Raw genomic sequence first — 72,089 nt, 5'->3', positions numbered from 1 at the left:
TCTTTTCTAATCTTATGTACTCTGAATTTTAAAATTTTAAGATATTTTTTAATTTTTTTTCAATAATCATGAATGGTAGTTAGAATTCATGATTATTGGTAATTGTTAAACTTTTTGAATTATTAAGTAACCGCTAGATACTGCTTCTTAACATGAGATTTAATTATTCCTAATCCACACTATCAATCTAAGAGACTACTATGCTTGCAGAAAGAAAGTACATTAGCCACAGTCATAACGATTCGTATTAAGCTATACGCAACTACCTGTTGCTGAGAAATAAATTTTTTAGTAACTTTATGAACCTATAATTTAAAAAAATTAAGTAAATTTAATCGAATTGTATTATAAATTCATTTTTATTAGTAAATAATATAAGCTTATTTATTAAAATCAGCTATTTCATTTTAAAATTAGATAAAACTTTTATATTCCGACTTAATGATCGAAGTTACTTCTTTTAAGGGGCGTATACAGATATGATTGCTAGTATGTTAGCATATCCAATTAACTTGACAATCTGATCTTAATTTCATCTTAACCGTAGATAAGTAAACATTCATCTAATAGACCGATATTCATCTAATAGCCTGCGATATTCATCTTCTGCGAGATGTTTCTATTACACTCATCTGCATCATTCACAGTATCTTCGTAACTATTTTAGTAAAATGAGTAATTCGAAGTTAGCTATCGACGTCGAAAATTTTAATGCGAAGCATCAACGCTCCCAAAATTTAAATCCTAATTAATTTCCTGTTTTTTTCTTTGTTTTTTTTTAAATCTTAAATGAGGCGATTTTACTTTATTCTAGAATTTTCTCTCTTGATTCAAAAGTATTTAATAAATTTAAGAAATTGATGTCCATACAGCATTATACAGTTCTCACTGTGCAGGATGACTAAGTACATTTGCAACTACTGCTTTTTTTTTTTTTTTTTTTTTTTTTTGAGCGGAGCTAGATTTTAGCATATAAACTTTACACTTCTGCTAAAGTGCGAACACTCTTAATAATTTTACTTATATATTTTTTTTAATTGCAATATTATAATGTTTCTTTTAAAGTATCTTAATCTGATTTAATAAGGTAAAGAAAATAAAAAAAAATAAAAATTCTTGTTTTAACCCGCAATCTTTAACTCGAATAACCATTTACAATGCATACATTGGTTCAATTATTTAGGGTCAATCGAATTATGCTTAACCCTAAACTGATAGAAACTGAATACTTAAGAATTTTGCGATGGCGTGTTTCTTTCTTTTTTATGCTAAGAAAGGAGCAAACTAAAAGATTACCTAAGAAATGAAAGTGAAATCAATTTGTTCTTTTAGCAGTCCAAAACCGCACTTTTTAAAGATACATGATTAACTGGGATGCTCCATGAAATAAAACAGAAAGTGCATTAACACGGATATCCTATTTAATAACAATTGGGCATGTTCAAATAGAACTACTAAATGATTCCTTCCTTTCAAACTACTCTGATTTGAGACAATATAAGCTGAATTTTGTTTGTTTGGAGTCTATTTACACATTTTCAAAATTAATGAATAATCTTCACAAGGTCCCGTGGAATGTGCATTGCCATTCAAATGAATATATCTAAGTCAACTAAGAATAATTAGAGCTAACTGATTTTTATTGCATTATTCTAACGATAAAACAAAGTCTACTTAACAAAGGAGTAATGGTACATCACATGAAGGAATGTGCAGACTAAATTACAGATGCACGATACAGAAGAGATAGACAGATACATAATAGAGAATGTAAAATTCTCAATTGGAAATACATTTAAAATGAAATATTAGGTGAAAACGCTGTTATAGGAGATTTGGAAATTCCTGCTTAATTGCTGCTTTATTTTATGACACTAAAGTATTGTCATTTTAATTTTTGCAAAGTAATTTGATGAAAAGGTGGAAAGTTTTCTATAAAAGACAAAGAACGAGATTTGGTGCTTAATCTCTTTATGTATTTCCGCTTTTAGAAAATTTTGAATACGGTTCTTCCATTTTTTTTTTTTTTTTTTTTTTTTTGTTTCATTCTTTTGTACTTTTTGGCATGATAAACATGCAAAGAAAAGGTATTGTCACTTTTTAGAAATTAAACATCGAGATTTGGGCTAATTTAGTCATTTTGTACTTTACTTCGTCTGGTAAAAGGGTTTTTTTTAAAATTTAATTTAACTTTTTTTTTATTTATGTCAATTTATTTTTTAAAAAAACTCTTAAAAAATAAAGGCAAAAAAAAAAAAAAAAAAAAAAAAAAGGAAATGAGACAAAAGGAGACTCGGGTAGGTATCATGTTAAAACCCTCAGTAAGAAATTTGCATATTCATTCGTGTGTATATTTTTACAGTTATACAAATACATAAGTTATAAACCTAGAGTTATACACAGGTTTTTATCACCAGAATAGCAAATTCTGTATAAAATTATAGAAAAAAATCCGGCACATGTGTCTTTTTTTGTATGTATCAAACACGGAATAAGATAGAAATATAATATTTTGCACATTATCTTGATACCAAAATTAAATATCTATAGCAATTTTTAGATTCACACGGCCAAAGGAAAAAGATCCAAAATGCATATTTAAAACATGTTTTATTCTGTAAATTAACAACTCCGTCTTCCAAGGAGAAATCATTCACTTTCATTTAAGTTGTTTTATAAAGTTTGATAAGATATTAATATTTACAGGCTCTATTTTTTTAAAAATTTCGTTTCTTTTTTTATAAACATCGCCAAAAGAAAACAGATTATCATTTAAAATTTAGTCGCCATTAATGGATTCTTCATTCATCAGCAACAATTGCGGTTTCAAACTGTTCAGAAAATCGAATTTCTAATTTATTAAAAATAAAGTTATTGACCGTAAAATTCTCTCTCTAACTGTTGCGGATTTAGCCATTTTGCAACCCTAAGTATGGCACATTATAAAGATGCTCTTAATAAGATGGTTAATTTAATTTTAGATTTCAACACATTTTTAAATTAATCAGTTTATTAATGAATTAATTTAAATTAATTTTTTATTTTAATGACTTTGCGAAGATGAATAATTTTATTAACATATGTAATTTGATTCATAACTGCCGGAGATCTACATTTGAACGAAATTATATTTAAGCAAATGCATGTTATTTATAACTAAGAAATAGGTAGAAATCTGATCAATTATGCTAGACTAAATATTAATGTTATCATAATATTTAATAATTTATAAAATTTGTATGTTTTAAAAATTGATTTTGGTGATAACATTTCTTTAGTGGTTGGGGTGCCGCCTTAGTCTAGCCGGAAATCCACCATTGCTCCCTATAAGTTTTTACCTAAATTTTTTTTGTCGATAATAAAACTTTGTTGATCTGTAAATCGTTCATAATCCTAGATAAAGCTCATTTCTGTGATAGAATATCTTTTTCTGAAATCATACTTCATTCGATTAATAAAAAGAAAATGTATACTTCTCTTTTTTTTTACAAAAGAAATAATGCAAAAATTAATTGTAAGGAATTCGCCAAAGAAAGCCTAAATCGCCAAATGAGTTGGGGCGTATCTAAATTGAAACGTCATGTTGTTGGAAGGGAGGAGACTTGCCTATTCTTGGAAATAGCATCCATCCGTTGATCAAGCAATTGCTAGGAACGGACCACGGGATCTTAATCGCGGCAGGTAAAGCAAGCCTATTCTGCCTACGGGCCCATTGCGGCACGCGGCCTCAACCACTTGGGTGGCCAATGTCACGTGATGTTTCATTTCTATCTATCCCTCCCCCAGGGCAATTCAGCTCTTCCAAAACTCTATCTCCTTGTATGGTTCAATTGAAATGGACTCCTCTGTTTTGAATCGCTAGGGTCGGATGGGATTCATTCGTAGGATTTTAAAATCGAAAAATATTTTTATGAGGTATATTGGCTGTCAGTAGAGACAAATTACAAATTAAAAACATTAAAAAAGGACTGACAGTGCTGGGGATGGAAAAATAAGTAGTCAGACGGTATACATATTTAGATTTGTTATGTGATTGTGATGTCATTTAAACTGATTCCATTAAAAAAAAAAAAAGACCCGTAGAACAGAATTTATATGTAAAGAAAGCCTATTAGAACATTTTTATGTGTACAAGGATTTTTCCTTTTCGATTCATTTTAAAGCTAAAAAAATAAGTCATAGATTCACATACAAAGGGCAGTGTCCTCTGATGCAAATTCCAATGCTTTTTATCCAAAATGACACTTATTTTAATATTTTTCATGCATCATTTTCTATAATGAAATTTGTAATATGCAATATTATTTTTTAATTGGACATGAAAGAGAGAAAAAATAGCAATGAATCAGGACCAAATAAAAAAATATTTTTTCTGACTGTATTTATAATCCGACGTATCATGAACAATCTAACCGAATTACATTTTAAATTTGTACAGCTGAGGCTTGATTATAATGTGGCCATAGGAAAAATTTTTATTACTGTAAGCTGATTTATTTGAATCAAAGAAGAAAATTTCAGAATTACTCAAAGTATAAAAGGTTATAAAAAATAACATAACTACATTTGGTTCCAGATAAAGCCATTATAAAAGTTATAAAAAAGTGTTAAAATAGCATGCTTTGATGGAAGAAAAAGAATTTGCTTATTTGATAATAGCTACCGAATCAGCTATAGCTAACGAAAAATGGATACAAAAATATGAAAATAGATAGAAAAAAAGTATGCTTATATTCATGTGACCTCCCCGTTGATTTAATTTATGAATTTGCCGCTCATTCTGCAAGAAAAAAAAGCCCGGGATGTCCGATAAAAGCAAAAATAATTGATCAGTAAGATGACATGCGTTGTTATACTAGTCATAAGATTGTGACCTTACATAAATTGATTACATTTTCTGAAAAATCGCTGCACGTTGTCAATGTTCTTCATATTCTTTTTATGATTATTCCATCAATATCGATTCTATCAATGTGAAGCAAATCTTCTGCTGATTTATTTCACCTTTCTATCAAAGCTGCCAACCCAAATACTTAAGAACTTAGGAAAAAAAAGTGTTCCATTAATTATATGCACTTCTCTTAATTTAATCCGCGTTATATTTTTACTGAAATTAATGAAATGAATGAATGTCAAGCTTATTACATAACAATCATCATGGTTTGTAAACGGAGATACCATTAATTCGATTAATTTGTTTGACATCATTCAATAATAATTGGAAATTCAATAAATTGGAATATAATTAGTATTCATAATAGGAATTTAATTTACTTTTTCCGAAGTGTAGTTCTAGAATTTCAATAAAGACAAAAGTATTCAGTTCCTGACAGTTTTCAAAAAAGTCAGTTCCTGACAGTTTTACGAAAACCGATTAAAAGCTAGACTCATAGAAAGAAGTTATCATCAAACATGAAATTAAAAATTTCAGAGCAAATTAAAATAATTTAATACTGCTTAAAAATAAAGATTATTATAAGGTAACTTCCTAAAAATTATTTCGATATCTTTTCGGTTCTTTTTTTAATATAAGAACCGAATAGATATCGAAAACGACGAAATTCCCGGAAAATTCAGTCATTCGATTAAAATTACAATTTTCTAAACTTTGGAGTTTTGCTTTCCTTTGAGCTACTAGCGAATTTTGAAAATTTAATATCTGAAAGTTGAAACTATATTTACTTAAGACTTATCTGAAAGATAATGGAAAGCAAACAATGAAATTTTCGCAGACAGATTTTTTGTTAACCACTTGTAATTAACTCAAAAATTTATTGATGCATTTTTCTAAACGATTACCAACATTTCCTTGTTAAAATTTTGGTGATCTTATGCAATTTAGAATAACTAGTTTTTTTTTTTTTTTTTTTTTTTTTTTTTTGAAATCGCACATTAAAATCGTAGTTTGGCGTCAAAAATATGCTGTCGTTCTGAGGAATTTCAAATCGGCAGAGTTCAAAGAAATAACTCGAACTGTGCCAAACTGAGCTCAGAATTGTGTTGGAAATTGGTGATCTGGGCTGTTGAACTCTCGGATATCTTTCTCTAATCGTTGGAATATTCAGAAAACTATTCTCTTCATCTATCTGTTTTTTCTTCAAGTGTTTTTTTTTTTTTTTTCCTTCTTCTTCCTTTTGTCTGGTATATCAAAAAAACAAAGAAAAAGTGAAATAATCATCAAGAAATTCCTATTCGAAATTTTTAAAAGTCTCCGTGTTTCAGACCTCCGAGGAAAAAAAGGGGGAAATATTTTTCATATAATGTTTGGTTGCCTGTTTGCGAGCCTGAAAACGAAAGAGCTATGCCGATAATATTGTGAAGCAATTTGAAAACCGAAGTCTAAACGATTAAAATTTGGACGAAATGTGTCGCTGAGATATCAGTCTTTTTTTATCTGTTCGAATGCGAGTGAGAACACGATAACTGTTAGTATGCAAAGAAGTAAATAAATGATTTGTAACCTTTTTTTCAACATAATTGGAAATCTGTTTTATTTTTAGACCAAATTCTTCATATGTTTGAGTGTTTATCGGTCTATTTGATCGTACGTATCTGACGAAACACAACAAATAAATGAAATTCTGCAAGTTGACTTGATACTATAATTGATATTATATGTTACATTCAACAAGGTGATACCTAATTTAACTCAATTCTCTTCACTACAATGCGAAGTTGAAAACTAAACGTTCCGAAATGTATGCAAGAAAGTCGAAGGGGGGAACAATCTTATATGTTCTTGTTATAAATCCATTTTTTCATCTATAGTACGTTTTAGGAAGAAAATTTATTTTTTCCTGTACGTATTTAAATTAGTGCAATCATGTCAGACGGAGAAAGAACGGATAAAAATTTTCTCATTTAATGTTCTTAAAATGCAATATATATATATATATATTTCCAGATTTGAAAACGGATTTTTTAACGGATTATTAACAAGATTAACACTTATATTTTTATTAACATGATACAATTTTACCTGCTTTTTTTTCTTTTAATTATGTAATGTAAAATTAGTTTCCACAGAATGTAGTGGTTGATTCAATTCAGTCAAACGAATAAAGCCTCAAACATTAATTATCATGAGACGATGCTTCGGGTTAGAGATTCAAATTTTCTTTTATTCCCCCCCAATTAAAAATAAATTATTTAATTTTATATAATTTTTATTCATTACGAACTAGATTTAAATGTGAGATAATTGAGTTGCGAGATAGTCCGAAAATTGTATTGATAAATAAATATTAAAAAATAAAATGCAGTAAAAATGAAAAAGTAAAAAAAAAAAAAAAAAAAAAAAAACAGTGTGAGAGAGAAACTTAGTTTTTATTAATCTATTAAAATGCAAAATATATATTTTTTTTCCTTTAAAAATCTGGAGGTCGAAGTGAAATTCTTTAAGTATGAGGCAATACATTAAGAGAAGCAATCACTATGATTATCATAAAAAAAAGTAAATTCATAAACATTCATTACAAATAGTTTAAATATTATTTTTAAAATCCAATTTAAAGAGTATTGCAATCAGTGTTTCATGGTTTCATGATTTTTTCTTAAACTCCAGATTTTAATTGCTAACTGTACTTTTAAAGCGCTTTTTTATTCTCATGTTTCTTTTTTATACATGCTTAGTATTCTGATTTTCTGTAAAAAGAATTTCTAAATAAGACTTCACTTCTTAATTCAATACATTACAGCAAAAAAAAAAAAAAAAAAAAAAAAAAAAAAATCATTTTAAAATAAGATCAGTAAAAAGCAAAGGAAACTAGAAATTATTGACCAGATTTTTATTCTTTTTATAGGTCTGTTTTATATTTATATATTTATTACTGTTTTTTTACCATTGATGATATTGTTTATAGGCCAATTTATTATTACCAGGTTCAAGATTTTAAAAAAAACAATCCAAAGCCCTTAAATTAAATTAATTAAAAAAAGTAGACTTAATTTTACCAAATTTGGCATGCAATTAGTTTTAGGAAGGTAATTGCTCATTGTGAAAGAATTTTTCAAAATTTTATTTAATTAAGGCTGAAGTGATATTAAGTAACCGCTTAGATCAAGGCATTTTGGACGCATTATTTTCAAATACACACGCACAGATAGATATTTTTCTGAGATTAGATTTCCATTAAAACTTGATATATGTCCATACTTTTGGTTTTAATAACACTTACTAACCTTTACCCATCTAAACGGTGTCACTAACGAATTATGGTCAACACTCATGTATATCAATAATAATAAAATTGCCTTCTCTCTTGGAAAGGTCTAAAATAAGGAGATTTATCAAAATCTTAGGGGCGAATTGTTTAATGATTATAACATTTTCACTTTGCATATTTCACATATGAAAAAATAACTAAAAAAATAAAATTAAAATAATAAATAAAAATATTTTGATAAAGGAGGGGAAATATTCTTATAATCACTTAATATTCAATAGACAAAAAAAAATTAGATATTTACATATGTTGATAGTTCAGATGAATAAATTTTATTAAAAAAAATGACAAGTAAAAGATGCAAATTCGTGAATTACAGATATTTCTATCTTATAAGGTGTTCTATACTTGATTACAAGTTTTAATTTGTGAAAATAAATCACATTTAATTGTTCTATAGAACGATTAAAGTATAACATAAAATGCAGGAACATTGATTTTTGAGAATTAAGTTAAACCACTGTGCCTCTAAACGGGAATTTACAAAATGTGCAACTTAATAAAATGGTCTGATGGTTATTTAACCAACTATATAATTTAGTCATTAAAAAGTGGTTTTTATAAAGAATAAAAGAGAAAAATGTACGGATTGTCCATTCTAACCGAGATTTCTAAGCCGCTAGAGATAGATACAAAATTATATTTGGAAAAAAATGCTGTCAATGCCGTAAAAAATTATATTGTATGTTGTTTTAATCAACAAATGATTACAAAAAAATTATGAGTAAATTTTCGAACAGTCTCCATGTAATCAAATATATTTAGTGTTTTTTTCTTCTTCTACTCAAACATTTTTTTTAAAAATTCGAAATTCCGTTCTTTTAACTCAAGGCGCTTTTGAGTTATAATGCTAACAACCAGACAGACAGAATTTTTAAAAAAATGCGTTTTTCTGATTCAGGGAGCCTTGAAATGGAGAGATTCATCAAAATTTCGAGGCCGAATTTTTTAAAACTATCACTGAACTTTCTCTTTCTATACTTCGTATACATCAAAGTTAAAAAAATGAAATTTGATTTCAAATATTAAAATTATATTACTGAATGAAATTTAGAAAAATTTGCCAAAGAGAGGAGGTATTTTTTCAAAATGCATACGATTTTTTCCATTATGAATGAAAAAGAAACACTATTACTTTTATTGGCAAAAGGAAAGATGGATCCCTTTCCACCGAAATAAAATGCAGGCATTTATACTTAAATATAAGACATATCTGTAAAATGGAGTCTCTAATTCGTATCTCTTTGATTCCGAAACCGACGTTCCACTGAGAAGTCTTCGTACCTCTTAATCTATTTCTAAGACTATCGATTCTTAACTTCTAAAGGGTTGCAGAGATATAAAAACTCCCAGTAAAAAAGTTTTTCTTTATGGTCAGATAATTATTCGTTTACTTCAAAGATTTCTTCACCTTCTGTAATTAAGATATTACAATGAAATGAAACTTTCATTCTCCTACCGTTTTCTCCTCTTTTGAGTGGGAAGAACGTCTACGAACCCGTCCCATATTTTCACCTCTCCCTTAAACATATCCTTCGCCAATTGAAATCTCATCAAAATTACTCTATTTAATATGATAGGCAACATTGATTCCTGACAGGCAAAAAGCACTAATTTTCTTGTCTTTTTAATCGGCGGATTTTTTAAAAAGGAATCTGCGCAAAATGCCCTATAATAAGCGTAAGAGAAATTCGGGTTGGGAACATCTACAACTTTTTTCCAGTTTATCATATAGCAACCGACTTCCTTAGAACGGAGCTTGCTTTTAACTTTAGAATTTGGAGATTCCGTCATTGACCCAGTGTAAGTGCAAATCTCAATTGTCACCATATGTTTTTCGAAACGATGGAACAATTCACATAATTTTGAGCACGGTAATAAAGAAAAGGCAATGATTGAAAACCTTCTGAAACGAAAATGAAAATAGTGACAATTTATTATTTTTCGCCATAATTGCCATTCATTTTGAAGCATTGTCCCAGTGCTGGATCAATTTGAAAATCCCGGTCGGTACGAGTCGGTCCCTGTCGGCTACGAGTAAAGGCACTGTTGCACGATTTGCTTGATATCATCGTCAAACTTCTATTTAACGAGGAACTTCTTCATGGGTCCAAGCAGATGAAAATCCGATGGTTCTAAGTCGATGCTGTGTGGTGGATGCTACGAAACTTCTAAACCTTTTTTTGCAGTTTTCCTTTGATCGTGTAATCAAATTTTAGAACAAATTTGTCAACAACGGACAAACAAGACATTTTTTTCCCAAAGTTATACTCATGAATCCTCTCAAAACACAACGAACCTAAATAGAAGATTTAACTTATTTGTGACCATAATTTTAATTCATGGAATTACATGATCATTTAGAGTCTAAAGGAAAATATCAGATATATTTTCATTTTTTAATTTATTTGTATGCGCGTTACCACTTTCATTCATCAAAAAAAAAAAAAATACATGCAGTTTTTGAGTATATTACAATTAAATATGCTTATATGTATTTTGACTATGGCAACTTATCTTGACTGGAATAAAAATGAATTAAAAAAATATTGTAAATCGCAGAAAAATATTGCGTGGCGATTTCATTGACGTTCACTGTACGAAGAAGTTGAGGCAAATATATTTTCGATTCAAAAAAATTAACTCCATTATCGTATTAAAATATATTATAGTATAGTAATATCGTCTATTTGAATATTACTATACTACAGAATTTTGAATTTTTTTTTTTCAACTTTTGTGGATATTTTTACATTATCGTATACTAATATGTTGTTGCAATTGTCAAAAAATTCAACATGAAAGTGTTAATAAATGCTCACATTCTAGTTTTTTTAAAGGTGTTTAAAATAAACAGGAATTTTATCTGCGCTGAAATATGACAATTCAAAAACATGAGAAAGAAGAAATTATAAGAAGTCTATATGCATATAAATTGTTATTTTACTAAGAGAAAAAAAAATAAGATTACTCAAAAACATGATGAACTAGATAAATGAAATTTAGTCTATGGTTTATCAGTTCAACTGTGGAAGTTATTAAATTTCAGATTAAATCCTTTCTTTGGCTAATATTCTATAATCCTGTTTATGATGTTTATATGATTGCAGCCGGCGTCTTGGCATAGGGTTAGCGCGTCTTCCCCGTGATTTGGACGTCCTGGGTTCGAGTCCCGGTTTGGGCATGGTTGTTCTTCCGTTGTTTTATCTGTGAGATGTGTGAATGTGCCCTCCTGTAAAAAGGGGTTATGCAAGCGAATGAGTGATGCGTGAGTAGCAAAGTGGTACTCTTGGCCCTAGTTGGCGCTACTAAAAAATACAAGAGACGCTCCCCCACCGGCTTAAATCGCTGTCTTCGTAACAACGGGCTTGTCCAATAGGCAAGTGCCATAAGAAACAACAACATATGATTACAGGTTGATGAATCTTTGATGATTACGGATGACGAATGAATTTTAGTACTCAGTTAGAATACCACGACTGTAGATTTACATTTAATTTTTGATTAAAACCATCAGATATTTATTTCTCTGTTTGTTTCTGCATCTGAGCGCGACATCACAGTAAGCAAACTAAATGAACTTCAGTATGTAGCCTTAAAGCGAAAATTGTAGTAAAAAAAATCTTTCAAATTTTGGATCCAGTCTGTCAGTCAAAAGAAGTTCAAAACGGATATTCGCTTTTCAGCTCTCTACAATGAATTTAAATGCAAAACAAACCATATTTTTAAATATACAACGAACACATATGCGGGTATCTGGTACGTTCTTTCAAAACGTGATTTTTAACTCGTCCCTTGAACAACGCATTTTCGAACTGAGCGTGATGTTTACTTGTTTAGGCGATTACCGAAATAGCTCCTATAAATTCTTTACAGGAAGTTGCAGAAGGTATGTTCTTAGCTAATGAAACAGGTTTCATTATTTAATAGCCACGAGTCTTTAAGGCTAAGTGGCCTATTCTTACAAATGACCCCTATACATTACTGGAATGCGATGCCTTCCCCTTCCTTTTCTTTTTCTTTGGTTATTTTACCCTCTCAGCTGATGCTGGTCATTATGAGATGGAATAAGTCTTGTAAATCACTCAGATTCTTCTATGAATTATTTATGAAATTATTAAGCGTGAATCAGATTTGAGCACGGAGATCATATCAGATGGACGCATTTCGGAAACTTATCAAGACCTACGTTTTTAATTTCTTAAATATAGAAATATTTTGATTTTCAATTTGAAATTTTACATTTTAATGATATTTATTAAAATTTAAATCAGCATGAAATGAATTGATATATCTTGTATTCTAATTTTATAAAAACTTAAAAGGAGATCGAATCTTTTGTTGAAATCTCGTAGAATGACAGTGTTTGATCCGCTTCTTTGATATTATTTATAAAATTTACTCTAAGTTATACAGTGGTGATATCATGCACAAAAAAACTGTATTTAATTTTTCCAGTACACTATTCAGTGTCATTGGACATCACATTTTAGTCCAATGGCCAGTATTATTGGATATTAAATTTCTAATTTAGTTTCTCTAAAATTGATGTATTTTTTCATATATTCAAATTAACTAATTTCGTTCTATAAATTAACTTGTACATGGAAATTAACATTCTAATGAAATAAATGAACCACAATGGTTAATATTATCGCAATAAGAGCATAAATAATGAAACATATTAAAAGAATGAACAATTTTGCTGTAAAATATAATTAAAAATTGAAAGAAAATAATGCATGGGAATTCGATTCTAATTTCTTTTTAAATTTCTAAATGGAACTAAGAGAATTTCCCGCAATAATATGCTCCGAAGTTATTGAAGAAAAACGTTAACATTTTGTTTAATTTTTAATTTAAAGTATAATACAATTTTTTATAAATTCTTTCTTAGTACAAAAAAATTTTGGTACATTCTTTTAATAAGCAATATCGCAATATCTAACTATTTGCCGAATTTGATAGTTCCAAATCCATCGATTTAAGCGTTTATATGCTTTTTCCTTAATGTATAACGGAATTTAAAAATATACATAATAAAAAATATTCTGCAATTTATATTGTATAAACAGCCGACCCGAACATTTCTCGTTGACTCTCAGATACAGGCGTTATTCATATTTCCACACATTCAATTTTTAACCTTAGGTACAGCCATAAATATCCTGCATGGCGAACAATAACTAACGTGCTTCTAATATTTTTACTAAATATTGTTACGAAATTTCCGGGTTTGTTTGGATAGTGGGAGTTATATGGTGTGGAGAACGCTCAATCAGCAGGCGGCAGTATAAAATAAAACAACGACGTTTATTTACACGAAGACACACAAGACAGCATAAAGGCGACAACTATATACAGCACAACAGACGATTATCTTCAACCGAGACGTGCAGCATACAACAGCAACCAAAACAGCAGCATATAACAAGTCTCTACTGTAGACAGTAGCTCACAGCTTAGTTCAGCACTAGCTTCATTCCGTCGCTGCTCCGCTTATCTCTGGAAGGCCAGTTCTTTACCGTCGATCCCGACTACTACTCCTCAATTCACCACCGGTTCACGACGACGACTACTCTTCAGCTTCCGACTACTCTTCGACTCCACTGGTTCGCGATGCTTCCTTTTATAGGTCTCAGGTGGCGGGGCTAGAAGCCTCTCAACCAATCAGGAACGTTCGAGGCGTATCTCCATTCCTACTGGACGGATCGGGAAAATTCTCGATGTTTCGGGTACAATTTATTTTGGCGCCAAAGTCGCCAAATGGTCGCCTAGTTTGTCGCCAAGCTCTGGAACCTCCTATGGAGCCAACTATGCTGGGAAGCCGCATCACAGATTCGTAACAATATTGTGTACGATTGTTGGTGATTCATCGCTCGCATGGGGTCTATACACAAGTGCCCGAAAATCGATTATGCATTTGGATGCTTTTTTCAATCCAATTGAAATAAAAATTTCATATCTGAGTGCATGCGAAATTGTAACTATAATTATATTCATAAGCTCCTTATACTATATATCATATACTCAAGTCATTCCGTTTTTGAGTTATTGTGTCTGCATGCATGCAGAAATGCAGACAACCAATCCCTATAGATTTGATTAAAAATGTGATAAAAATTTACACTTTAGATGCTCAAACTGTCAACCAAATTTCATTTATTTATATCAAATTTTAGATGAAATTGATATTTGCTTATTTTTTTGGCCTCGGTGCCACGAAATAATTAAAGAGTTGACTGTCTGCCTTCATATCTGTTTTTGAGTGTATACATACTATTACACATTTTTTTTAAAAAACCCTAACGATTTAGATAAATTATATTTAGTATGTGATATTTATATCAAAGTTGTAGACTAGTATTCTATTCTCAACCCAAATGGTGAAAAGGAAAAGATGTCTTTCTCTTCGCTATATGATAAAGTTAAATAAAAAATGCTTTATATTGCAGAGCTATTCAAGAATCCGAAGGAATATCATTTAAACTGATAAATTATTTATTTATTTAATTATTTCTCACTTCACATCCGTATTTACTGAGCGCCTATCTCAAAAGGCGCGATGAAATAGAATCCACTTTTCATCTAACGGCAACGAAACTTCTTTTAAGGAATACCGTTCAAAAATTGAATGTTAGCTTTTCTACTTTAAATTAGAATTTGGTATAATCTTTAATTGATAATAAGTAGTGTGCCGAAAGGATGAAAAGTTCTTTGCCATTTTTTAATCATTGACCTCAGCTTTAAATTAAGGACGCACTGGATATGCACATAGGATATTCATTTTGAAAGAGAGTTGTACTACAACAGTTGTAAATTGTGAACGCATAAGATGCTGATTACTTTAAATATTCACGTTCATTCAGCACCACACCACGTAGCTCCCTTATTTAGCCCATTCATTATGGATCGGTCATTCTGGTGCCCTCTATAACAATCTAACATCTACCCCTTCAATAGCACATTGCAAATCCTCCATCTTATTCGCATCATAAGCTTCTCCCTCTACATCTATAGCTATTGAGCACTTATCTCAAAAGGCATGATGGAAATGGATTGTTGATAATTCGGCCAGAGAATATTTATCCTTTCCCTTCATATCATGTCATTCTTGGTAGGTTTTTAGAGTAACTATCGATTTCGGGGAGACATCACTCCAGTAGCGTGAAATGGTGTGATCGAAAATATCCAGTTTTAGGTATTTACAATATACAACCTCAGTGTACCTACTTTTTACCCATCTTCTTTCAGTATCCTAGTATGTATCCAACAAGCCAATATAGAAAATGCTTTTGAAATAAGAAACATAATAACTCACCACATGTATGCTAAAGAGGAGCATTTCACTTTATTGTAGACTCGATGATTTCAGGGCGAAGCAATGGAAACTAGAGGAAAAGGACTTAATATATCGAATTTATTTTCAGAACGAAGGTCTATAGAAAAGATAGAAAGAAGTGAAAAACTGTGACTTTCGCATAGATCTTACCACTGACGAAATTCTCTGTGTGCATTTTGCAAATTTTCTACCTGTAAAATCCAATAGAATAGCACACTGTTTTGTGCAGTTTTTATCAATGTCCTCTCTCTCTCTCTCTCCCAGGTTAACTAAACTTATTTTTTTTCAAGCTGGGTGGCTTTTCTTTAATCCCCCTCCTTGGAATTTTAATGAGTACCGAATATTTCAGTCATCCTATCTATTTTTAGATAACCATCTTCATTTAATTAACTGCTACGAATGATCCAAATGTCGAAAGAAACAAAATCAACCACTCAGGTCTTCAATGCTGATAACATACCTTTCGGGGTTGTTGTTTTTTAAACTTAAAACACGCAAGTGAAAACGCTGTTGTAATAATCTGTAATCTCAAAAAATCTGTTAGAAAATTTCAATAAAATATCTCTGTTGAATAACATTATTACTGCACTTCAGTTATGAACGAACGGTCATCGCTTGTTAGAGATAAAAAGCTAAATCGAGCGTTTTAAATTAAACTATTCATAATGAACGAGCAATGCCGTATATTTTTTTAAACTTCTTTTATTAAATTATAATATATTTTACATAATTGCCCATAACTATAATAATATATTTTATATATATTATATATATATACTTATATGTTTCATATGTAAGTATATAATAATATATTTTATATAATTGCCCATTCTACAATGGAAAGTTTTATAGTATCGAAATAGATGATAGTTCAGAAAATATTAAAGTCAGTAAGGTTTATTTAAGATATCATTTTGCTGCTCTTTAGCATTTCACTATAAATATTTCATGGAATCATTTTTCTGCAATATAAGAACCAAGTGATTTGCATAAAAGTTTTGCAAAAAAAATTAATTAAATCCTTGATTTATCTTTTATAACTTTATATAAAATCACTTATGTTTATATAATTTGAAAACAAAGTTATTTGCCTATTGTTTTTTTTAACTTTCTTAATTTAGAATAAAAAAATTTTCTCCTAAAACTACCCAAAATATTTAGGTATTTCTTTTTTTTACGGAAGTTTAATCGTTTCTTTACAGTATAGCGCAAGTTTATTAATTTAACATTCATTATATCTAAACATTTATTACCAATTGTTGTACAATTATAGTTGAGAATTAACCTTTAATACTCTAAATTATTTATCACGAATTGGTGGAGATAAAAGTGGTGTCAAAACGAGCCAAACAATTTTCAAAGTTCAAGTTATATAATAACAAGGTTTTATAATTTAGATGATACTTTTGAAAAAAATCAACACAATTCAAGTATTTTTCACTTGAATTTTAAAATATTTTTAAGTCTACATTCTATTTTTTTAAAAACATTTTTGAATGAGAGAGTTATGAAAAAATTTCGAAAACAAGGATTGGGTTTTTTTTATTGATTTAATTGAACAATTATTTCATTTCACTAAAAATGGCAAAGACTTAAAAAAAAAAAGAATTTAAACATAGAAGTTTTAGTTTAAATTTGCTGGAAATATAATAACTCAATAAATTCATTATTAGAATTATTTTTGTTTTTAAATTATTAAAAAAAATGTATTCTGATGATGATTAGGTGTGTGCCAAAAGTGGCGTTACACCCATAAAAGCTCATAAATAAAATTTTAAAAAACTAGAACTGTGTACTAGAAGCTAAAAACAGCCAAAGAGAGAAAAAAAAAAAAAAGAGTAGGCATAAAAAAGAAAAAGTGGAGAGGTCTAAATAGCCCAAGCAGAAGAGTCTACATAATATTCCAACAGTAAAAAAAATGTATAATTGTTTTGGAAATTTTTGCCTGTGTTCATTTGCAATACTATAAACGTTGTTCCAAATTGATTATAAGGGTCTTAAAAAATTATTTTATTACAGTCACTATAAGATAGAAAAAAAGGACTTATATGAATACAAAATAACTCAAAAATCAATATATTTCTTTACATTTTTTAAATTTAGGGATCGAATTTACCAAAACATAATCGAATTATAGACGTCTTCACTTCCTTTCTGAAATTTAAGAAACTAGTAAAAAAAAAAATTGAATTAGCCGCGAATTTTTGTTGAAAAGCTTTCGGATTATTCATGCTTCCATGCAGATAGAACCTTTTAAAAAAATTTCAGAAAATGAGAATTTCCAGGGGGATTTTTAAGAATATGATAAAGTAGCAACAATATAATTTTTTTTTGACATTAAAAAATAAATACATTTTTACCATCACGACACTATCATAAACTGGCGTTTAGAGTATAAATAACATTTTGAATTTTTTTCATTGCGTTAATGGTTGAAATATGCGCATAATGTAATTTTCTGTTATTTACAGGATAGACTTTTCAATGTGCCCATAACTATTATTATTTAACTAATAGTAATTTTATAACTAATAGTAATTGATAATTTTTCTCAATTTTCTTATTTTGGTGTATCAAGTTTAACATAAGAATTATTATAATCTGTAGAGAAAAAAAAAGCAACTTATTGATTGAAAATTATGTATGATAGGTTTAAAAAACTTCACTGTTGATTCTTTTAAATTGGCACATATTTTTACGAAAGATTATGAGTTTTAAAGAAAATGTTTTCAGTCAGAAAAGCAAGGAAAAGCAAGAACTTGAATTAAAAAAGAAGTAAAAATTTTTTCTATCAATAAAAAATTGATTTATCGTTATGAGCAACAATTGAGTAATCCACAAGAGCAAATTCAAAATATGAATTCATGCTTATCATTATACATTTCTCTTGAAAACATAAACTGACAAATTTTCTTTAAACTTTGAGAGGCTTTGTGCATTATCTAAGTTTAAGTAAGTTTCAGTTCTCTGTGAAATACATCCTTCAGAAATTGAAATTATTCTTTTTCAGAAATTGAAATTATTCAGATTTGGGATTGAAAACTGGGAATTCTATGACTTCAAAAATTACATCCGTAGAATGATTTGAATTTGGAATAATTTTTTCTTTCGTTTCCTAGCAAAATAAAATTAAGAAATTAACATCTATACAAAAGGCATTTTTTAAAGGAAATTAGATAAATTTGTAGAAAAAGACTTCATACTTTATAATAAAATGAAAAAAATAACTATAAATATATACACAATTGAGAAGAGCCGAAAACCAGGACCGGCAATCATCATAAGCCTCTGTGACTGACAGACCACCTGTTGCACCTGCGTGCTTATATTGCTACTGGGAGATCTTCTTGACAGGTGGCTCTGATAAAATTCGTTTTCCTGTAGAAACTGCATAACATTCCAGATTTTGTTTTCTAGGGACACAAAAAGCAAAATTTTTGGCCGATGACAAGAGAAGAGAGACAAAATGACAAGGACACAGAGAGAGTGCAACTGTATGAAAAAGAATTAACAAAGAGAACAATCCAAATCTTCTTTAAAACGGTTTCATTTTGGATTTTTTAAAGTTTTCTTTATTTTATCAAAATATGTTAATTATTAAGTGCTCTAATGTTTATTGCTTTCATATTCTCATGCTGTAGTTTTACGTAGAAACAGATCTTAAATGCTGAAATCATTTTTGAGCTGGAGGTGATGCAGCATATGTATCCTTCAGCAACCTTAGTTTAGTCATATTTAAATACATTGAAGTAATGCAAAGGACTTTCATTTTCGGATTCTGAAATTTTCCAAAATTTTCTGCATGCTTGAATTTTATGAAAAAAGTATTAATTTCCTCAAAAAAGACATGAGAGGAAAAATGAAAAGGATAGATGCTTACTCTTAGCAAAAGGATGAACTGAATTTATTCGCAGAATCAGGAGGCGTAATAACCGGTCATCTTTCCTTTCACCACCTTTTACCGAAGTACAATCGTCAAAAGTTGCTAGTTTTTGGAGTCCTTATGAACAATATTTGGAAACGGACATCGCAATTTTAAGGGTGGCAGATGATGAGAATGCCACTTGAGCAGTCATCTTCCAATTGTGTCCCTATGCCTGGTAAAGAAACAGTGTAAATTGAAAATCAGAAACTGTGCTAGTCTCAAGTTTACTTAAAAAATTATTCACCAAAAAAAGCTTAGGAATTAAAAAAAAAAAAAAAAAAGGAGGACTGTCATCTAAACATATTGTTTTAGCGCTACATCAAAGTGAGAGCGAATTTGGTGTGCATTGTGATGTTTTGATATAGACTGATCAAATAACGAAGAAGAATTTCCAGACAATTCTTTATTTTACAGCCCTATATATACAAAAGAACAACTTGTTCTAATCTTGGTTAAATAAATAGTTATTTACACCTGTAGTAGTTGATACAACAGTCAAAGTCGAAGGTTTTCTTGAAACTCAGTTGGTTCTCGGACTCCGAACTCGTGGGCGTAGTCCAACAGTCTGCCTGCAATACGTTTCTTCTCTCCCCTAAAAAAAAAAAAAAAAAAAAAAAAAAAAATCTCCGCACTTTATTTCGGAGACAATCTCCGCCTCTTAATTTACATTGGTCATTTGAGCTCTCTTTCGTCCAATCGGAGTTCAGAAATATGCTCTCTCAGCGACGCCAGTCGGTCGTGGGAATGCCCTTTGTGTGATGCACCTTTCACAACTGACTATTCTGGAACACGAAGTTATCATAGTCCTTTCACAATGAGAAACATTTAGCATCCAAATGTTTGGACACCCCTTTCTCTTTGAAGGTACGACCAATACCTCTTGGACGAGGAATTCCACATGTGGTCTTTCACTGTAGTCGCTAATGAACAGATGCGAGACCACCCAGGTGAAAAGATCCACCATCTGGCTATCTCGAGGAGTGTAGCATTTAACAGCGTCGACACAGCTGGCTGTAAACGTCTTATCAGTACTGAGAAACGGGGAATGTTACAGCATCAAATCCGCTTACAATGCAGTTATTCAGTGGACTATGGTTTTGAAACTCGAACGTTCAGCTCTGAAGTTGTGACCTAACAACTACTCCCCCCCCCCAATTCGTTTCAATGAGCAAATGATGTATGCAAAATACTGGTACAAAAATATGACTAAGGTAACCAGTTTTTTGAATTTGAATCCAAGATGTTCTGGAACCTGCAGCTGAATGCACAGGGTTGAAGACGGGGATGTCGAACAAAATCCAATAATAAATTTAAAAAATAAATAGGTAAAAGATTAAAAAAAAACCCGGAATCAAATGACATAGGTAATAATAATAAAAAAAAAAAAAAAAAAAAGAAAATAGAAAATTGTTCTCTGCTGTTAATAATCTATACTGGTCATATTAATGTTAACTATATTATAAGCAAGTTAAAATTTGGAGAGCAGATTTCTTCAGAAAATAGCTTTAAAAAACGCATTCATTTTCTCATTCCCTCAGTATAAGTTATTTACTGACAAAAATTATCGTAAGCAATCCAAAAATTTAATTAAAATTCCGGACTGCTCTGGCTAATCCGGAACTTCTGGTTATTTTACTTGAAAAAAACCTTCATTTCCTTTTAAAGTCTTTATTCCGCATTTAAAGAAGCACAAGATCAAAGAAGTGTTCATCACAAATCCCCCCTTTTTCGGAGGGGGGTGGGTTAATGGCTTGTCTCTTCACTAGCTTAGTTCTCATTCTCATTCTTAGGAATTTTACACTTTTAGAATTTCTGTCTTATATGAGGGGCATATTATCTTTTCATAGTCTTTAAAATCAGAGATAAATTATAAAATTGAAATTTTAATCTCCGTTGAGTTAATTTATCTTTATGAATTCAATGCGCTCTCTAATTAAATGGGATGTTCCTTTTTAATTTTTTTAAATGTTCGAGAATTTCATATGATATTACCAAATAAGGCTATTACGATAATTCTTCAGAAAACAGCATAATCGAAGAGTCGAAGTTTCTTTACACTTTAAAAAAAGCAGAGTACACGGAAGAAATATTCTAATTATAGTCAACGATGATAATGTGGTGAAATTCAAATAGAATATATCTTCATCTTCATTTAAATTCTACTACATACAATTTTAATGCATTTAAACATGATTGAAATAATTGAACATAATTATTGTTTAAACATTAATTACGGATATTCAGTATAATGAAAAATTTAATTTGAAATAAAACTCAATTAAATAAGGTGATCAAGCATCCTAGATTAGCTGTATGTGCTGATTCCCTATTCTTTATCTTGTGCTGAATGAGCGCCTTGAATGTGAATTAAAGACATTGATTTATTTTATTTATTATTGATTCTATAAATAGTATATACAAAAAAAAAAGATTAACTAGATTTAATTTTTTTAAAATTTATTTCTTAAATATCCATTTCAGCAATTTTTATTATATAAAAAATATGGTGATTAGATGAAACATTGTGGATAAATAAGTCCCGAATCGAAGTAGTAAAAGCATTGATATAATGTTTCTTTAGCACTTTCAGCTTTTTTTTTTTTTTAATAAATGATTCCTTATCATTTCAAGATTTTAATTTAATTTAATTTTTTTATTTCGAAACCTTTGTTGTACCAACATCCCGGAATGAATGCCCGTATTCTTTAACTTGCTATATCGCATTTCAGAAAAAATATAGCTTTTTCAGATAATCATAGATTTTTTTTTTTTTTTTCCTATAAGCCTGAGATATGTGAAAGAATGTACCGCACAAATTGCCTGTAAATTGTTGACAATTTTTTACGGATTAGTTATTTGAAATAGCAGCCAGTATAAAATACCTTAAAGAGTTTAATAATAACTATCTTTTACACATTAATGCCCAATTTGACAATATTATTAACACTACTTTTTCTCAGAAGGCGACGTCTATCGAAACAGAATCGGCATACAAATAAAAGTTTTTTGAGGTCTGACATATATGCGATTCAAGTTATGTCAACTAGTTAAGCGCTTCTAATTTATGACATTTTTTTTTTTCTGTTTTAAAATAATTCATGAAGTTAGAAAGGATATAAAATAAGGTCTAATGTAGGTCTGTAGTACATAGGTCTAATGTATTACAATTCCCGAATTTTTCTGAACAAAATTTAATATTGTAGAAACCTTTGTTTTTAATTTAATTTTTATATCAATGGACTATTTTCATGAATATTAAAGCGAACGGATGCTAATAAAAAAAATTCTCACATTGAATATTGTCGAATCAACGGAATCATTTTTTTTTTAATAGTTTAGCTTCGGATCAACTTTCAAATTTTGAGTCACTTTCAAGGTCGAATCTGAGTTCTAAATTAATTATTAATTCGAAAATTTTATAAATGGGAAATAATTAATTTGGAGAAAATATGACGAATGTGATGTCGAGGTGTGGTGTACAGTTAAGTAACTTTACATCTGAATTTTTGCTAAGATATTGTACATCGAATCCATCGCTTTTTCAATACATAGTTATTTTTTTTTTTGAAGTAACTGCAATTGTTATACATTATTACGACTTTCTTGTTTTCATTTAAAACATTTTTTTCACGCTAAAAAATAACTTTTTTCTAGTATCCTTTTGTTAGAAAATTTTTCTCATAAATGAAAAGGTCGATTTTACCTAAATCATGAAAGTTGTATTTTTACGACTTTCTTGTTTCCATTTAAACATTCTTTTTTTTTTTTTTTTCATGCGAAATTTTTCTCTATTATTCTTTTGTTAGAAAATATTTTTTCATAAATGCAAACGCCGATTTAATTTAAATAATAATAATAATAATGAATCAAATATCTTCATGATTGATAGACGAAAAGAAAATTAAGTTAGCTTAGTTATTTCGTAATTTTTAATGACATATTTGAAACTGACATCGTTTCTTTTATATCATTATTTAATATTGAAAATTTTAACTGCAATAATTGCTGTAAAACTTTAAACTTCATTTGTGCAATCAAGTTATAGATTATGAACTTTTTCAGAACCATTAATTTACACCTATTTTTATATTTCCAATTTTTAAAGAATAGAGGTGCTCTAGAACTTTCAAAGTAATTATCATTTCATTTTTTTAAGTACTGCAATCAATATATCAAATAATTTATTGTATATAATTTCGCTTTATTTGAGGGGGAAGGGAGAAAGCCCTTGATATTTTTTTTTTTTTTTTTTTTTTAAGATTTCAGTGCATTATTGAAATTTACTAACTGTTTTTTTATGAATCATATATAAAATATCTATCAGCCAAATCTTAAACAATTCATAAAAAATTCTTAATGGGAAAAAAATCACTATACTAGTAGCTGATCATACTTTATCGACAGTTATCCATTGCGACTCATAAATTTTAATTAATTGTAATGGTATCAATCAATGAGTTTAGGCAGAAAATATAATTATTTTTTATGAAGTTTATAATAAGCTTTTCTAGTTAGACAATCGGAATATTTTGATTTAATCACTTAATATCTTTTATAATAACATCGTATATCATTTTGTTACATATTAAATGGTTAAATCTAATTTAAACTTCTTTTTAATGAATTAATTATGAATAAAATAAATATAAAGCACTTAAGAATAAAAGTGTCAATTAATTTTTTCAGCATAATATATATTCAGTCTATTCTGAAAAGTTAAAATTACGTCATCACGTGCATTCTTAATTATATGAATTTGTGTAAAATGTGTGCTTTAAAGTTGTTTATTCTCCCGTCCTCAAAAAAAAAAAAAACAAAAAAAAAACAGTTTGTTCAAGTGTAGAAATCAATATTTTTCCTATTAAAAATGCAAGAACTCGTAATTTTCGACTGACACGTCGTGAACCCAGTTAATGTTTTTCTTATCGCTCATTTTCCCGCTCTCACTCATCGTATTTGAGACAGAGTAGTATTTTCCAAAACTTCTCTATACTTCGTGTGTGGTCCCGCGATGTTGGTGACTCGAAGCCTGGATGCTAATACGAACGTATCTTCCTCCTAGAGGGTTGTTATGTTTTTCAGCCAATCAGCCAATCGCAGGGGATTCGGCCGTCTCATCTATCTTATGACAGACAGTTTGATGGGTGGAGCATCTCATGTAAATATCATGCCAGGAGCCAAGGGTAGCACATTTATCGCGTTTTGGGAAATTAATAGATATTTTTTTTATGTCGCCAATTGGCGTGTTTGAGTGCATATGTCCCTTTTGGCCGCCAGCGAAGTGAAGGTATCAAAACATAATAGTTTTTTTTCTTTCAATTTGTAATTTCATTTTAAAATTTTTATTATAATAACAATTATTTGAATATTTTTCTTCAAATCACTCTACAAAAGAGAAAAACGTTAATGACATAAATTTATTACTGACAATATAAGATTTGCGATATTTTGGTAATTTTAAAGAAAAATATTTTTAAAATCCGTACTCCTTTTTCTGTAGATTTGAAACTTTTTATTTTTTATTTTTCATTCGCATGTATTTTGAAAATATTATTTCTTTAATGCTGTATCAAACAGAACACCTTTTATGGTGTATATTAATTAATGAAAATAAATAATTACGGTTATGTTTTTATTTCTATTTAATTATAAAATTTAACACATTATTTTTTTATGAGATAGTAAATTTTTAAACCATTACAATATCATTTTTAATTTTATTTATTTACTACTATTGACTATAGAGATAACAGAGATTGTTTTCCTAGCTTCAAAGCATAAGATGACATGCAAGACAATACTCACTTTTTCAAATTTCCCGGTAACAAAGTAAGAATCCCTGATTAGAGCAACAATTAAAATATTTTTACTAAAAATATCAGTGTAGTAAGTTTGGGAAATTTCTTACTTCTGTATAATATATTCTTTTCATTTATATATATATTTTTATTTTTCGTTACTTACTGCATAAACTTTCTTATTATTTCGGGATATTTATAATTCGATAAGAAAAAGGATTGTTTAAATCATTTAAGATATGTTTCTCAGAAAAATATATTTCAAAAATATGTAAAGAATTTTTAAGAAATTTTTGAATAATATTTGTATTGTTCGTTCCCTCCCCCTCTTTATTTATGCAATTGGTAAAAGAGAAACATATTTTCTGGCTTCTATATTCTCACTACAAATGTTAGAATAAACCAATATTAATACGAGTCGAATAGTTCGCGCATCACTCTAATATATATATTTTTTTTACTCGAAATGATTAACGGGAAAAATTAATGAACCTTAATTAAATTTGGTGAAAAATGATTCATATTAATACGTCGAAAAAAGAAGAAAAGAACAATTTTTTATTGTTTCTAAACAATTATATTTGTTTCTTAATTTATTTTATGTGAAGATTGAAATAAAAATATTAAAATAAAAAAGTATTTCCATCATAAAAATTTGGGAAATATATATCTTAGGGAAGTTTTTATCTAAAAAAAAGTATTTTATATCTTTCTAACTTCTACTCAGAAAGAGAATATCATTAATTTAAATCTAAAATCCCGTTTTTCGTACTGAGCGATTAGAGAGACGATATGTTGCCAAACATATAGCGCTCGAATTTCAATTTGGCGGTGGTTGAATATGTGGCAACCCTCAGTGCTGAAGACTTTACTACACAACTAACCGCCTTCATCAAATCATGTGCTGTGGTCTGACGCGATCGTCATGAATTCATTAACCATTCCGGATAGTGCATACGATAATGTTATGATGTTGTGTACATAGTGTGTGCGGGAATTATTGTGGATCCATTCATACTCCTAGCTTCAGCGTCGTTCGCCCAGCTCTAACCTCGCTAGGATACAGCGGGAATCGCTGGACGTACGCAACATGGCTTCAGCAGCAAAATGATTCCAATGCAAAAAGCAAACATTATATCGAATCAGGGAACTAGAGTTTCCAATCGCAAGGCATCTCTACGACCCGACAGTGATCGTTTAACAAGGACTAGCTGGGCAAATGCCTCCTTGGCATATGATCAGATACGAAAGGTGAGAAATAATGCTTTATACATATTTTTATTTTAAATTACTTATATACTGCTACTTAAGCCTAACCAACAAATAACGTAATGTAAACAAGTTGTGTCAGCGGTTTGTTTTGCTGTCATATGCCGGTTAAATATTTCTGAGGCTTCAGCGGTTTACTTTTGCTTGATTTTAACCAAATATTTTAGAAATGAAAGAATTTCTTTTGGGGCAATTGTAAGATATTAGAATTTACTACTGTTTTATCATTTAAGTTGTTGAAGAATTAGAATTTTTGCTCTGACATTTGACAGTTTTTATCATCTGTCTACTTTTAATGTACTTGTTTATTATATAATAGGCAGTTTTATATTAATCAGTTTTTGCATTTTAATTCAAATAATATTGCAGATTTCCCATAAAAATCTCAGGCTGCAGCAGTGAAGTAAAATATTGGGAAATTTTTAATGCCTGGTTTTTTAAGTGACAAATTTTAAAAAATTCTTTCTTTTATATACATTTTAATATTTTAACCATTCTTGCATGTTTGAAGAAAAGTAACATATTGACACACTTTACTTTCTTTAAACATATGTGTTAATATGCATTATTTTGTTTGGAATTTATAAATGCAAATGTATTCAATATTTTATCTTTTTTTTCAGGGCAAAGCAACTGGAAATAGACGATCTCTACGTCTCAGGGTTAAATTACAAAATGAACTATTTTCACTTGGATGTTATATATACAAAAAAAGAACACTATTTTTGTATATTGGAATTATTTTATATGTGTGCGTGTGCTTTGGACTATTATCATGCACTGTTGAGTCGGATATTAAGAAACTCTGGGTTACAGGTAAGGATTAATTTTATTTTTTTTAAATGTTTTTAATCATTCATGTTTTTTGATTAAGAAAAGATGCATCCAAGAATTGTATACAGCAGAGTTCTTTTTTCATTTTGCAATAATTGTTGTACAATTCTAATTATGCTAACAAGATTGCTAAAGATAGTAATTTTACCACATATTTAATTTAGACATAATTTTACGAATTGCTTATGAATAAAATATAAAATACGTTCTACGCATATATATGCATATACTTATAATAAAATTGCACAGAAAGTTAGCATACAGAACACATATGAAAATTTGTACCGTCTATTAAAGAAATATGGAATGGTAATTCTCTTTTGTTAGTTCAGTACAATAGTTGGCATATAGTGCTGTGTTATAAATTATCATGCTCATTATTAATGTGCATTACTGATCAGTGTTCTCTTATTTTTTTACTTTCTATCTGTAAAATTAAACAGCAGTAATATATAAAAATCCTTTTGAGGTAATGATCTGTATTTACATTTCTGTCTATCAAACTTCATAAATTGCATATGATAAAAATTAAATTTTATTTCAATTTAAAATTTAATTATGCTAACAAGATTGCTAGAGAGGGTAATTTCACATATTACCCTCTCTACAGCTCTATTTGATTATACAAAACCATCTATTCTTTTATCAAATACAGAAGTTGAATTTATTTTTTTTGAAATAGTATTATTCTTAAATATTTGGCAAGCAAATTTCAATATATTTTTTCTCTACTTTTTTACTAATTCTTTGCTTTACATATTATAAAAATATGCGTTTATTCTTAATAAATGGTGCAAAAATCTAGAAATTTTGTGAGTCGACTTAGGCTGAAGTGACCTGGTCTTCACTTCGAGATTTGAAGTGATTTTGGTCTTAAGCTCAAATCCACCAAATTCATTATGTGTATAAAATTGATGGACATTAAATAATATAAGACCAATCCTTCGGTTGTTGTGGAAGTTTGAAAAGTAGATGCTGGTTTAGCTCACCATAGTTTTAAATTTTAAAATCTGTCCCAGTCTGGCATTTAATTTACTTCATGATTAAATATTAATATATTTAAACTAGGTGTTTGCTTTGATTCATCCATTTGTATCTAAATCATATCTAATATATTTTACAATGATTCAAAAAATGATTAGCAGTAATCATTGTAGTTTCATTAATGATAGCGAAAAACATGTATGTAATTACAAATATTCTGATATTAGATTATCTTATTTAGAAAAATTAAATTTAAGATTATAATAATTTTTATAATATATAAATTGGATGAATAACTTTATAAGATACCTAGAAAAGATTATTCCTTATTATTTAAGATTTCTTGTAATAATATATAACTTATTCTTGGAATTATTGATTACTGCTCAACATGAAACCTAGATTTAATAATAGTTAACATTACAGGTGACATCAGTTTAACATATTACTAATAAATGAAAGCTTAGTATTGAACCTAACATATTAATAAGAATTAAAGAGTTTTCAGAAATAATAAATCTTCGTTAAATAATTCATAATATTTCAGCTATGAAAATTTCTTATTTATAAATCTCTTGTACTGTATTGGAACTTTCATTATGCTATAATAATATTGGTCTGTATAATAATTTATGTATAACAGAGAATTGGGAACTATTTTGCTTAAGTGGTTATACATAAACCAATACAAATCGATAATTGATAATAATGAGAATTGATAAATCTTTCCATTAATTTTATTGATGCTAACATTATGCTAATTTTAAATATTGGGGAAAAAATATAAAAAATTCTTTTTCCTTGGTGACCTTGACCTTGAAAATAACAAATTTTTGTGATTTCATTTGGTCTGATCATTTAAAAATGTGTATGTGTCTACTTAATTGATATTTAATTTCTCTTTTTCTCAATTTAAAATTTCAGCAAATTAATGCAATGTACTTGATTATGAAATTAAGCAGAATCATTAAATGGTACCTGCCGTGTTCCTGCAAGGTTTTTTTTTTCTTTTTGAAAAACAAAATATAACATGTAGTACTACATTAGTAGCTATTCATTTAAATCCATAAATTCCTTTATACATTTTTCTCTTTTTTTCAAAGGCACCTAATTGTGAATACATTAATTATTTTTTTCTTCTGCAAATTGAAACATTATGCAGTTTTTCCTGTAAAATATAAATTGTATTCTGTAAATTTCTTTAAGTATTTTGTTATTCATTATAATATTGATATTATTTTTATTTTTTTTTACTTGAACTCAGAATCTTATACTAGTTATGACTTATTTGATATAATTTTTTGTATTTATTACTTAAGAATTTAAATTATGAGTGTTTTTTTTAATTAAATTACTTTACTACTAATTACATAACACTATTGTTTTATAATTATTTTTTATGTATAAAGTATCTACAGCTTCATATATAAAAATTATTATAATGAGTAAAAAAATATTTGTTTTAAAAATTATTACTTATTTACTTTATTATATAAAGTTATCTTTTTCAGTGCAATACATTTATTTTTAAAAATTACACTGAATGGAAATTCAAATATTTTAATGATGTTAAATGAGCATGGTAAATGAAATTTCGGATTTCAAAATAGTGGTTGAAACTTATTTATTGATGAGAACAAGTAATTGCATCTTTTTATTTATGCAAATTGGTTAGAATTGGAATCATTTTTTTCTTTGATACTGTTGGCAATTATGGGTAATTATTTTAATTGTGAAAAGAAAAAAGAAAGAATTACATCAGAATTATTTTTTCGTTAATTATTTTGTTAGCAAATGTATAATAAGTACAAAATTTTCAAAATGCTATTAGTAAAAGAAAAAGATAACTAAAATGTTTGTATTTATTTAATGATACTTGATGATAAAATGATCAAAATTACTTGTTGTTTAAATGTATATTTTACTGTTTCTTTTATTTATTTTGCATATAAATGTGGCTTCATTAACAATTTTAAATCGGAAGGGAAATTTTATTCTCTAGTGTTTTAATCGAAGGACGTTAGTTAAGCTCCAGAGCATTTCCATTCATAACAAAACCTTGCTTTGACCTTAGGCGTTCGTGACTTTTTGCACACAGTCGCCAAAGATCTCCCGTTGAAGAAGTACTCATGGCGCTCTTATCTGAACTTGTATTAAAACCAACGTGGAATTTTTGTAACCAGGAAAAAGCTCAACCACTAAATCTTAACTGGAATGGAGTGAAAGATCTTATTGTTATGCAAGAGTTCGCTCAAGAATAGCAACTCTGGGTTTTTGGGTTCATTGACAAGAAAGATAGAAAATCTCTTCCCCGAGATCCGGACATTTTGGCTTCCCTCCAAAACGCGATCGCCTTAAATAAACATCAAAAAACGAACCTCTTCCTAAAGATAAAAAAGAAAAATGATAGTATGAACGAACTTCCCCGTTCGTGATGGATATCGTCTGGTCTGGTTTTGAATTTGAGTAGTACCAAGGTAGCTTGTGATCTTATTTTTGTTAAACGTTTGAAAATAGTAATCGCCGGTATGGTAGTTGTATATTTTCGTACTTCATTCACTACTAACTTTTAAAATTACCCTTATCGTAGTTAGAAGTCCGTTTATTCTAAGCTGTTGTCTTAGTTACGTTTTTTAATTGAATGTTTAATTTTAATGAATGTTATATTATGCCCATATATATTAGATGAATGTGGCGGTTTCAAGAGTTTATAATATATTGTGACTTAAAATAAATCTGACAGTAACCTGTCATTTTTACTTTCTCGCATACGTAGTATATAGAAAGTATAGTAATCGCTAAAAAATGTGAACTTGAAATTGTGACTTATTCCCACGTTTCTGACCTTGAGTTCGAAAAACACATTTTTGGAAAAGGTCCTTCTGTTTGTCTGTGACAAAAACGCTTTGAGCTAGACGGATGAAATTTCATATAAGATATTTACCTAAATTTATAGATTTCTATGAAATGTTGAGCAAAATTCGTTCAGAGGATGTCTGACTGTCCGACTGATCAAGTACAAGTTAATACGATAATTACGAAACGAGACTTAGATGGATAAAATTCAGTACATATATCTATAGTATTGACACCATTCAAATTTCGAACTAAATCCAAGAAAAGTTTGTCGGTCGGTCTGTACTTTTGAAAAGAAATAAACGCGATTACTCAAAGTCGTAATGACTTTAATGTACCAAATTTGGTATGCGATTTTTGTGATTACAAGTGTCATTTTCTGTCAAATTTTCACTGGATTGAGGAAATCTCGTTTAAAACACAAATTTTATTTTCGGATACTAAAAACTGCATACAGGGGTTGATCGCCGAGAGAACACCCGATAGAATCGGTAAAAATGCTGAATTCATGCCATAGATTAATATTTATTATAATTATTGTACACCAACTCCATGGAAGTCATTTTCAGTGATAACACCTTATTTAGAGTGTATGTGAGAAAGTTTTGGGGAAACCACCCCGCTGGTTTTTAAACTTCTCTTTGAAATTGGTTAGCATGGCCATGAACTAAAGATTGTAATAATATTGTTTGAACGATCCAGATATTTTCCGTATTCTTATTTCTTTTTAAATTAAAGTATAATTTCTTTCAAGTATTTTATTTGTCATCGTTCTGTTAAATTCAGTTCATTGTGAGTAATAATAAAAGTTTGTGCAACCACATTGTATTTCATTTATATTTTCGTACTTCCCTGCCTCTTGTAAATTGAGGAAGGGAAGGATAAGGAAAGTGATATATCTTCCCTTTTCACAGGAACCGCCTGAAGACATATCAACCACCCTCTTTCTGTGAAAACTTGCGTCTATGTATCCCAGACCCCCTTTTTTGCCCCCTCCCCCGAACCCTGCTTCTTCCCCTTGCTTTGAAGTTATTTTCCAATGAGATCTTTTGACACTCGTTCTGTCGCCGGAAATCTCTCCCTTTCTGCTGCGGGAGGGTCTAGTTACACTCCTCCATTGAGGCTCAATCCGCCTAATTGAGTCGTACCCTACAGCAAACGACATTCAGTCTGGAATTCATCAATGAGAGCGTCCCCTTTGCCCTAAGGAAGTAGTATTGAACACTTCTGCAAATGACCATCCTTGGGGGGTGAGATCTCTATTGATGGAACCTGCCAGGTTTTAAATTACAAAGTTCTTTACTGTCATTGGGTAGTGAAAGCACTTCCCCTTTTTTTCAGGGTGGCCATTTAACGATTTCTTTTGTTATAGAGTCCTTGTTGGTTTATCTTATCTTAGAAAGTAATAAATTTTTGTAAGTAACAGGAGAAGCATACAGCTGTTAATAATGAAAGAAGTTAGACTTAATTCCCAATTCTTAGCAAAGATGAAAGTACGGAGAATGAGGAGGTCACAATATAAAAGCATTTACAGAGTGTTCAATAATTATATTGAAAACGTTTTTGTAATATGAGGATGGTTTGGTTTGTCTGTTTTAATGGCACAAGAGCCATTGTAATGTGAGGAGTAAGCTTAAATCAATTTTACCGTGGACTGGGGTTTAATTCAAGGAAACTAATCTTTCCAAACTCTTTATTTTCCCCTCTGCCTGCCTACAATGACGTGCTAGATGCATTCGTTGGACAAGAACTTTCGGAATTTAAATCAATAATAAGAAATTAGAAAAACAAAACAAAAAAAATCAGAGGAAGATGCTTAACCTATTATCTGGGTATGACGAAATATTTCAATGAAAAACGAATTGAATATAAGTTAATTACGCAGTTAACAGGTTAAGTATTTTGAGTGTCCTTTATGTTTTTAAATGGATGGAAATGATAAATGTGTCTATTTAAATGGTTAAATAAAACTGCATATGACAAGGGATTATATTTGTGGCATTTTAAATTCTTTGCATTTTAAGGCAAATTAAGATGTATAACGTATAAGTAATTGACTTGTAGTTTGTTGGATAAGTAATAGACCTATAAGTAATAGCACTTCCTATAGAGCCATAAGCAATAACAAGATTCCATATTTACATAAATTTATTTAATTTAAACTGTTATACAGTACTCTTGCTGTTGCAAGTTAATTGTTTATTTGGAAAGCAATCTCTTGGGAATTGTATTAATTACAATTTAAGTATTTTGTTTGCAAGCATATCGTATTATCCATCATCTACATTCATTTAAAAATAACAGCGATATTTCACCTTTTCATTTTTTGTTAATCAGTTCCTTATTCGTGTAAATTAATGTTTTACTATGCAGTTGTTCTACTAGAGTTAATATTTTTAACTGCTGCATTAAAAAAAAAAAATCAGGTTGGCTTTTGTAGCTTAGAATATGTTGAATGAATTCTAACTTCGGATAGTTAAAACAAAATGAATATGAATCGCATTAGAATAAAATGTTAATTCCCTGCAGCTTGTCAGATTTCGAAAGTTTACAGCAGTCTAACAGGAATTGTATATTTTTTGTGAATGGTTGTATTGTGAGGCCCAAGATCGTATGTCCGCGCCGTGTGTGGGCTGATAAAAATACTTCTCACGCGCACCCTATCAGAAGGATAAGAAATGTTTTGGCTGCCGATGCAGATAAGGCTTTCCGTTTCCTTGTACTTTTTTTTTTTTTTTTAATATTTCCTTCGGCGGTCTTTTATGTCTTCATACTGTCTATCTGATCCCGAAATTTTATAATGCCAAGTCAGTTTATGCCCAAGGCTTTTTTTTTTCGTATTTTTTGCCCCGTTTTTCTATCTTTATGATTCTTTTTAGAACTATGGTTTCCTATCTGTTCGTAAAATATTCAGAAGTGAATTTTTGTACAGCTGGTTGGGAATAAACAGAAGGCTTGAAAGAAAGCATATTGGCCTTGTGCTAGAAGGAAGGATGATATGTGTGTATTATTTTGTTATTTTAAGATTAATTAAATTTTCCTGCTTCTGAAGTTCATTGCCGAACAACTTATGCGAATAGCAAATTTTCTGTTCTTAAAATGTGTCCTTTTAAATACTAAAAAAAATTTTAATACTGCATTTAGGCGCAATGGCGAAAGGAGGTTATAGATGTTTCCGAACGCCAATTTTTAGAGGCTCAATGGGGACAAAACGATAGCCCCCACCCCAATTTTTGTTTTAAAGTGAAATATGACAGTATGTTTATTTTCATACACTTACGTAGTTTATTGTTGTTATGCTGCTTATGATAAGAGGGGCAAAAAAAAAAAAAAAAAATGCTCCTGTCATCTCTTACTTTCACTATATCACTGACTGCAAGTATGTTCAATTTTATAACAGGACTATGTTAATTTTACTATATTTTAATACCAAGTATCATTTGTAAGTAATGTTGTATTTCAATATATTGTCTATTTTTGCTTTTAGCCCTTAATTTACGAATTTACTATTAGCTCCTAATAGATGACACGTCTTATTTGGGACATTTATTATTGTTAAATTCCCTATAAAGGCACTTAAGATATTGAAGGGTTTCAAAATGATTTTTATGTTTTAAATTAATATTTTCACTTAATTGTAGATTTATATACTTGAAAATTCAGCAATTCGATGCACATATCGGACATGTCATTGAAAGCGAAAGCATGAGTTTTTGAAAATAGATTTTCTATTTTTGTAAAATTGAGAGAATTCTCTCTTCCCTCTAAATGAATCTAAATTGGTTTTATATAATCAATAACTATGATCATTCAGTAATTTAATTTAATTATTATGTTTAGGGAATTTTTTCAAATAAACTTAACGTATATTATTAAATTTTAATCACATTCTTTAAAGTCCGTTTTTTGTTTCAGATATAATAGATGCAACATTTATTCAATTTTTATAAAAAAGTTATCTGATATTGATTAACAAAGACGTTAAAAACAGCAATTTTCTTTTGAGTTAAACGCCTATCTTAGCCAGACTGCCATTTCTGCCTTTGAGTGGAAACATTCAGTTTCTTTCTCCATCCTGTCAGTTATGATATCTAAATTTTCTCTCTAACTAGTTTTCTCTTGACCGAATGGAGACTTAAATTGTGATAAAGCGTATGTTTTGATCTTAATTTGAATGAGTTCCTTTTCCCTCCCGCGGTGGGAGGCGGAATTGCGGCAAGCGGTCCGTTTGAAGGTCGCTTCAATTTTGATAGTAGGTGAGTACTTGGTTGCCGCCAGAATGACCCTTTCGCATTGCATTGTTGGGGTGGGGGGTGGGGGCACACCACTAAATTACCTGGACGTACCTTTTCTTTCTTATTCTTGGGAATGAAGTCATTATCGTGTTTCTTGCGCGTTTTCTTGCAGCGTATAAATCGTCTTCTTCCTCCTCATTCTGATGGAGTATAAGAAGAGGGGGGGGGATGCATTTAGACACGGACCTATTGTGGGGATGTTTCATTCTTTCTTTTGCTATCTGGTTAAGGATCTGGATTGGTGCTAACAGGTGTGCTTTTGCTCTGATCTTCTACAGAGGAAAAATCTTTGGCGTTACCTGCTCTTTCATTAAATTTATGTTCTTGGTATTTCTATTTCGTAACCTTAAATAGTTTTGAAATTTTTTTTTTGTGGAAGTGTGTTTTATGTGTATTTATCTTTCTTAAATATGAAAATTTAATTGTTCTCAAGTCTAAAAGATATTAAATACTTTATGAAGAAATCCTACAGTTATAATTAAAACATTTAATTTAGGTAAACATTAATTTTTAAATTTAGGCTCGAACGGTGTTGCTTTAGTTTGGAGATAATGCACTCTTTAGGACTTCAATTGAAGTTCGACTTTCTGTTTTTCTGATGTAATAAATTTCATACTATGTTTTTGTAGCTAATGTTAGTGCCTCTTGTACGTTAAATGTTCATTTATATTTGGGCTAATTATGCCTATCATTACTTTTCAGTAATAACTAATGAATGAAACTACAGTTATAGTAAACATGAAATTCTTAGCAGTTTTGCTAAAATCAGATGTTATTCATAAATGGTTACTTTTATGCATTTAAAAAAAACTTTTATTGATATTCTTTTCAGTTGGTGACGTTACTTAATTATACGGATTTAATTTAATATTATGTTCTCCCACTTTCTACTATTTATATTCTTTTAACTATTGTTTACAGTCAAGTGTTGGGTTGTGAATGGAAATTATCGTGTTTATAGTTGTTCAAATTATTTTTATTGTTAATTTACTCTGTTCAGAAATAATAAAGGAACGAGAAAGGCAAATAAAAATTTTAAAATCATTAAACAAATAGATATCGATGAGTTTGTGCGAAGTCCGTAAACAATTGTGAAAGCGAGTCCCTTCCTTTTCAATATATAGTAAATCAGCCTTAATATATAATAAATTTTTCCATCAAACTGTAATTTTTACTTTGTTTTATAAGACATGTACATTTTTGGACAATTTAGTTCAATGATGTCTTTTCTGAAATATTGGCATAGCATTCTCTATGGCTTAACTATTTTTTCACTATTTTGTCATCTCTCATTTTTATTGTGCAGTGGATAATAATCGCGAGATGCAGACATCTTTTGTGACATAAATGTCTTGGAATCACAGGTGCCGCGGCCGTATTTTTATTTTCGCCTTGCACGTTTCGCTTACTTTTGGGCCTGCTCCCTATTTATGGGCGTAGGGGAGCACAGGATCCTTTGTTAACCTATTTTTGGTAGCATTCTTGGAGGGATAATGTTCTTAAGCTTGGCCGTGTTATGTGTGTACTAGGGGAGACAGATTACTTTGAAAGGCGGCTTTTGGCCTTAAAGGCCGCCCTTTTGATTAATGGGCAGTTTGAATGGTATTATAAAATTTGATGTTCCTTTCTGATTTCCAGTTAAATTCATAAATGCTTCGTTATTTAGCATTCAGCTACCTTTGTTTAACAGATCGTTGCGTGCTATACGTGTACCATAACATTTTATTGGATATGATTTTTATTTTGAAAAATGATTTGCTTATTTCACTTGGAAAAGAACACAAGGCGGTCTTTTTTTACCTTAGAAAATTTTAATTCCACACGATTGCGCAGCCTGACCAAAATTGTTTACTGTGTCAAAAAGCATAAATCAATCAATTACCTTTATATAAATTATCAAAAAGGACAGCAGAATTGTTAACAGATATCGCCTGTATAGTAGAGTTAAAAAAATTTTTCGAAGAACTTCTCATTTTTATTGTGGCAGCTTTGAAACTATTTGATGTAGCACTGGATAATTTCTTAATCTGATACAATGAATCAATGTTTTTATGAAAAGTTGATGATGCGACACTTGCAGATTATTCTATTTAAACATAAGTTCTTAATCATACAGAGCTATCAACATAATCCAATCATAATATTAAGAGAAATATTTCTAAAACCAGGGTTGATTTTGTCATCGAATAACTGCTTTAGAAGCACCACAATAATGAGGTGCTTGTCCTTGTCTTTTAATAAATGGCCTTGTAATAAGTTTCTGATAATAATATTAAATTGAAATCTGCATTGGATTTCATTGATATTTAGAACACGAGTGAAAAGAGATTATTGAAAAAATGCTTCATTTTTAAAAATCTGTTTATTTAAAAAAAGATTTTGGCTATATTTGGTTTAGTTGTGCTTGTAAAAATAATGATACATATTGATAAAAGGTGCATGGAATTTTTTTAATTTATAGGAACTAGTGATCTTGTCTAAAACATCGTTCGAGTAACATTACACAGCCATAATATAGTTTTTGTATTGAATTATAATATTGTGTAATGGAGTTCAAATTATGTAAACATAAAATATTACCAAAAAATCATTAAAGTTGTAATAATTACCAAGTAAACAATAGTGTTTAAAATAAACATATACCAAGATATCCTTTGTAAAAAGTGTCTTTATCCTGCAAACAAATGACCATTTCCTTTGTCAGCAATTGATTATCTCCTATTTCAAGCTGTTATCTTCTGTTCTTTTCCCGTAATTTCATTCCTTTTAAATCTGAATATTTAAATTAGCGAAAGGGACGAATAAATATACTCATTTCCACATTTTTATCTTCCGTTCCGTACGAAAAAAATCATGCTGAAATGCCACGCTGGCATTTTTGGCAATGAATCTGCCGATGCTGCAGCAAAAGCAGCATCCACTTCTCTACAACGAGCTATTCCATGCATTCCATACAGAGATTTAAAAAAATATATTTCTCAACGTATTTATTTATGGAAAGAATCATGGGATTTGCAGATTTCTAATAAGCTGCATTCTATTCAGCCTGACATCACTTTGTGGCCGGTAGTTCCAGTACGCGAGTTGGACGTCAAATTGACTCGGCTTCGCATTGGCCATACTCGCCTCACACATAAACATCTTCTATTTGGTGAGCGATGCCCAGTCTGTAATGCGTCATTCATATTTTATCAGAATGTCCAATTTTTAATTCTCATCTATTACATTTATTCGGTACATCATCTTCAAACATTCTTGACTTGGTGGGAGAACATCCCCATCCAAATATTTTTACTTTCTTGAAAGAAATTGGTTTTTTCCATTTTATTTAACTAGTAAAATTTTATCTCCACATTTCTTGGTTTTGCAAATTTTACTTTAACTTTTTAGAACTCCACTGAATATTTTTTTATCTTTAACCATATGCTTGGCGCAGCTTAGCCAGATTTGGCTCTTGTGCCACAAAATCCAAAATAACTAAGTACGAAAAAAATAATAATGATAAAAAAATAATTCAATTTGACTTGAGCAACTATTTAATCGCTCTGCAGCTGTATATTAAATATTTTTTTAAAGACTTGCATCTTAAGAACCAATAAAAAAGGATTATGCAGGAATGGTTTTTAAAAATTTTCAAATCTCCGTCCTTTATTCCTAATGTGCCTTTAGCGTTATTGATGGAAAAGCACCATTCTAGTTAAGGGCTCGGGCATACTCCTTTGAATTCTCACTTCCATGAAACTTCTTCCAGTTATTATTGATATTAGATTAATGAACTACTACTTCATTCACTGAATTGGAACGGGTTTCGTTCTGTTGATTGTGTGAGCCAAAAACAAAACCAGCAAAAGCTGGGGCTTCCAAAGAATTCCCATTCACACGTGTAGGCTCTTTTTCTTTACCCTGATATAGGACAGAAAGAATGAAAACTCCGGGCTCTCGACCACACACGGAGTCCCTGGTTTAGGCAGCTGCACTGATGGAGGATCGCAGGGGAGGGAATGCAATAGTCAGTAGACGCCATAGTGGGATGGGCAGGAAATGCCCATTGCTGTGGAAACGTAAAAGCCACGGTTCCTTCACACGTTACGAGGGGGAGGAAAGAAATTCTTTTTAGGACTAGTGCTAAAAGTTTTTCTCTTCGGCTGTGTTATGGTAGGCAGCTTTCGAAGATATTTTCATTTCTTTTTTTCTTTGGAGGGGGGAGGTGGATGTGTAAATAAACATGACTTTTAGTCCTACAAAATTGAGAAGTCAAAAGTATGGCAAGTTCATCCAGGATTTATTTTTTCACGAACGGGGAATTAATGTTTACTTTAGGATTTATTACTAGAGCTTGTTAGTAAGGAATGTCGGAATAATCTGTTGGGAGGCAGATCTGAGATTTTCCTCATGTTTTGTGAAGAGTTATTCACGTATTGGGCGTTCCTTTCTTGCTTCTGCTATTTAACTTTACAAGACAGATGACATTCTAAATGTACTAAGTAACATATATATTTAAGTACCAAAAAGATTTTGGTTTAAATACGAATCCATTAGTCTTGTTTGTCTAAAAATGTTTATATACGAACCTTTCATTTTTTTTTTAATCTTTAGTATATCCCGCAGTCAATGGTGTTCTCATCGATTCGAATAGTTGGCGTTTGGTCAATCTATTCAGCAATATAGGAGCATTCTAAGGAGAGAACTACATATATTGCATTTATTATTCTTTACTATTCACGGAGTCTACAATTTTCTAGGTTTCATGTTTATGATACTATCTTGTATACGCCAGGAAGAATGATTATGCTGGTATATGAAATACACTATTATTTATTTACCTAACTAACTCCACAGGTTCTCATTAAGAATATTACATGAATATAGTCTGAAGACAAATGCTAACAAACTTGGAGAAAACCTTGTCAGTAAAGTTTTATGGTAGTCATGAATAATCGATACCGATTTCTTTGCGAAAATTTTCACAGCAGAAGAATAAGAAATTTAAAACAGCCTTCAGCCGTTAATTAAACTTGTTCAGTGAATTGAAGAAACTCGCATTCTGGTGAACTGTACACCGTGACATCTGTTTCGTTCTGCTGTTTGTCCGTGGTGTTCTGATGGTTAGGTCAAACTTGGAACCAAACTGTCTGAAGTTCGAAACCCAGCTCCATCGAAGAACTGCCTTGCACTGTTGTTTCAAGATCCCGTGAAAATGTTTGCGTAATAGTTGAAAAGTGTCCTTTCCCGAGCATTTTTCGATTATTACACTTTCCAAAAGGTTATTATGCAGAAAAGTGAGTAATTATTGCGCATCCTGATTCCAAGAATAATCTCGTTTAACCTATTGCTAAATATAAACAATTCATTCTTTCATCTTTCCTCTTACCCCTTTTTGACGAAATAAACGTCTCCTTATGGATGCGCAAAAACTCGATGGGTTTTCGAATCCGAGAATGAACATTAAGTAGGACTAGTACTTGTAAATTACTTTGGAACTAGATGATTTGCGGTTGATGTACCATGGAAGTTTGAAGAGGAAGGGGTGGGAAGGCTCAGATGTCGTATTCGTCGTCTACGATTCAAAATTGAGAGGTCCATTCCGCAAAGCCTTCATGTTGCTTCAAAATGGGACGTATATATAATTAACTAATTTACTGTATCCACTATTGGTAAAGTTATAACTAATCTGCACTGTATTGTTTCTTGCAGGCACTTACAATAAAAATGTTAAAATTGTAATTTATTTTGTATATTTATTCATTCTCGTCTTTAAAAAAACCCCTCAAGTAGGGATTTTTTTTGTACTAAATTCCTTAGGGAAAAATCGCGGTATGTTGATTGCTCACCCTTAGAACTGATTTTCATTCCGATGATTCTTCGATTTTTAAGGTTTTTTTTAATGTTTATGGACTTTTTGTCGACTAAATATGTATTTCGCTTTCATTTACACTTCCAACAACTGGTAAAACACTCTGGTTCTTTTTATTATGCATTTCTCTTAGTTATCCACTGCGCAACAGTTCCGTAAACATTCACACTTGTCGCTTCTTCAGTATTTATGGCATCCTTGGCAGATAAAACTACCCTCTTATTTCTCATTCTTCACGTACGGTTTGAATGAAAAAGACAAAAATATATTCTCGTAGCGTAAGTAGTTGCGTAAATAAAAACTTCTTAATAGCCTCGAAAGGGATGCGGCGGGGAGAGAGGTCGAAGCATGCCTTGGAACTACTTACCACTAATTATGGCACGCGTGGGGTCGACAATGTCATTATGAATGACTGGAAGGAAAGGCTTGGATTATTATCCGGTGATTCTATTAGGAATGGGATGTATTTGTGCGGATAACCTCGGATATCTTATTTGTTTATTTGTTGAATTGCTTTATTCAGTCAATGGCTTGCAACTATCGCTTACATCTTACCGAACGTTTAGCAGATTTGAACGACATTCAGTTCATATTCCTTATAATTGGTTCCAACTGATGTGTCTGGAATTTGTCTAATGAAATAATCTTTTGTATAATCATGTAGTGCACTGTACAATCAAGTACATTTTGCGAACTGAAATTGGTAATTAAAAAATCTCGTATTAAGAGCAGTGGCTTGTATCGTACCATATTATTTTTAAATTGATATTAATGTTTTTTAAATGAATTGCATTTTTTTATTATCCTTTGGCACATTTCTAAATATACTTTATTGGATTTGTGAATTAAATAAATGTTTGTATTAATCGATCTGTCTGAAAGTTCTCTGAAAGGGATCAGTACTTTTTAATCACTTCTCAGTTTCATCCGCAATTTGAAAGAGATTGATAATTTGAATTTGATAATTATGATAGAGTACAGGTAGTGTTCAAGATAATTAACTGAATAAGTGTATTTAAGGGGTAGATATTTTTTTGAATTCATTGATTGGTATCAGTTAAAAATTATTCATTAAATAAAGAAGATCCTGCGTGTTTGGGATGATGCTTAAATTATTATCTGGTATTTAAGTACCACAAATAGAAAGATACGAATAATTTAAGAAATGAAATTGTTCCTGTTTTTAATAGTTTTCGTGTATAGGTCATTTAAATGCTTGTATTTTCTTGTGCCAGTTTTCATATTTGGCTTTAAAATTATATTTATCAGGAAATGTACGAGTCTCATGTCTCATCAAGTTGCATCATTCACCTCATGTGTAATAATTTTATTTATAAAGACCACCACCAGTGTTATTGTATTGTTTTATTTGTATTTTCCTTGAATTATAGAACATATTCTTAAGGTTCCCCAATTAATTTTTTTTTTAGTTTTATTGTTTTAAATGCTTATGGTTATTTCATTTATCAGCAGGTGGTCGTCTAGAGGAGGAACTCACTTACGCGAGAGAGAACCACGGTGAAGGAGTTGGCAGCAGAGACCTAATGATAACGCATACCCTGAAGGAGAAGGGGGCAAGTGTTCTTCATTCTGACACCCTTTTAGCTCATCAACAAGTGCTCAAGGCAGCCGTAGATGTTTCGGTGGAAGTCTTTGACATGTGAGAGCCGTTACTATCTCTTTATATATTTTTTTTAATTCTTTTACATATTCCAAACCTGCCACTTTAATACTGATTTTAATTTTGCCCTTATTTTTCTAAATTTTTGGTGGATGTAGACGTCTATTAAGGCTTAATTTCAATTTATTAAGAAATAAAAGAGCACATATAGTATATTATTGATATATATAAAGTGTTTGATATTCTTTGCTGTATTAATTTTTGAATGTTTGAAAATATATTTGGGTGAAGCCTATAAATATCTTCCCATTTTCAAAAAATAATGCACGACGAATGCAAAATGATTATATTTGAGTTTAGAAAATTAATGAAAACTTAGATAAGATTCCATTATATGCGAGATGCTTTATTAGCATATAATAAAATATTTTTTGAAATTTCTGTAAAAGAATATCTTACTTTCTCACAACCTTGACTTAACTTTCATGCTAATTTGTTCTATTTAATAACTGATTTTCCAAGAAGTATTTTTATTGAATTTGTTATTCATTGGATTGAAAATTAATTTTATTTTTTTAGTAATTTTTTTAAACACTCGTATTTCTCAGTGATCACGTGGGAAAATTTAATGGTTGTTAATCTTTATTTAAAATTCTTCCCGACTACTGTGTAAAAATAACTAAGAAATATAATTTTACTTGAATACATTCATTAAGAATTATAAATGAATATCATATGCTTTTGTTTTATACTTTTTATAATTTTTAAATATCTGCATTTTAAAAATATTTCCTGATTATTCCATCTCTTTTTTTCAAAATTTTCTAAGTTATGTGGTTATTATTTTTCCACAGAACCAAAACGCTGTGTTGGCGAATTCCTTTCTGAAACTATACAAGTTCAAAATACTTTCTCATGATATCCTTTTTTTGCTTTCGTTCCTATCTAGGTGGTTCTCTGCGCTGCGCTTTTGATGGCTTTGTCAAAATGTTTTGATAATGGATTAAAAAATAATAATAATAAAAAAAGGACAGTTTCGTTGAACCACGAAAAATTGCTAAAAAGCTCCATATATCTTCAAAAAATTTGGAATTGCGAAAGATACAAATTGATTTGGGTTTCAACAGAATTTCATTTTTCGATTAATTGATTCTGCTTTATCTGTTATAAAGATAATTTCGAAACTGCGTTTAATTGTCTCGTCCACATCATAATTTGATTTTCTTTAATTTCAAGATAAGCATTCGTTATGTCTAGCGAGATTATTTTATTGCCTTCTTATTTTGTAATTATATCTGTTTTATTTTTTTGTTTCAGATCATGGAGTTTAAAAGACGTGTGCAATTCTCTTAGTTTTCCGCTCTCTGAAGAGCACTACTTAGATATGGTGCGTTCACTTGATTTTATTGCAGTTTAAAAAAAATCTTCTCTAACTTATCTTTATAGATTCACTAATGTATTGATTTTTTTAAAATTATTATTATAGACATTAGAAAACCTATCTCCTTGTGTGATAATTACCCCTTTGGATTGTTTCTGGGAAGGTTCGAAACTTCTAGGGCCTGAATATCCGGTGAAAATACCGTAAGTATAATTTCTAATTTATATTTTAAACATGTACATTTTAATTTCTGTCCTTTTTTCTTTCGTTATCCATCCGTTATCAAATGCTCTATTATTGCTGAGAGATATAAGCAGCTCTAAAGAAAAGGGATATGTTGGAATATTTTTAATATAATGATCTGGAAACTTTTGTGCAACAGGAAATCGACTTCGAAATGCGCATTTTTGTGAAATAACTGTTTGATAACAATATGAAGAGAAAAAAAAAATTCTTATTCTGAAATTGACAATTGTAATATAGATTGTATAATTGTATATATATTGTAATCAGTTGAGTAAAGGAAAGAACCTTAACACAATGTTCATATTATGTTAAATTTGCTAATAGAAAGAAATACATAAAATATCGATTGTTGCCAGTAAACCCATTGCCACTGACAAATCCTTTTAACACCGGATTAATTTATTATCCCAAATAACATTTGAAATGGAAGCAGTAATTGATAATTGGAGGGAGATTCAGTTAAAAATCATAAATTAAAGATGATATTTTTCTAGAAAGTCTTGAACAGTTTAGAGAATTGATGGTTTCGATAACTTTTCGCGCGCTTTCGTTTTTTTTTTTTTCTTTTGTTTTTCTGATTTCGAAGACGCTTTTTTTTTCTATGTTCCCATAAAAATAAAGCTTAAAATTATTACATGGTCTATTCTCACAACGAACTATCTGAGATGATCTCAATAGATGAGTGCCAGAGGGTCTTCATTTCACTTCTACCTTTCTGTCAGTTTTCCTTTCTTTTTTTAGCAGTTAACGGTTTACCTACCCTCCAGGTTACTCGGAGTCGGTCCTTTGGTTGGGTGGTCCCATTGTGTAACGTCTCAATAACGATAAAGGAATGTCACTGCACGCCTTTTTTATTTTTTATTTACCCTCTTCCCTTTCCGAATAATGATGACAAAGTACGAATGGTTGCTGCCGGGATGAAGGGCGATGTTATTGCGATACCAACGATTTAGGATTTTGTCATTGACCTTCGATTTATTTGATTCGACCACCTTGTGGTACTTCCCTCATGTGTGTTCGCTCTGAGGAAGCGTTTTTTGCAATCCTCGGCACTTTTCTTCTGTTTAGTTATTACAAGAAATTTATTTAGTTATGTGAAGAAGCTGTGCCTTGTCTTATCTGTACTGGAAATTGACTTCTTAGAGCCAATTGCAAAATAAAGTAAGAAGCGATTGTAAATAAGCTGCAAAAGAAGTGACTTTTTTTCTTTTCCTCGACACTGTCATTATTTGGAATTGATAGTTGGCACAAGTTCGATCACCTACGAATTGAAGACTTTTTTTCTTGTAATGTCATGTTTCCGGTTAGATTGTCGACTTCATTTCTGTAATTGGGAAATTATGAATAATATAAAATAGATTCTTATAAGAATATTCTGAAGTGAATATATTCCAGTTTTCTCATCCATGACGTTTTGATGTTGTGTATGGACGCTGCAATTTCTTTCGTTTTCAACTAATAATTTTTTTTAAATTCGTGTTATTGTGTATATCCGAAATAAATGGAATATGATGTAAATTGCGTATAATTTAAAGACAGCCATGTTGTAATTTTTTCTATTATTGCGCTGAAAAATAATAATGGCGTAACGATGTAAATAACGCCAAGAGCTTGTTATTTTTAGAACCCCTCGTAATATACGATGCTAAAAAATGATTTAACCGGATTAACTACTTCTCGTCAAATTGCTTGTTCTCGTTAATCAATTTGTTCACTATCTCAGCAATTCTACTTTTCGTCGACGTTCCGTGAATGAATTTTCTCTTTCCCTTCCTTTCGTCAAGTGTGACTGATATGTCATCTTGCTGAATGAACAGGCGGGGTTTGATTTTTGGAATTCTTGAGTTTTGTTGCCGGCTTATCAACTAACGTACGTTACGTAACAGGAGGTATTCGTCTACTGTGGTGGCAAAAATGTCTTCTCTCTTCAAGCTTCCTCTTCTCGGATGGATGAATTGTGACAGGCATCTCCTTTTCGTCCCTCTTGTGACTTTCTATTTTTCTTTCTTTCTTTTTCTTTTTTTTTCCCAAAATGAGATCTTCATGCGTTTCTTCTGTATTTAGAGATGTTTTCTAGATTACTCATCGTAGTTGTTTACTTTCTTGGTTCATATTAAGAATTTAATGCTTTTATTCCCTGAATTGTGGCTTTTTTTATTAAGATTTTAAATAATTCATAAGCTATGCTAAACAATGCAATTGTCTTTGTAATTTTTCTCTGAATATTTTATTTATTTCATTTATCAATTGATTTAAAATGAAACCATCGTGAAGGAAATATTTAATTTTATCTAATGTAATTATTTCATCTAATTAATATCTTTTATCTTATTATTTGTAAAAAAAAAATTGAGGATGCACTGAAAAGGAGTTTTAATTACGATGCTTGAAAAAAAAAGTATATTGTCATAAAAATGGCAATTAACTGCAGAACAGTATGTATGCTGAAATGAGTATGGCCTGGTGGTAAGGTCTCGTCTTCGGAACCGGAGGGTTTCAGGTTCGAGACCGTATTCCGCCGAAGAACTGTCTTGTAAGCGGGTCTGGCGCACGTTAAATCCGTCGTGGTCAAATGTCCTCCCCCTGGTGTAGTGTGGAAGTGCAGGGAAAGGGCTGCCAGCTCAGGTGTGGTCCTCGTCATCTGCCCGCGGTTCAAAATTACGAGGTTCGTCCTTAAATAGCCCTAGTGTTACTTTAAAATGGGACGTTAATATAACTAAACTAAACTGATCAAGGATTCTCTTCGTCATATTTCATTCAAAATGGAGTACATATTGATTGATTGTATTGTTCATAAGTAATTTTGATGTATGTGTATAGATTCTTTATATGTAATTTGGTTTGTAGGTTTTTTTTCTTTTTCATTTCAACACTATTATAGTTTTCTGTACCCTTCTCTTAATTTCGAGAATTAAATTGTTTTTCGGTATCGGACATTTCTCTGCCTTTTTTTAAAAACTAATTTCGGAGCTTTATCCAAATTACCACATATCCGAATCGACCCATTCCCATTTCAATCAAATAGTTGGAATTACTACCATAATAAATTTTGTGTATCACTGGTTGACATTTGCGTTCATCGAGTTTCTATATATTCAAACTAATGAACTCGAATGAATAATAAAGTCTTTCATAGACATCATAATTCAAGACAAAAATAAAACAAAATCCGTAAGTATCTCAGTTTTCCAAGAACCGTTAGTCCAATTACATTTCCAAAGCTTATATAGTACCAACAACGACCGTTGAACTAAGGGTGGGATGGAGATGCCTAGGCGTCATACGAAAACGCCATAAGGACAAAGCATACGTTTATCTAACGAGGGCGCAAAAGTAATACTGTGCTCCAGGCATCATTTGCACTTGTTAAACCATGAATGTTGATAGGGAGCAAAGAAATTGTGTTATGCTCCGGGTGTCAGTTACCTTCGCTGTCGATTGAGTGGATGGTGTTATCTATTTAGATATTAGAGATTTCAAAATAGTATCAGTTCAATTATACATCACATGTTTGAAATCTGTTTGGTAAATTTTATACAATTTCTTTTACAGAGGTTTGAGTATGAATGCTGTGCAGTGGTCTAATTTGAATCCTTTGAGTCTAATAGAGTCAGTCAAAAAGTACTATGCCACGTCAAATACTTTGCAAGCCATGGAAGCCTTCATGAAAAGAGTAAGAAAATTTTAATTGTGCTTCCTGCATATTTTACCATTTCGAGCTAATAAAAATGATCGAATTCCTTTATGTTGAATTTTTTCGGATGATGGTGTTGCATCACCAAATGATATAATTATGTTTTTAAATTTACAATTTACATCACTAAATTATAAAATTGTTTTTAAATTTTTTAAAAAAATATACTGCTGTCTCAAATGACATTACCTTGGTTAATTTGTTGGACGTTTTGAGGCGAGCACAAGATTGTTAGAAACTGTAAAATAGCGTTCACACGGGGCCAACTATTGCCCGCTGTGGAAAACCACACCTACTTCAAGAATATCAAGGGATTCCAATGGGATAATGACAATTAGTTGTCCTGATGAGACAATAAATTGCCATTGTCCCATCGTGGTCACGTGATCTTGAAGTAGGCGTGGCCTTCCATTGCGCGCAATAGTTGACCTCGTGTGAACGCTGCATAAGAGCATAAATAGGGGGAAAATTAGATCTTTTTAGCCGTCATGTATTATAATGAAAGGAACTTACTCCTCCTTTTAAGAAAAATATTATATTTTAGAGTTTTTATAAAGGGCATCATCATTATTATTTAAAATGAAAAGTTTAATTTGTGTCGAATGTACTATGAAATCCAATCTTATTTTCTTTATAATAAAGAAGGCACTGATTATCTGTGCCAATATTTATAAACAGCTATGAAAGAAAAAGATCTAGAAATGCGTGCACAATCAAGAAGTTTCTTATTTCAATCGTATAATGCCGTATATTTTGTATTGTCTGCGAGCAGATTAAAGATTTTACAAGAATTACTGAATGCATTTCTTTAAACGCTGAAATTATGCTCACATTTTTAAATAATAATCCAATTTAATCATTATAATATTAATTTGTATTAAAATGTACCCGAATTAGAAAGTGCTGTCCGTCTGCTCTTGCGAGGCAGGTTGCCATGCGATGAATTCAGTGCATGAGCTTCGAATTTCTTTTTCCTATCTTCCAGGAATGCTCTAGTAGTAGTGTAAATTCAGGTAACCCGTTCCACCGCAGCGACTTGAATGAATCTTTCCTTTTTCTCCACTGCCAGAAAATAGGGAAGCCGATTTCTTTTTTTCATTAGCGGGAAAGAAAGAGAAGGAAAAAGATCCCTACGCCAGTGGGAGAAACTGAGAAATAGCCCCAGGATTCGCTGATATTGACCACCCGCTTTACGATCGGGGTGGTCCCCGACTACGTCATACTCTTTCTCTCTCCCCCCACCTCCCTTTTCGCCCACCACCGTAGCTAGAAATGCCGCCCCACCCTCTCTCCCTCTCCTCTACCCCTCTCTTCTTCATTCTGTGGCGGGTATTATAATCCTCTTTTCTTGTGACCTGCATCCTCATGCAGTGGTTTTTTTTTTCTTTGTTCGGCGTTTTCGTAGCCATGGGCCAGAGTATCTTGTCAGAAGGTTTAATGGCATTGCAAACTTTTAACCATTTACATCTGAATCTGCCAGCCAAAGCCACAATAAAACATTACGGGAACTGAGATTGCAGCGATTTCCATCGCTCAGTGAGGGACATAAAGCCACCTTAGTTGCAGGCATCGCTGGGTGCCTGGTTTTATTTCTTTTTTGGACGAAGCGAAACGTTTTACCTGTGAATAATTGAGACATCAAGAGCGCTGAACAAACTGAACCGTGCAAGTTTTTTTTTTGTTTTTGTTTCGACGTTCGCAGTTGATTGTAAATCTACATTCGTTTTTATTATTATTTTATTGGTCGAGGTGGTATACTAATAAAATTGGCAATGATATATTACTCCCTGTATAGCAGACAAAATTGCAATAGAAAATTGTCGGCATTTTTCTGTCGTTGATTTAATGCAACATTTGCGTTTTGTCCAAATGCTTTTGCGTACGAAATGGATTACAATACCACAACAGCGCCATCCCAAAATGTGGAATAACAAATTAAAGCGCCAATTGTATGTTGACCGCGTGAAGAGAGTTGATTGTCATTCTGTAGTTATTTAGTTTTTATGTTGTGTATTATATGAAATGTGAAACGCTTTGGAATTCGGAGGAATCGACCACAGTGAAAAATTCTTTGCTGAATTAAGAATAAATGAATTTGATTCATATATTGTTATAACTTAATTTACTTCATATATACAGAATATCAATTTTTTTTTTTTGTTGATATGCATAAAGTTGGTTAATCTGTACTATGTGTTTCGCGTTTAAGTTGATGCCTTAATATTGCATTTTCTATATTACCAATATGGAAACATAATAACTTTCATTTATGTATTACTACGTTTGCCATGGACTATTTTACTATTTGATTTTCATGCTATCCGTTAGGTTCATCAAAATAAATAAAACAGTTTTGATGTGCGTGTCACTTAAATAATAGAATCATGGCAATTTCGAAATTTTATGAAAGCATAACGCTTCGATTAATGAGAATGACACAAAACTGAAATACTGGATATATAATATTGAGTCCTGTTTTATGTGATGTTCAAGACTAAAATTTTGCATTTACTTAATAATTTCTATGTAGAACCTTATTTAGTTTTCTCATCATGTCTTCCCCTTCTTTATTCTCCTTCTTGTAAATATCTATTTTGCCATTTCCAAAATAATAATTTTAATCAATACATCTTGTTAGAGTATTATTTGTATGCAAACGGAAAAATTGAACTTAAACTTTGATTTTCTATTTTTTAATCAATACCATAAAACAAAGGCTTTTTTTTTCTCCCTACCTAGTTGTAAAAACCTGACGAATAATTGGAAAGCGAACTTTTATTGTCTGCCCAAAGAGACCGAACTTCAGATATAAGAACATTTAACTCTTTTTTTTTTAAACTGATACTTTCTCATACTCGACCTTAAATGAACTTTTGGAAGCAATTGAGATTTCTTTCCGGATGAATAATTCGATTCATTGCAGTATCAGCGAAAGGAAATTGAGAGCGAATTTTCTGTTAAAAAAATTTGAATTGCAACTTAAATTTTTTTGATAAAAGTTTGCTTGCAAGTAACCCTTGCAAAGACAAAAGAATTCCTCAAGTTTTTATGGACAGCGGTCATAGATTTTAGCTAAAGCAAAGAATAAAGTTTCCTTTCTTTTTTAACAAAAGCATAAAGGTTCTGAAAAAGAAAAACAATTTTTTAAAATAAAATCTCTGAAGGTAAAGAAAAGGCAATTTTTAATTTGCATGTGAATTTTTATGGATATTTGGAAGTTTTTCAGTCATCATTTGCATTTATCAAATGATGACTGTTACCGCGTGCATTATGCTTGAACGTGTAAAAATGAGGACTGTTATCTCATTCATTATGCTTAAACATATAAAAAGGCCGATTTTTGTTACTATTACCTATTTCTGTGCATCTTTAAAACAAATAAATGAACAATATTTTTTAATAAAGTTGCGACATAAGTAAACACAAATCCCTGTTAAAACACCCTGCTATTCCAATTTTGGCATTGCAGTAATTCGGACATAGTGCTTATGCATATCAATGGCCACTATCCTAAGAATCCTTTAATAACGCTGTCCGTCTTGGCTTTTGTGGATACCTACCTCTTTTCCTCAGAAGCGGGACTTTCTACCTCCCACACATGGCAGGGTGTCTTCTTTTGAAAAATACCCGTTTCTACCCTCAAGAAACCCATGGAAAAGAGCTTTCTCCAGTGAAAGAAACCCTATTTGCTTGCGGCTCCTTGACCTCACCCGATGTTTTTACGAGAGGAGAGGCCCCGATTTCAAAGAAAATGTATGTCTGTGTGTGGCATGGATCTTTCCGAATGTTGTCCTTTCTTTCATGCGTTGCCAAATAGTCAGGATTTCGGAATTGTGCCCACATTTCTCAGTGCGGATTTCTGTAGTTCCTTTTTAATGCTTCAGAAAAGTAGTTTCGTAATTGGAGAAAGTGATTCATACGGTTGTGATTGAGTATTGCTAAAGATGTTAAATAACAGTTGACTTACATTTTACGAGCAATATTAACAACGTCCGTGCTGCATAGTAGAAACTATGTTTGAATTGAATTTTTTTTGAAGAAAAAAAAAGTAATAATAATGCGCAAGAATTGAAAGACGTATTTTCTGAAATTAGTTATAAAAAATTAACACAAATGAGGCAAAAGTATATCTGTTGAAAGGTAACAATGTTTAGAAAATAAGTTTTTATGGTTAAAAAGTAGGTTTAAGTAAAACTTTTTAGATTAGAAATTTTTCAAATGATTTGCTGAAACTTTTTCGTACAACGCAAGAAATATAATTATTGGCTTATGTTACTGAACTAAGGAATAAGCTACATTTTTTTTTATCTTAATATAAGGGTTCGAGTGACATAATTTTTAATTTTTAGTTTTTTTTTTCGAATTTATAAAGTATTAAAAATAACCGTAATTTTTTTTTAAAATTAATAGATTGCTTATTCTATTGTTCAAGAACTGCACGGCATATTGAGAAATTATTACATCACATTTGAATTAAAAAAATATGCTTAGATTTTAATTTATTGTGTTTTTAATGAGAAAATGTCATCAGAATTTAGAACTGAAGAAAACTATTTAACGATGCAAAATAATATTTAAACGTAATTTATATAAATATAAAAGCGAATGTAATTTCTCCAAGAATGAACTTGGAAGCAAACGATTTCATAAAAAAAACTGTTCAGAAAAGATTTATTTAAAAATATTTTCAGCCTAGTCACCTACCTTATTTTATCTGACGGTAATTGTTTGCCGATGCTGTTTTATCTGTAAATAAATATAATTAATAATACTAATGAATATTTGATTCTCTAACATCAGATTTTACTATTACGTTAAACCTTAATAAGTTTTTATATTTTATATCATGAAATAAAAATACTAGTTACTTCAATATTCATATCATATATAATATTCATGGAACAAAATTCACTCGATAATTTACTAACACATCATTATTAAGTGAATCAAATATATTTTGCAGTTTAAACTATGTTTTTACTATTTGACCATTTTTTTTTTTACATTAGTGCGTTTGTGGTGTCATGCTGCATGGAGAGGAAAAAAAAAAGTGAGATAATCAGTCTTATACTGTAAAAATTTTCATAGAAAAAAAATGCGATGCATCACAGGACATTTATTTGTGGAAAGGTTGAATTTTTACCGTCGTTTAAAGAAGCAGGGAAAACAAAAACAAAAAAAAAACACACCTCTGTTTCTCTCCGCGGTAAAAATGTTTAATAAGTGTTGAACGCTTTGAAGTTTTCAGAGTTGTCAAATTGCATTTTTCACACTCGCTGCTCCACTCGGTTGCCGAAAAGCGCAACGTTTTCCTCGTGATGAAAAATGCTTTGGCAGTCAGCCAAGACTTCTTGTGTGGTCCTCCATCAATGTGTGGGTTAGGAGTACGTTCTACAAATTTATCTTCTTACCTCGGCCCTTCCGTGCAATTTGCTAAATTGTTGTTTGGAATATATGGAGATGGCGATTAACAATTCTCGAAAAAATGTATGGAAATTTTGCGAATGCGAATCAGGAAATTGTCGGTTTGAGGGGATTGTTAATTTTGAGATTTTTTTATCCCTTTTTTTTTTGTAGTATATTTCAAAGTTTCCGTGAGTTGATTTCTTCAAATAAATATGACAAACAAAATGGAAAGGATATGTTTTTGAATTAAAATGCTATCATGCGTAGTTAAAATAATGGTGTGAAATCTTCTAACCTTTTGAAACGCTTGTTTAAAATCCAAACTAATTGAATTAAACTTAACCAGTTTATTATGTTTATTCCTTTGTGCTTTCTACGGGCCTGGTGTTAAGGTCTTGGCTCGTGAGCAATAGGGTTTCAGGTTCGAGACCCGATTCCACCGAATAACCGTCGTGTAAGGGGGTCTGTTGCACGTTAAATCCATCAGGGCCAAACGTCCTCTCGCTGGTGTGGTGTGGAGAGGGGGAGGGGTGCCAGCTCAGGTGTCGTCCTTGTCATCTGACCGCGTTTCAAAATTACAAGGTCCGAAATAGCCCTAGTGTTGCTTTACAAGGGAACGTTACTATAATTAAACTAAACCTTTGTGCTTTCTTGTTAAATTATATTTTTTCCCTCAAATCAAATTTTTTACAACTTTATTACAGGTACCATTTAGAATGTATTAATTTGTTTTCATGTTGGAAATCAAAATTCCGATGGATACACACATACAAAGGCAAAAAGTTATGTATTTGATATTATATGTATTTGTAAATATTCATATTTGCCTTTGCATTTTGTGTTGTGATTGATTGATTGATTCATAAATCTTTAAATGACATCATTTTATTTTTGCTGTTTGTTTGAATTTATTCATTTTATTACAGGCGGGTATTACCACAGCTTATCAAGAGAAACCATGTCTAAATCCAAATGATGACCAATGTCCCGAAACAGCTCCTAACAAAAAAAGTTCCAAGGTGGATATCTTTTGCTCTAAATCGAATTTTGCATAATTTTTTATTTAAAAAAAAAACGTATTTTTTGATAATTTTTTGCTTTTTGTTTTAAAGCCTTTAAATATTGGAGCAGAGCTTACTGGTGGTTGCTTTGGATTTGCTTCAAAGTACATGCAGTGGCCTGAAGGAGCTCTTTTGGGTGGTGTTACAAAAAACAAAACTGGTCATATAGTAAGGTACATATGTTGCATTATTTTATATTTTGATATATAATATAAAATATAAAGACTAAGAAACTAAAAAAAATTTTTTTCTCTCTCTTCTTTAGAGCTGAAGCATTACAAAGTATAATTGAATTGATGTCTGAAGAAGAAACATACAAGTTTTGGAAAGATCATATCAAAGTTCATAATCTGGATTGGAATGTTGATAAGGCTAAGAAAGTTTTGGAGGCCATTCAGCGAAAAATAACAGAAGTAATTACTTATGCCTTTCTTTTTAAGCTAATAATATAATTTATTTTATTTTACATTAATACAAATTGATTTTTTATTACTTATTAATTTTCATTATCTTTTACTAACATTTATTGACTTCTTTGCTTCTTTGAGGAATGCTGTAAGTATATGGCATTTGTTTTTCTGTATCAGTTTAAACTGAATTATTAGCTTATAATTCTTACAAGTATGCTATTGTATTTCAGGTTGTCTTAAGGGAAGCTGAAGCTTCTAATTTAGAACTGCGCAATGCTATCAATGTGTTCTCTCATACTTCTTTGGACGATAGAATGAAGGACTTTTCTACCACTAACTTTCGCAGACTGGGTATTGGTCCAATTGCTATGGTAAGCCAACACTTTAAAATATATTCTAATTTGTATTTGTTTTACTGGTTCATTTTATTTTTTGCTCAAGTTTATAATAAACTTTTTAAACTGTGAATCATGATCACTGGGAGTTGGGTAGTCTATATACAAAAACATGAGGCATAAGAAAAATTGCAACACTTTTCCTTCTACAAGCACTTCAAAAAAAAAAAAAAACGATTGAAAACATTTGTCTTAGTTGTTGATTAGTTATTTAAAATTAAGTAAATTATATACATATATAAAATCTGATGTGAATTTTATTTCCTGTTAAAAGTGGGAAAAAGGCATTATTTTTACAATCTAAGAAGTATCATCTAAAAAATAATTACCACTAATTTTTTAAATTTATATGAATTTATAATGATTTTTGTAATTAGAGAAAATATTTTTAATCATGAAATAGGAATTTGAAATAAAATATTTGATTAATTCTTACTTTTCTTTACCAGCAGCAATATTTATAAGTAATTTTTTTATTTTTAAATATTTTAGTTGCTTTTTGTTTTTATATTTTAGCTTATTATTTATGTGGTTATATATATTATATTCATTTTGGCTTTTACTGTAAATATGAATGCCACTTTTATTTTATAGTTGGGATGCATTTGCTTATTGCTGAATTTCTCTGGACCATTTACATTTTCATGCCTCTTGCCAATTGTGGGATTGATTCTTTTAGCTTTGTCTGTTGCAGCCTGCTCTGTGTTTTGTACAACATTTGGGTATTACATCAGTGCTTCCATTTTTGTCTTCAATGCTATTTCTATTCAGGTAAGTTTTCAAAATACCATATCTTTTGAAGAATGCCTTTTTCTGTCTCGTATATTTGTCAATTAAAAAAAAAATTAACTGCCTTTTTTTAGAGAAAAATCAGTTGTTGAGCTAAACTGCATTTATTTTCCTAAGAAATTGTGTTTAAAAATAATAAATTGTCTTACCTAATTTCATGTTTTTTTACATTTTAGGTTGTGCCAATTATTGCTCTAAGTTTGGGAATGAGTCATATATTCCTTATAATCAATGAATATAAAGAGTGCTTAAAATTGGAATTCATTCCAGAGGTACTTTTTTATTTTATTTTTGTTTTAAAATCTATTTTTCTGAAAAGGATCCTCAAAAAACTTTCTTTATATATGTTTTTAACTAAAAATTTATTCTTTTTTCAGGACCATCTGACTGGAGAAGTACTAAGAAGAACTGGTGTTAATATTCTTTTGACGACTATCTGCCAAATATGTGCTTTTTGCATCGCTGGCACTATTCCAATGCCTGCCCTAAGAACTGCTGCTTTTCAGTTGGCTTTGCTAATGGCTTTCAACTTTTTTACAATTATTCTTATATTTCCAGCCTTGGTTAGCTATGCTGCTAAAAGTCAATTCAAATGGTAATTTTTTTCTCTATTCTCCCTTTCTTTTAAAACAGTGGTATACCAGTAATAAAATTATTTTAAGGATTGTATGCTATATTTTCTCAATACTGTATGCATACTTGTGTTTTGTCTTCAACACCTTCTAAAAGTCATGCCCGGTTCTTATATAAATGTATGTATTCAAAACTTGTATTGTTTAAGATTTAAATGAAAGGTTATATTGAATTACATAGAATGTTTGGATAGTCTCCAAATTTTTAGTTATTTTATTTTAAATTATTTAATAAATAATTCCTCTAATTTTGTTTATAGGAATATAAACATATCTCAGGAAATTTCTCTAAATACAAATTTTGCATGAGAGGTCAGCTTAACATAAACTTTATATATATATAAATTAGCATTTGCTAATCTGTAAAAATATTCAAAATTTGTATTTTTTATATGGCTTTATTAAATGCTGTATCGGTATTAAAACATTATTTTTTCAAATTTGATAACACTTGATTTTCTTTATTTACTTTTTACTCTTAGTGAGGAAACATCTAGTAAGAAACAAAAGATGTTATATAGGCCTACCAGCAAGCCTTATTCCAATTCATCTGCTTTAGTTCCAGTGCGGCAAGCTGTAACACATGCCTTACCTCCAGATGGTAGCCATGTCGTAACTGTACTGGCTCCAACTAGCAATCAACGAGATGATGCATGGCCTCATATAGGAACACCTAGTATGTGTTAACAACAATTATTAATTTTCTAACCCCATTTTCATTTTTGAATTCAATCTTTTTTATTAATAATTAAAAAAAAACCTTCCTTGCTGTTTTTCAGGTTTAAAATTTTATATTAAAGTGTCAATTTTTATATTTATCAGAAACTATTATAACTAATAATGGAATGATTGTAAAAGCAATTTAGGAATTTAGTTTTTTTAGTATTTAAATGTTACAGAATATGCTCCTGCATTTAAATATAACTTGCTCATTTTCATAATTTATTGATCAGTAGAATCAAAGGAAGGAAGTGTTACGAACTTAAAAAAAAAAAAAATTGTGGAATTGTAATGAAATATTTTTAAGAAAGAATTCATAAACAACATTTTGTTATTTAACTTGATTTCTCTTTACAGTTTGACTCTTATCCAAAATAATTGCTTAATAACAAGTCTTTGGATGATAAAAATTGCCTTTTAGCTATAAAATGTTGTTACAATTTTAAGCAAATTTTAATTTTTTATTAACTTGCTAGTGATTCTGATCAAAAGTGACTAAAGTTTTAATAGTATATGTTGTTGATTATTTTAGTTTATTATGTATTATATTAAATTGAAGAACATTCACAGTATTATATAAATATAGTGTGATTATAATTGAACTTCCCTATAAACAGCTTTATACAACGCAAACGGGTGAACGGATTGTATCGAAATTTGGTATACAGACTATACACGAGTTCACGGAATTTGGAGGAAAAAATCAAAAATTTCCATCAGATGGCGCCTTTTTCGGAAAAACATTAAATTTAACACAATAAATGACCAAAACGGAATACAGAAACAATATCGACTAGTTTCGAACACACAGTCATCGAACTACATTAAGTAAAGGTAAGGAAAAAAGAACAATAAGCTGTTTGAGAAAAACAAAAAGTTCAGTTTGCAGAAACAAGAACAGATTAGGACGAAAATGCACAAGAGGAGCAGTTGTTAATCTTGTCTAAGACGATGTAAGGAAATGTGTTCCATGTAACCACCCTCTTTTACTTGCAAAATTCGCTGAACAGTCTATTCAACAGCGGATCTTAGTTGTGATGCTTCGCACATAAAGCGTTATGAAGCTTTTAAAGTCATTCAACATTGCAGAATATCCACGATACACCAGACTTTTTAAGTGGCCCCATAACCAGAAATCGCACGGACATAAAACATGACAACGGCCGCAAACGTTTCATACTCTAACCTGTTTTGCATAAAGCTTCCTCTACTTTGCACGCATGCAAATCTCGACATTCGCCCCCCCCCCTCCCCCAGAAATGACAGTTTTTTCCGGTTTATACATTTTATTATTCATAATTCTTGTTATGGATTGTTAATATCGTTTCTATATCCCGTTTTGGGCGTTTATTGTGTTAAATTTAATGTTTTTCGGGAAAAGGCGCCCACTAGTAAACATTTTGGAACTTTTTTTTTTTTTTTCCCGAAATTCCTTGATCGGGTCTCATATATAGTCTATATACCAAATTTCTCAGCAATCCATTCACCCGTTTGCCTTGTAGGATGTTGTTTACTGGGGAAGTTTTATTATAACCACCCTGTATATAATATTGCCTTGTGAAGTACATAATTAATATAACAGTGTAAACTGAATATTGAGCAGTGTAACTTAGTTATATTGTTTTTCAGCAACATCATATGATAATTTGTCTTCTCTAAATTCGCCAAACAAAGATCCAGTTTCAAAAGGTGATACCATATCTATTACTAAAGAATGCCAGAATGGGTCTTTGCTGATATGGGTTTTGAGGCATTTTTTAATTCCAGCCTTACAAAGAACACCTGTGAAAGTAATTATAATTTTTTTTTCATACATATTCTGAGAAATGTAACAAATATTACCTATGAATCTTTTTGTTTTTGTGCACTTTATTTCTTAATTAAATTTAATGAAAGATGATACTAAACGTAAAAGAGATTTAAGGACATGGTTTACAACTTAGGCATTGAAGATATAATAAAATCATGATATAAAAAAAATCTCTTTAAAAAACTTTTTATTAATTGCCGTTTTACTAGATAATTATAGGCTTTATGCATGTGAGGATCATCCAATTGTGTGTGTATATATTTTTTGATTAAAATTTGGCCTTTCATATTAGCACTGTTACTTTTTCATTAGTATTTAATTACTTTGGGAATATTTTTTTTTTCTTCTTCTGAATTAGAAGACGTGGAAGCATTAAATGACTAACAGAAAATATTCATAATAAATTAGTAATTTTCTTAATAACGGAAAAGAGTAATGATTTTATTTTAGATGATAATCTCTTTGCAGCATTAAATGGTTTTATTCATTCTGATTGTAAATAAAACTTATGATATCTGTTGTATCTATTATATCAAATTAAAAATATACCCAATAAAAATATTGTATGGAAATTTGTCTATAAAATATGAATCCATTGTTGTAACTATGAAGATATATTCATTTTATTATGGCTTTTATTTATATTTTATTTACCTTTTTCCCCTTCAAGGTGATGGTTATGATATTATGCAGTGTTTCCATTTTTCTTGGAGTCTGGGGCATATATCGAGTTAAGGATGGTCTAGATTTGACCGATTTTGTTCCTAAGGGTACTAATGAGTATGAATTTCTAAGTCAAAGAACAAAGTATTTTGGTCTTTTCAATATGTATGCAGTCACTAAAGGAAATTTCAAGTATCCGACTAATCAGCGACTTCTGTATGACTATCATGAAGCGTTCACTAGAATAGAGAAGATTAAACATGAGAATGGAGAACCACCAGAATTTTGGCTAACAATGTTTAGAGATTGGCTGCTAGGTGAGTAATTACACCTTTCTGCTAAGATTTATTCTTATCTATAACAAAAGAATTATGAATTAATATTTATAACTCTCAAAACTAATTTTGTTTTAAGCATAAATTGCGGTTGAAATTTTACCAGTTTGGTTAGTTTCTGGATATTTCTAAGGGAAATAGCAATATGGTTGGTAATCAAAAGAACCCATTGGTTTGAATTTTGGATTTAAATTTATCAATAATATCCATTGTATTGTTTTTAATCAATAGCAAAAGTAGATTCAACTGAGATTTCATCACAGATTATTCTGAAAAAATCTTTATTTTATTAATTAATACAGCAAAATTTATTTTGATTTTATTAGTTTGAATTTAAGAATAGATTGCAATAGATTTTATAAATATCTGTCCATCTTTTCATAGAATAGTGGATTTTAAGAATAGAATATCTTATGTAATAATTTTACATAGATGGTATATTTACAGAAATGTAAATTGAATTATTTTTTAATTATAATAAAATAGCAAAGATGAGTGGCTGTTTATATAATTATTTGTTGGTTGTTTTTTTATATTAGAAGAAGTTTCTCAACCTAACTTTTCTTATAATAAACACATTTTCAATCAAACATTGTTTCTGAATGAAATAATATTTATTTAGGATTACAAAAAGCCTTTGATGAGCAGTGGAATAAAGGTTGTATTACTCAAGAAGGTTGGTGTCCTAATGCTACAGATGATGCTATTATGGCATACAAACTTCTAGTGCAGACTGGTCGCATTGATAATCCTGTGGATAAATCTCTGGTAAGTAACAAGATATTGATTTTTTTAAAATTAATAAAAGAAACAGAAACTTTATTTAAAAAAAAAACTTTTCAAAGTGCTGAATAATATATTTTTCTTTACCTATGGTTGTTTTTTGTAATGAGTCTAAATGGCATATCCTGCAAAAGTCAAGCAGGCAGGCATACATTTTTATAATTCTTTAATTTGCATACTATTATAATGTCCAATTATTTTGACAACTATTTTTATTCTAGGTTAAAACAATGCGACTTGTTGATGGAAATGGTATTATAAATACTAAGCCATTTTACAACTACCTCTCTGCTTGGGTTTCCAATGATCCACTTGCATATTCTGCTTCTCGAGCCTACTTTGCACCAGAGCCTCGGCAGTGGATCCATGATCCTCAGGATGTTGACTTAAAAATGCCAAAATCTCAACCTTTAGTTTATGCTCAGATGCCTTTTTTCCTTGATGAAATGAGCACCACTGAAGAAATAACTGCAACAATACGAGAAATCAGAGCAGTGTGTGAAAAATTTGAAGCCAGAGGGTTGCCGAACTTTCCCAGTGGACTTATTTTTACTTATTGGGAACAATTTGTTAATCTCAGAACAGATCTTTTCATTTCAATATTTTATGTGTGCATTGTTATATTGGCAGTCTTAAGTCTGCTTCTACTAAATCCATGGGCTGCTATTGTTGAGGTAAGTTTTATCTTTAATTTTGATTCCAGTTAATTTTATATTTATAAATACAAAAATTGTGGCAAGTACTTTCAAGAGTTAGTGATATAGTTCGAGTTGAAAATCCAAAAGTTGAATTATCCACTTATTCTATGAATATTTTTAGGTATTGCATTGTAATGTTGTACAAACATGCCTTGGGGATGTTTTCACTCAAAGTTGATTTTTGAATTTTAATATCGGAAATATAAAAAAAATTACGAAACATTTTCTTGTCTTTTTTTTTATTAGTTAGTTATTAATACGCATCTGATGTTATTCAATTCATATTTATTATCGAATTAGATTATTCCTTTTTGGCTGTACTTAAAAAGAAGAGGTCTCTATTAAGATAGAAAATGTGAATCACAATTGTAAACGATGGTAATAAATGGTTTATCTGATGATACATCAACATTATTAACAATGACATTAATTCAAATGACGAGATGAATTGATCATTATTAGCCACATTTACGAATTGAATATTTAACAATATTTTGTTTAGTTATTGTTTTATTGGCTATTGTCTAATTTTTAAAAACTTGTTTTAGGTTGCTGTTTTATTTCTGATAGTTGTTGAATTGTTTGGCTTCATGGGAATAGTAGGAATTAGACTAAATGCTGTCACATCTGTTATCCTCATCTGTGCTGTTGGAATGGGCGTTTCATTTACTATTCAATTGTTGATGGTAAGTTTTATTACCTGATCTAAAATTGATCATTGACATTTGTACTTCATTCAAAATTGTATGCATTATCACATTTTAAAGTTGTTTTATTATCATGACAATTAACTATTATTTTTTCAGATTTAATTTTATCACTTCAAAAAAATTTGTGATAGCTATTTATTTATTATTAGTTTTGTATGTTTTTTAGGGATATATTAAGTTAATTTTTACCTCATTTCTTTAGGGCTTTTTAACAAGTATTGGCTGTCGGGAACATCGAATGGCTATGGCGTTGGAGTATATGTTTCGCCCTGTATTACATACTGGCTTGCCATTTTTAGCTGGTGTTATTGCATTATCATTTTCTGAATTCGATTTTATTTCATGGTATGTGCTTATTGTTAATCTTTTTTTAAACAATATTAATGTTCATTAAAAAAATGGTAAAAAAATAATAGTAATGATTTAAATTGTAATAATAATAAAATAATGGCCTACTAATGTAATATTTTTTCTTTTTATGAATTTGGAAAGAGCTTATTTTTTTATGTAGTATCTTCTTGTAAAGCATCATTATTTAAAAGGTTTCTTTTATAAATATGCATATATGAATGATAGTTCATGCTTTTTTGTTTGTTAAGCAAGTTATAGTATTTTCTTGTAAAGCATCATTATTTAAAATGTTTTTTATAAATATGCATATATGAATGATAATTCATGCTTTTTTTGTTTATTAAGCAAGTTAATAAATTTATCTATATAAATTAAAAGTTAAAATTAGTAAATATTTTGAATGCTATTCAAATCCAAGCTACTGAATAGTTCTTCAAATTTTGCTCATAAATTCTTTAAAGCATAAGGAAAGGTGTGAAAGTATTCTGAAAATTGAATTTAAAATTTTTTTCATTAATAAAAAACATTTTATTTCCAAGCATATCGATTAGTTTCAAAATAATTTTTGTTTAAAAAATGTTTTATTTGGAAATAAAATTTTTGGATATTATTTTTATTTTATTTCTGTACATGTGACAGCATCCCCCCAATGTCTTTTATTGAAATTCTTGTTTAAACACTAAAATCCCTTATTTATAAATATAATCTTTTTTCAGGTATTTTTTCACTGTCTTGTGTGCGTTTATCATCATTGGTATGTTTAATGGAATGATTGTGTTTCCTATCCTACTGTCTGTCATTGGACCTCCTGGGGAGGTAAGAAGAATCTTCAGAGTTTTGCTTAAAATTTCATGAATGTTTGGAATTTATTATAGTTAGAGCATCAGATTTATATAATACTAGAATGTTTACAATTCAGAATAGCGAACGAAACAACAAATAATAATAAAACTTCATAGCAAAATGAAAATGTTGCAGAATTATGGCATAAAAAATATAATCAAATTGTAATTGGTATAAAAATTATTATAATAATGCTTTCTGTACATTTAAAAATGATGTTTAAGATAAGTAAGTTTAAGAGAAGGAGTTAGTAATTTTTTTTTGTATGCGAAAAGACATTTTTAGTATTAATGAACAAAATAATATTGACAGTTTATAATCTACTTTTGGATAGTTCTCTTATTTATCTGAATTTCAAAAAATTATTTTGTAAAAAAATTATTTAACTTATTTCATTTTATGCATATCAATTTTAATTTTCAGGTTATTCCTTATGACAATCCTGATAGAATATCAACTCCTACCCCAGAACCTTCACCTATTAGGTTGAGAGTAAAACATGCTCGTCCATTTTCAAGACGGATATATCCCCGTGTGCCATCTGAAATTTCTTTATCTACGATCACGGAAGAATCTACGTCTCGACATTCACCTGAAATAGTTGTCCAGCCAGAATTAGTTGTAGAAACAACAACAGTTACAAATACTACAACTGGTGCTGCAACTGTTAATACAACTACAAATTCTCCAGAGGTTAGTTTCATTATTTTTATTTATAGCTAGTCAATACATTGTTTCTTGATATCAGTAATTGGAATAAGTTTTCTGTTACATGATTGTCTGATATGTGGTAAAATGTCCTTCCTTTTTCTTTTTGTGTGTTGTAAATAGATTATATATATTGCAGTTCATGTGACAGAATAATTATTTTATATTAAAACAGAAGAAATGGTATGATAAAATAGAGCTATTTGTCATACATGATTAAATTTCAGAAGATTAAAAATTTAAATATTTTCTAAAATTTTTTATAATTTTTTTAATAACCTTTCTTGCTTTTATAATCTTAAATAACCTTCATAATTTTATCCAATTTTAAATTATAACATGAATATTTTTTGGAATGCAATAGCTTTATGAAATACAATATAACAAATTGTAAGGTTTTGGAGAAAAAATTCAACTAAATATATTTTTTTATGAATTTAGAATACGGACAGCCAGTCAGAAGATAGTTCAAAATGTAACACACCATGTGGTGAGAATATTACTACTACTAGTAGTAGCACTTCAAATATTGCTAATCAGCCCTCAGGAACTACAACAGTTACTACTCGAGTCAAAGCTACTGCTAAAGTTAAGGTTGAAGTCCATTCACCATATTCAAGTGAGTACAACCACTTTTTCATTCTATAATTTTGATTTCACTTATATTCATTTTTATGTTTTACACTCTCAATCAGATTGCTACTTAAAAATAAACAATAAAAATTATTGTATTACAATTGAATGCTTTTTGGTGATAATATATTTTAGTTAGTGTTAAAATATATTTAAATAAAATGGAGTTAAATTTATTTTGGGGAAAAGCAAAATATTAAGGTGAAATATTCATATCTATTCTTGATTTTTTTTTAGAAGAACTTTTAATTTATTGCTAATCTTTTATTTTTCTAGGCAATTTGGACACCTCAAGGCATAAAAGAAGAAGAGATAGTTCCTCTTCTAGAAGCTCAAGTGCTCGTAGTTCACCAACCTAAATTTTGAGGTAATTTATAATTTCTATAAAAGCTTATTTTTAAATTATTGTACTGATCTTTCAATACTTGCAAAGGGATTTCTGATTTATTAAATTGAAGAAATAAACAAGTCAAATCAAGAGAGTTAAGACATCTTAACTAATCAGATTTAAGATGTCTTAACTCTCTTTGTTATATTTGTTTATGTCTTCAGTTTAATCATAACCTTATACATTTTTCATATAATGAATTGATCATAAGTATAAAAGATACAAAAGTCTTTACATTGACAGAAAATTTGAAATGTATGCATATAGATAAATAAAGTAAAAATGATAGAAAACACATTTTTAAGTGAATTTATAAAAAGAATATTCAGTTTAAACCAAAGCAATAACTGGTACTATTGATATATTAAATCTTGAATGCTATTAAATATATTCGGATATCAAAAATACTTTCTATATGATTCAAGTGTTGAATATCATTTCTCTTCATATTTTTAATTTTCTTTAAAATATTTGAATTTTGAGGCAAACAGTAATCTTAAAATGAATTATTATTAATCTTCATAGAAAAAAAAGAAAAAAATGGGGAAAGGCTGTCTAAATGTCAATCTTGAAAACTTGTTACAATAATCGAATCGATTTGTATATCTTTATTTAATTAGATGATGCAAGTAGTCTGGAAAATAATTTTAAAAAATCCTAGAGATGATTAAAACTTTTGTGATGTGACAATGTCTTATTCAGAAAATATAGAAGAGTTTAATTGAGGTTAAAAATCTAATTGATAGAGAAGAGACAACAAAAGAAAATCTCTTGCAATATATAAATTGTTTATAAATCTTTATTAACAGTGAGACAAATAGGTACTCTTAAAATTCTATGGAAATGTAAATTTTTTAATAGATGCCGTGAAATGTTGCTTCTCAATATTGTATGTAAAACATAGTGAAGATTTTAGTGAAAATTTGATGACAATGAATTAATTAGTTTTTGAGAAATAAATTATTTTCACTTACAAAAAAAAAAAGTTTAGCATATGTGTTGCCATCATCTTAAGTTTTGTTATTCAAATATTGGATATATTTCAAATCATTTCGTTTTTTTACTTCTGAGCTGCCACTTCCAATGTTTAATTAAATTTTGTATCATTCTTTAAAAATTAAATAAATTTAAGGTGGAAAATTAGCTTTTGATAGTTTTCTAGCAATTCTCTTTATTTTTTTTTTATTGACAGGCAATGAGGTTTAAAAAAATTGGTTTGTTAAAAAGATATTGTCATTTTAATTAAAAGTAACATAGCATTAGAGGATTTTGTGTATTTTAATTATTTTATATAAGATGGTTTTTCTGCATATTATTATGCTTTTAATCAGTATGCACACAAACTATATGTTGGTTAGGTATTGGCATTTAAATTAAGGTTATTATTAAATATATTTTTGAATTCTGATGGAAGACATTTACCATACAACAGCCTGTTATTATAATACAGTCATTAAAACATGTGTTAACTAGATATTAATCCAATAATGATCATAAGTACTGAAGTATAAAAAATGCTGTTTAACAATTAGTTTTCTTTATTAATGGAAGAAAAATATTTTCATTATGAGCAAAAAGCAGGTGTATTAGTTGTTATAATTTCCCCCCTTCCTTGTTTAATTGATATATCCACAATTAAACAAATGAATAATTTTTCTTTTGAGCTGAGATATTTGAAAACTAGCACTGAATGCTTTTCTACTAAACCAAACTAACTTATTAAACAACTTTAAATTAGAATAATGTGGACAAGAGACAACAGTATCAATGTATTTGAATGTCTATATTGTTTTCTTTTATAAATTGGCCCGTGATCTGGATTAAATTTTGAATAACATGGAATATTTTCTTTTTTTTAAAATGATATTTGCAATTTAAATTGTATTTTTTTGGTAGATTTTATCTTTTTTTCTGATTGAAACTTTTCTTTTCATTTTACAGTGTCTTAAAACATCATTCCAAGGATACTATTTTTGTTGGTTTACAGAGAAGGAAGCCAGTGGTTCCCTCCAGCAGATAAGAATGCTGTAGAAACTGACAACTCCTCTAGCTGGAAATGCTAGTTGCATGAGCAACTTGGTATTGGGATTATTGGCTTGGCCGTGTAACTTCTTGCTAAGATTCTCATTCAAGTAAGAGGTTGATTTGGCAGTTCTGTCCAGTGCATGGTCATTTCAGAGTTATTGCATTTTTCTGCCAAATGTGGTGTTCTATTGAATCTCATTGCTGCAAAATTGACATCCTATTTTTATGGACACCTCCTTTGTATATGACTCCTAATCAAAAAGCGACGCTAGTCTGTACATAAAATAAAAATATAGGAAACTTTATTTTGATTTTAATATGCAGTAAAGTTTTTAAGGTATATATTTACACATGTCAAATCAACCTTTTACCTTCATTCTGTTTTAATTGCTCAAATAGAACTCTTGAACTATGTCACTAGGGAAAAAAAAGAGGTTAACTATACTTGTTCCTTGTCTTCTTAATTTATTAGTGAACTATTTGGATGTTTTTTGGAGTGATTTTTTTGTAGAAAATCCTTCTTCCTGTTATGTTTTTACCTTTGTGTTATTCTTCTAGATAACAAATTTGCAGTAGATATTATTTTGTACATCCCTCAGATTTAATATTATCATTCTCAATTAGATTTGTCAGCATTTTTCATTGTTCCTTACAAAAATAATCACATTCCAATCATAAGACTGAATGACAAAACGTCCGAGATGTGCATTTTTTAAAAATCATTTTTCTTGTCTGTATATATGTTATATTTGAATATTCTTGTGTTGCATCATAATTCAGAGCACAAACACCTGTTCATTTATTTGTTGAAAAATACTAAAAAAGTAAATACACTCAAAAATATTGTGCAATTTGCCTGGATAATATCGTATGAATGTTTTGCATTTACTGTGATGTTTTCTTGAACAAACAGTATTTTTGCAAATATGGGAATGGAAGGAATGTTAGACCATCAATCAGTATTATTATTTGTTTTGCTTATGTTTTATTATTTGTTTGATTTAAAAGTTATATCTTCTAATTATAAAAGAAGTTGGCTGTTTATTGGTTTATTATTAAAATGACCATTTAAGTTCTTTTTTTTTTTGTATAAAAAAAGTTGCCTTATAAATATTTTATCAATATAGAATTTAAAAATTACCTCACCTTTTATATCTCTGTAAATGCATTTTTCATTATAAGTTGATGCAAGTTATCATAAATTTCTAGATAACTACTTTTAAATAATTCAGTGAATTTATTATAAATTTAATGTTTGCACATTTGCAAATTTTTATTTTTGACAGAAGCCATTCTTTATAAATATGTACCGTTACCAGGAATTAATAGATTATTAACTGATTATTAGAGGGAGATTTTTTTTTTCTAGTATCACATTGAATTGAGTTTGTGTCATGAACTTAAAAACTGTGATTAACTAGGGAAAAGATATTTGGTTTTGTGTGTGTCTGGGTGTATGTGTGTGAAGCAAGATTTAAAAGATTTTAGATGTTTGAAAAATATGGATTAAAATTTAAAAAATTTTAATTTTTCAATTTTTTTTTCATTTTTAAATTGAATTGATTAGCAATTCAGTTTTCATTTAGATTTCTTTTATTATTAAAGAATCATAGCTATTGCTTGTTCTAATTCTGAGAAAATATTATCTTGTTTAATCAAAATAATTAAAATTGATTAAAGTAGCAATTTCAAATTTTTTGAGGCACAAAAATTTTACAATCAGTTTTCTAAATTACAGAATTATAATTATGTTTAACACTTTGTGAAAAAAAAAATCCATATGTAAGTTTAGGTGGAATTCATTCATGACTCTAAAAAAATGAGTTTACTTAAAAATAATATTTATAAATTTTTAGATTTTTTTTCCCTTTGTTTGACTATTTTTTCAAATGCATTGCTGCACTTATAATCTGTATTTATTGATGAATTTTTTTCTATTAAATGAAAACATTTTTCAACTGAAGAATCAAAATTAAAGTAACTTTTCCAATAAATTCTGATTATCACAAAACCTCAACTTTATTTTTCTCATTCTGTACAATATCGCTTAAAATTTTGTAAAATATGCGTTAATATATAAATATATATTTTTTTTAATGCTAAGACCATCCTACGCACATTTGAGGAATCATTTAAAGTCTTATCTACTGCCTGTTTATCTTTTACAAAGATCATTGCATCTCTTCGAATTCAGGGATTATGTTTTTATATGTTTGCTTAATTTTTTGTAGATATAAAAACTCAGTACAAAGGAATAAGCCTATATTTTAATTTTTTTTTTTTCATTTTAACATATCTACATATTTTGTTAGATAACTATTTTTAAAATATCTTTTAACTGTGTTTAACAACATGACACTTAAATAGAGCGAGATTTATTTATTTATTTTCTTGTACTATTGTTTTGAAATATATAGTTTGTACAGTTTTAATCTGGGCAAAGTGTTTTGCTCTGTGACCTCATGTCACTGCCTTCACAAAAATTCAAAGCTTTGTAAATTGTATAAACTTGTAGATAAAGATGGCTGTAAATGTGATTGCCATTTCTATTGTATTTATCTTATGAGATCTATATAAATTAAAGTTTATAATATTTTTATATAAGTGTCTTCATTTATTTAATTTCATAATACAGATAAGTGTACTTGTCTATATTTAAAAAAAAAATTAAAAGCATTTTATATGTTTGTTATTAAACATGGTGTAATATATGCACCATATATGTCAATTATCAGTTCCATTTTTCTCATTATTTCATTTGAATATCTAATTAAATAAATATGAAATTAAGTTTTAAAAATCTATATAATGAAATCAATAATAGCAACAGAACATTAATTTCTTAAATTGATATTGAAACAGAATTAATCTATATGATCACTTATAAAACCAAATTGCCCTTGAAATATATAATTTAATCATGAATTGTTTTGGTGTAAAAATAGTGATTTTTTTAAAAAATTTCTTTACTTTAACTGGGATATCCTTTTTTCTGATAATGAATACTTTTATAATAGAAAAATTAATTACAATTAGTGTTTGTGTTCTAGATTTGTTAAATTTTAATCAATTCATTACAAGAGGTCTTTGTTGCCCATCTCCAGATTCAGCTAATGTTCTCATGATCAGTGCATGGTGAAGATCAGTGCATGGGCGATTCCATGGACCATTACTTAATTCTCTGCTCTATAATAAAAATCTTAGCAAAATGAAAATTTTACTAATCCCAATGTAAAAACCTTTTTGATGTGCCAAAATTTTGTTCAAAATAAAACTTCTGCAAGTCAAATAATGAGGCTTCTACAAGAATGAGAGCAAATCATCATTGACTATAAATTATTTAAAATCACCCTTTTTTTTTAAAAAATTTCTTTTAACAACTAAGGTATTTATTGTGAACTATAAATTTTTTTTTTTCATTACATTCTAGATCTTTTATTAACAAAAACCCTTACGACCTAAAAAAAAAACATTCATACTTGTAATACTTGAGTTAAAAAAAGAAGCTACTATCTGCCTTTTTTTGTTTTGTATGTAAATAGCAATTAAAATTGATTTTTTTAATACAAAAATTGTAGATTTTAAATAAAATATTGATTGAAGTCCTATGGGATGACCTTGTTTATGGAATCTCAATAATTCAAAAGGACAAGTAGTTAGATATCTATTTAACATGTGTCTTTATCATTAGAGTAGATTTGTATCAAATTTTGATTGAATTCAATTAACGAATTGGCCAATTGATGGTTTGCTTATTCGCATGAAGAAGGACGCAGTAACTCAAAAATGCAGTGATAAATGAAGTTTGGTAAATAGCATTGTCATCTAAATTGTAGATCTATACGAAATTTTAGATTCATTCAATTGAAATTTCGCTCTTCATTATCAATTAATCAAATCTATAATATTTAATATCGATTAATATATAATACTGAATTTTTTGAAATGGATTATGCTAGTTAATCGATACTTCATCACATCTTCGTTTTTGTCTAGAAATTAAAATGCTAAAACTGAAACATTGACCTTTTAAACCCCAATATTATGCTTGTAAAAAATCGCGTAGTAATCAATGTTATTTTTAAAGAAAGATGCATTTGAAAATTGAGGAACTAAAGAGTATATGTTTATGATATATTAAAAAAATTTTTTTTGCCTGAAAGATTCTTTCTTTTTGAAGTCGTGAGATTTTAATAGAAGGAAAAGAAAACTTGTGATTATGAAACTGTGAGAATTTCACCTTTGTAAATTACCTAGATTTCAATTTGTTTTTTAAGAAAATTTAACCGAGGGATATTCAAGAAGATAAATAGAACAATGTTGTGTACTATTAATATACATTATTCTCTCTTTCATATAATCTTATTTAATCCTTAATTTAATTTAAATCCTAATTTTTTTTCTT

The 72,089-nt window shown here is 29.6% G+C and overlaps 1 protein-coding gene across 1 annotated transcript; it reads left to right on the top strand.

Moving 5' to 3' along the window:
- Positions 1 to 26,166: 26,166 nt before the first annotated feature.
- On the top strand, positions 26,167 to 70,288 carry LOC129958368 (protein patched-like). The gene is made up of 25 exons (XM_056070807.1): positions 26,167 to 26,541; positions 27,183 to 27,375; positions 42,853 to 43,042; positions 44,321 to 44,390; positions 44,490 to 44,587; positions 48,183 to 48,303; positions 54,657 to 54,749; positions 54,843 to 54,964; positions 55,057 to 55,204; positions 55,432 to 55,572; positions 56,191 to 56,367; positions 56,562 to 56,657; positions 56,763 to 56,980; positions 57,500 to 57,693; positions 59,367 to 59,527; positions 60,218 to 60,527; positions 61,168 to 61,313; positions 61,550 to 62,002; positions 62,575 to 62,712; positions 62,939 to 63,081; positions 63,804 to 63,903; positions 64,354 to 64,623; positions 65,080 to 65,257; positions 65,548 to 65,638; positions 67,601 to 70,288. The coding sequence occupies exons 1-24, from the start codon at positions 26,398 to 26,400 to the stop codon at positions 65,628 to 65,630; spliced, it is 3,987 nt and encodes a 1,328-aa protein (XP_055926782.1). The 5' UTR covers positions 26,167 to 26,397; the 3' UTR covers positions 65,631 to 65,638; positions 67,601 to 70,288.
- The last annotated feature ends 1,801 nt before the right edge of the window (positions 70,289 to 72,089 follow it).

The sequence above is a fragment of the Argiope bruennichi genome, chromosome 2, assembly GCF_947563725.1.
Source record: "Argiope bruennichi chromosome 2, qqArgBrue1.1, whole genome shotgun sequence".
In the NCBI taxonomy this organism is placed as follows: Eukaryota; Metazoa; Arthropoda; class Arachnida; order Araneae; family Araneidae; genus Argiope; species Argiope bruennichi.
The sequence above is the reverse complement of the archived record's forward strand: the minus strand, read 5'-3'. Positions and strand labels throughout refer to the sequence as shown.

Bases quoted from the DNA above. Each gene is read 5' to 3' on its own strand.
- LOC129958368 (XM_056070807.1), top strand. From the start codon at position 26,398: ATGATTCCAATGCAAAAAGCAAACATTATATCGAATCAGGGAACTAGA. The intron at 26,542-27,182 runs GTGAGAAATAAT...CTTTTTTTTCAG, and splicing joins CATATGATCAGATACGAAAG to GGCAAAGCAACTGGAAATAG. The intron at 27,376-42,852 runs GTAAGGATTAAT...TTCATTTATCAG, and splicing joins TAAGAAACTCTGGGTTACAG to CAGGTGGTCGTCTAGAGGAG.